This window comes from Meles meles, chromosome 19 (assembly GCF_922984935.1).
Source record: "Meles meles chromosome 19, mMelMel3.1 paternal haplotype, whole genome shotgun sequence".
In the NCBI taxonomy this organism is placed as follows: Eukaryota; Metazoa; Chordata; class Mammalia; order Carnivora; family Mustelidae; genus Meles; species Meles meles.
The window spans coordinates 44,203,740-44,264,687 of record NC_060084.1 but is presented as its reverse complement, the minus strand read 5'-3'; the positions used below and the strand labels follow the sequence as shown (position 1 = coordinate 44,264,687).

The 60,948-nt window shown below is 39.6% G+C and overlaps 1 protein-coding gene and 1 long non-coding RNA gene across 7 annotated transcripts; one reads left to right on the top strand and one right to left on the bottom strand.

Annotated features, from left to right (window-relative positions):
• Positions 1-5,121: 5,121 nt before the first annotated feature.
• On the bottom strand, positions 5,122-23,061 carry LOC123931580. Its single transcript, XR_006816277.1, has 3 exons — positions 23,008-23,061; positions 16,570-16,695; positions 5,122-7,539 (listed from the first exon to the last, which is right to left on the bottom strand). It is a non-coding gene; the product is annotated as an uncharacterized LOC123931580 (long non-coding RNA).
• A 5,958-nt stretch (positions 23,062-29,019) lies between these two features.
• Positions 29,020-48,058, top strand: ZNF383 (zinc finger protein 383). Of its 6 annotated transcripts, none has more exons than XM_045988788.1 (6): positions 29,020-29,287; positions 36,017-36,065; positions 38,320-38,431; positions 40,294-40,420; positions 40,728-40,823; positions 45,644-48,058. In XM_045988788.1, exons 4-6 carry the CDS (start codon positions 40,303-40,305, stop codon positions 46,837-46,839), a joined length of 1,410 nt encoding a protein of 469 aa, XP_045844744.1. In that variant the 5' UTR covers positions 29,020-29,287; positions 36,017-36,065; positions 38,320-38,431; positions 40,294-40,302; the 3' UTR covers positions 46,840-48,058. The 6 variants fall into 6 exon arrangements, with proteins under 6 accessions (XP_045844744.1, XP_045844742.1, XP_045844741.1 ...); XM_045988786.1 differs by having other exon boundaries at positions 36,009-36,065; positions 38,320-38,377; XM_045988785.1 differs by having other exon boundaries at positions 36,009-36,065.
• Positions 48,059-60,948: the final 12,890 nt, after the last annotated feature.

Sequence of the window (60,948 nt, the reverse complement as noted above, 5' to 3'; positions counted from 1 at the left end):
TTATTAAGTAATCTCTACACCCAATGTGTGGCTCAAAGCCACAATCCAGAGATCAGGAGTAGCATGCTCCATGGACTAAGCCAGCCAGGGACCCCAATTATAAGTAAGTTTTTAACCTTCAAGGAAAAAATTATTTATGTCTTAAAAAAACTGTTAAAACTGTTCCACGGACTAGAAAAAGAAACTACTAATTGTACTTTGAGATTACTGTAACCATAACAGCTAAAACAAAGAAAATCCAAGGAACAAAAAATCATACACTGATCTCATTTATTATAATATAAACAAAAATCCTACATAAAATATTAAGAAATAAATTATAACGGTGAGTAAAGAGAAGGCATATTGTGACAAAGTGGTGTTTATTCCAGAAATGCAAAGATAAATTTAATATCAGAAAAGATATCAGCTGAATAAGCTATACTATTAGATTAATGAAGACAAATCATATATCTCAGCCAAGGGAGAAAAAAATGGCTGATAAAGTTCAAGACGACTTCAAGATTAAAGTGGGGAAAGCCCCTTTTGGGTAACTAGGAATAGGGGACAACTTTTTAACTTCATAAAAGCTACTTCATAAAACCCATTAAAAACATCTTTCTTATTAAGGAAACACTAGAAATCATACCAGTAGAAACAGGAAAAGCATCAGAAAGAATATTACACTGTAAGTTAATGAAATTTAAATAAAAACTTAAAAAAAACATTTGATTATATTAAATATAACTTCCTAATTTGAAAACAAAACAAAAAATTTAGCCAGTCATGGAGTACCTGGGTGGCTCAGTCAGTTAAGCATCTGGCTCTTGATCTCAGCTCAGGTCTTCATCTCAGGATCATGGGTTTAGGCCCTCCACTGGGCTCCACACTGAGCATGGAGCCTACTTAAAAAAAAAGAAAGAAAGAAAGAAAAGAAAAAATTTAGCCAGTCTGATATAGAAGAGAACATTTTTAACCTGCTATAACATTTCTAACAAAAACCTAAAATGTATTATATACTTCAGGATGAAACACTGGAGGTATTCACTGTAAGTCTGGACAAGACAAGGACGGCCCTAAAATAGTCCATATTCAACTGGAGTTTCTAGTTTAGTACTAGACTAGGCTAGCCTTTAAGACCACCGAATTATTCCAGATTAGACAAAAACATGAACTCCCGGTTCATTTTATGAAAATAACTTAATCTTAGTCCTAAAGTATGATAAAAATAAGTGTGTTTTTTAAAAAAAAAGATTTTATTTATTTATTAGAGAGTGAGAAAGAGCACAAGAGGGGAGATGGTCAGAGGGAGAAGCAGACTTCCCACGGAGCTGGGAATCTGATGCAGGACTTGATCCTGGATCATGACCTGAGCTGAAGGCAGTCGCCCAACCAGCTGAGCCATCCAGGCACCCCAAAATAAGTCTTAAAGTAGGAAAAAAAATCCACATTTAAGGGCACCTGGGTGGCTCAGTGGTTAAAGCCTCTGTTCTCGGCTCAGGTCATGATCCCAGCGTCCTGAAATTGAGCCCCACATCGGGCTCTCTGCTCAGCAGGGAGCCTGCTTCCCTTCCTCTCTCTCTCTGCCTGCCTCTCTGCCTGCTTGTGATCTCTGTCAAATAAATTTTAAAAAATCCACATTTATACAGCAATTTCACTTACATATAAAGATGCAAAAATTCTAAATGTTAGCACATGATATATAGGTTATTAAAACATTCATATATGTAGAGGAAGAGAGTTATAATTTCACATTTTCTTAATATAGAACGCTAATTACTCTAGTCCTTTCTTAGTTCTTTGTTCTACTAGACATATGTATACATTATATAGATGTGTGTTATATATGTTTATATATTATTATACACACACACGTTATTTTTGCTTCATTCTTGGCTGAAGCTGGAGTTGTAGAATGTGAGCTTCTTCTTTTTTTTTTTTTAAGATTTTATCTATTTATTTGATAGACAGAGATTACAAGTAGGCAGAGAGGCAGGCAGAGAGAGAGGAGGAAGCAGGCTCCCCGCTGAGCAGAGAGTCCGATGCAGGGCTCGATCCCAGGACCCTGAGACCATGACCTGAGCCAAAGGCAGAGGCTTCAACCCACTGAGCCACCCAGGTGTCCCTAAAATGTGAGCTTCTAAGTAACAGTCAATGTTGTCAGCAATGAGATTCTGAGCAATTCATAAACTTTTTTTGTAAAAGCTGAAGCCCAAGAACATTAAAATGTCAAATTAGAGATAAAAGAAAACAAAGAACAACAACAAAAAGAACCCCAGTTATTAGATTCTACTTGTGATTGTATTCTGCAAAACTTCTGGTGTACTTTTCTAATTATATATTGTGTTATCATGGGCAAACATTCTCTTGTACATGCCTGGTCTCCAACAGTTCAATGTTATCTTTTTTTTTTTTTAAGATTTTATTTATTTGACACACAGAGATCACAAGTAGGCAGAGAGGCAGACAGAGAGAGAGAGTAAGGGAAGCAGGCTCGCTGCTGAGAAGAGAGCCCGATGTGGGGCTCCATCCCAGGACCCTGGGATCATGACCTGAGCCAAAGGCAGGGCTTTAACCCACTGAGCCATCCAGGCGCCCCAGCTCACTGTTATCTTAAGAGCAAGAGAGCTGTCAGTCTCCAAGGCTGTCTTCTGCATAACCCAAGCTATATATAGCTGAATTTTCCTAGAAAGTTTTCAGATTTATTATATCCTTAGCTTTGCCCTTCAATCAAACTACTAAAAATTAACTAACTCTACAAGAATCTTTGTCTTAAGACATAACACATGGGATATTTTACTTTCATATTATAGCAAAATAGAATTTATGTTGTAATAAAGTATACTGTATTACCAGGAAATATTTTATTACTCAGTAAGTTAAAGGATAAAAATTGTATGATTACCGCCAAAAGGCATAAAACTGATAAAACTTAGTTGTCATTTCTAACAAAATTAATATAAAGATAGAAAGGCCAGCCTTTACGATGACCGAAGCTGTCTGCCAGCCCCCATGGGGAATATGCTACTTATTGAAATACTGAGGCCATTTCCATTTATATCAGGAAAGAGATGAGGACATGAATACTTATTTCAGTTATTAAACATGGTTTTAGAAATGTAAACTAATCAACAGGGCTAGAAAATAATTGATGTAAACACTGGAAAGGAAGAGTCAGAATTATTGCTATTTAAATCCTATATATATACATCTGGATAAACCAAGATACCATAGGAAAACATTATTTGGTATGATGACTAAATATAAGACAAATATACAAATTAACACTATTTTCTATACAATCTATAACCAGTTAAAAATGTGTGTATATATATATATATATATATAGAGAGAGAGAGAGAGAACCAAATTTATATATATATAGTACCAAAGTCATGAAAGCCATGAAACACAAGAATAAATAAATCTGAACAAGGGGCACCTGGCCGGCTCAGTCAGTAGAGCATGTGATTCTTGATCTTGGAGTTGGGAGGTCAAACCCCATGTTGGGTGTACAGATTACTTAAAAATAAAATCTTAAAAAAAAAATCTGAACAAGAAAGCAATGAGATTCATATGAAATACTATAAAATTTTACTAAAGGGAATATAATAAGAAAAATCAGTGTCAAAGACCATGTTCCTTGATGTAAAGTTTTAATAGAATAGAAATTCAATTAATAGAAAAGTTGATATAATTCTAAGCAATAGAAGAATGTGAGAATAGGCAGAAAAAGAAAAACTGTGGTAGGGGACTTGGCTTACCGGATTTAAAAATATTGTATATTCTAGTTACTGTAATACTTCAACAATTGAATTTAATTGTGCAAATAAACATACACACTACAACTCTTTAGACCATATAGATATACAATAGATTAATCCAGAAGCTAGATCATGTCTTTTGCAAATTATTGTGTTTTCCTGAATTTGGGATATACAGACCCTGGATATATATATCATTAATTGAAAGAGGTTAGATCTTGGAGAATTTGAGTAAATTATCTTATATGGTAGTAATTAATACAGTGTTAGGTTTTTCTTAATTATTAGAATTTTTATATCCCTCTTTATAAAGATGTAAAAATCCTTTACATTGGCTTTTAGAGTTATTTGTGTACTCTGTATTAGCTTGCTAACACTGCCATAGCAAATATCACACACTGGGTGGCTTAAACAACAGAAATTTATTTGATCATGGTTATGGAGGCTAGAAGTCCAAGATCAAGGTTTGGTTTCTTCCAAGACCTCTCTGCTTGGCTTACAGATGGCCACCTTCCTGCTAGGTCTTCATATGGTCTCTTTGTGCAGGTATATTCCTGGTGTCTCTTTGTGTGTCCAAATTTCCTCTTTTAAGGACACCAGTCAGACTGAATTAGGTTCTACTCTAAGGGACTCATTGTAACTTAATCATCGTTTTAATAGCCCTATCTCTAAACAGTCACATTTTGAGGTATTGGGGGTTAGGGCCTCAACATGAATTTTGGGGAGATATCATTCAAACCACTATATACTCTTTGTCCCATTTAAGTATCAGAGTTTTAGTGACCTCTTATGTAAGTTGGTAAGCATTCTATTTTTCCCCCAGGCTCTGGAAAAATTTACATATTATATAAATTATCTATTACTTGAAGGATTAGCATGCTGTGTTCTTTTTTTTTTTTTTTAAGATTTATTCATTCATTTGAGAGAGACAGAGCACACACAAATGGGGGGCAGGGCAGAGCGGGGAAGCAAAGGGACAAGTCAACTCCACACTGAGTAGGAACCTGACTCAAGGCTAAAGGGAAGCTTAACCTGAGGACCTTGAGATCATGACCTGAGCTGTGGTCACCGGACCAACTATACCACCCAGGCACCCCAGCTTGCCATGTTCTTAAAAACACCTGGTCTTTGGGGAACTTTTAAGGTGTTGTATCTTTAAATATTTTTTTTTTTAAAGATTTTATTTATTTATTTGACAGAGAGAGATCACAAGTAGGCAGAGAGGCAGGCAGAGAGAGAGAGAGAGGGAAGCAGGCTCCCTTCTGAGCAGAGAGCCCGATGTGGGACTCGATCCCAGGACCCTGAGATCATGACCTGAGCCGAAGGCAGCGGCTTAACCCACTGAGCCACCCAGGCGCCCCATCTTTAAATATTTTAACATTTTTTTTCTGTTGGTTATGTTTTATTCAGGTTTTCTATTTCTTCCTGAATAAAATTAGGTTATTTTCTTTAATTTCATGTAGATCAGTAATTGCCAACTGGGGGCAGTTTTACACTCTCCTCTACCCCAGACATTTAAATGTCTGGAAACATTCTTGTTCCTCACAATTAGCAGGAAGGGGATAATACTGACATCTAGTGAACAGAGGACAGGGATGCTACTACAAACACCCTACACTACCGAGGAGAGCCCCTCACAACAGTTCTCTGATCCAAAATGTCAACAGTGTGAAAATCCTGCTCTGGATGTTCAAACTTACGGGTATAAAGTAGTAGAATATTTAAGAAGAATCTCTGTCTATATGGTTATATAAAATACCTCACTCATAATGTCTTTAGTTTTTATTTTTTTTCTGGATCACACCCATATTCTGACCTCTAGAAAGAACACTTCTGGATTATGGACTAAATCTAAACTAGAGTTGACTTGATTTAATCTCTACATTTATTAATCCTTATCTCCTCTTGTTTTGGAAGTTATTTTACTTGCTTTCTACCTTCCTGTGTTTTACTCATAGTTTATTTTTCTGTTTATTAAATTATATGCATGTATCAAGGGATATACATTTTCCTATCAGTAAAGCTTTGGGTCACATTACACAGCATTTGGTATGTAGTACTCTCACATCACTCATTACTAAAGATTTTGTATTTTGTACTTTTAGTTTCTTCCTTAAATTACCAAGCTGATAGTGTATTTTGTTTTAGCTCAACGTTTTTAGTTGATTTATCATTCTGTTGCTTTTCTGTCAAAGTGGGGTGTTTTTAAAATTTTGATGTTCAATATGGGGTTACTTCCCTGTATTTTTCATATTAAGGAATGTTTTTATAATCTCCTAATTTGTTAAATAAAATCTTCATAATGGCTTCCTACATTTGTTACATTTCATTATAAAGACTGTCTTTATTATAAATCCACTAAGTAGAATAAAGTATAAACTGAGTTTTTCCACATTATTCACATGAGTATAATTTCATGCTAATATAAATCATTGACATGATATAGTTATTATATTTTACATTCATGTGGCCTTTTTTTCTGCATGAATATCTGATGCAAATTATAAAATACATGCATAGAGTTCTCATCTAGTAATTATCTGATGTCCCATAAGAGATTACTTGGAAGCAAAGGATTGCCTATATTCATTACAATCCTAGAGATTTTCTTTCTCTAGTATGAATTTTCTCCTGTCGAGTAAGACATGAACCATGGATAAAGGCCTTCCCACACTCCTTACATTCATAGGGTTTCTCACCAGTGTGAATTACCTGATGATGAATAAGTTGTGCTCCTTGACCAAAAGATTAGTCACATTCCTTACATTCACAGAGGTTTTCACCTGTATGAATTCATTGATAGTGTGAAAGTTCTCTGTTATGACTAAAGGACGGTCTACATTCCTTACATTCAAAGAGATTTGCTCTGGGATGAATTTTTTGATGTCCAATAAGATGTCAATGATAACGGAAGGCTTTACTACAATTGTTACATTCATAGGATCTTTCTCCAGTGTGATTCTCTGATACTGAATAAGAAGTGAGTGGTGATGGAAGGCTTTCCCATGTTCCCCACATTCATAGGGTCTTTCTCTACTGTAGACCCTTTGATGTCCCTTAAGAATTGAGCTATTGCTAAAAGCCTTCCCACATTCTTTACATTCAGAGCCTTTTACTTTAGTATGTGTTTTCTCACATCAAAGGAGGTACAAGTGGTAACTGAAAGCTTTTCTACATTCTTTGCATTCCTAGGGTTTCTCTCCAGTATGAATTCTCTGGTGTAGTCACAACTAAAACCCTTTCCACATTCCTTACATTCATCGGGTCTTTCTCCAGTATGAATTCTGTGATCTCGAATGAGATTTGGGGGGGGGGGGGGTGGAGAGCTTTCCTACACTCATTACATTCACAGAGTTTTTCTCCATTATGAATTTTCTGATGTCCATAAGTTTTGAGAAACTACCAAAAGCCTTTCCACAATCCTTACATTCATAGCATTTTTCTTCAGTGTGATTTCTCCCTTGGTGAATTAGCAGTGAGTGGTAACTGAAGACTTTCCCACATTCTCTGCATTCATAGGGGTTTTGCCTAGTATGATATATCTGATGTAGATTATAGGATATTTGTTGACTGAGACTTTGCATATTTTCATGGGTGACTGTCACAGCTTTAAGATATTCTTCTTGATTTCTCTGTTCTATCTGAAAATGGTGATTATACTTCCAATCGTCTTGAAAAATGGAACATCCAAAGTCATGGCTTATAAGTCTTTCCATTATCTTCCTCTGAGATAACTTTATTTCATAATTATCATCCTTTGATGAGAAGTCCTTTGTGGCACATTGGGATTTCATATCTGAGAAGTAAGAAAGAGAAAGAGAACATGCATTTTTTTTTCTAGTTCCTGGAAGAACAAAATTTCTGAAATAAGAATATTAACACAATACCTATAAGAAATTGAGGGCTAAGGGGCACCTGGGTGGCTCAGTGGGTTAAAGCCTCTGCCTTCGGCTCAGGTCAGGATCCCAGGGTCCTGGGATCGAGCCCGCAACGGGCTCTCTGCTCAGTGGAGAGCCTGCTTCCCCCTCTCTCTCTCTTCCTGCCTCTCCACTACTTGTGATCTCTGTCAAATAAATAAATAAAATCTTTAAAAAAAAAGAAAGTGAGGACTTGGAAAGATCTCAAATATAACCATGGAAGGTGAATGTGGACAGAGAAGGTGATTAAAGAAGCAGGTTAACTAAGTGTTCCTAAAATGTTGCTTCAGATCAGAATTACTGGGAAGTTTGTTAAAAATACAAATGGTACAAGTATCACTTCAAGGCAACTGAATCAAAATCTACAGGAACAGGCCTTGACTTTAAGAAAAATCTCTAGTGGATGCTTGGATGGCTCAGTTGTTAAGCGTCTGCCTTTGGCTCAGGTCATGCTCCTAGGGTCCTGGGACCAAGTCCCACATCAGGCTCCCTGCTCTGCAAGGAGTCTGCTTTTCCCTCTCTTTCTGCCCTGCCCCCCTACTCGTGTTCTCTCTCTCGTGCTCTCTTGCTTGCTCTCTCTCTCAAATAAATATTTTTTTAAAAGAGAAAAAAAGGAAAATCTCTAGTGATCCTGATGTAGTCTAAAATTAGAAAATCACTAAGGTTTTCCTTTGCACTTAGTATAACATTTGAAAAATGCTATTTTAACATTAACTCTAAGGTGATGTCAGGACCTGGCCCTAGCTAACATATCACTGAACTATGCTCTTCCCCATTCACTATGCTCTGTTCCAAAAGCAGATAAAATACCTTTTTTACATTAGTGTGATTTCCATTGCCTTTCTGGCAGGTACTGTCTTTGTATGGCTGGCCCCTTCTCATCCATCTGCTCTCGGTATAAATATAACTACAGGGGCGCCTGGGTGGCTCAGTGGTTTAAGCTGCTGCCTTCGGCTCGGGTCATGATCTCAGGGTCCTGGGATCGAGCCCCGCATCGGGCTCTCTGCTTGGCGGGGAGCCTGCTTCCCTCTCACTCTCTCTGCCTGCCTCTCTGCCTACTTGTGATCCCTCTCTGTCAAATAAATAAATAAAATCTTTAAAAATATATATATATATATAACTACAAATAACACTAAAAATCCCCCCTCTGAAACAGCATCAAACAACACCAAATCTTATTCCAGTGCCAGGATGACTAATCATAATCTTCATAAATTTTTCCCTCATTTATTTTTCTCATTTTCTACACTAGACTATAATATTCCTATTGGAAGGCACCATATCTGTTTCACTCTTATTTATTTAATAATATTTCACTATTATTTAATCAGCTTTTATCACACAATCTACCATATAACAGGTGTTCAGTAAGTAACTATTGAATGGTGAGGGTTAAAGAAAAGGAATTAGAATGAGCATGTTGGAAAATAACAGGCAGTTAACAGGGAAAACAATTATGTTCCATAATTATTTTAAAGAATCTTTATGATGTTCTATGCATTGTGGCAAAATTATATAACTAAAGTTTCATGTTATTATAAACATATAGATTTACTGATGTGGGGAAGATAGAGGGTACCCTCCAATGGGACAAAGCATGTTTCAGTGGCTAGTGATTCAGAAATTCTGTAATAAAAAGAATGTTGGGTGTTGATTTATGGGGCAAGACAATGTCAATTCAAAGTGGAAAATATCCTGGGGGAAGTTCGTCGAAGGGGCTCAATGAATCTGCTATGAGAAGATTACAAGGAGGTAGGTTTTGTGTCTAGAGTAGAGACTGTGTAAAATACCATTTATTTGCGTGGCATGTTTGGATTATCCTTGGAGTTCATCATTATCCTTGATGATGTTCACCAAGGATAAGAAACAAGTAGATTCACCAATGGCAATAGCCACTGACAGTTTGAAAGGAAAGCAACCTTCAGATAGGATGATAGAATAAAATGCAAAGTGGTGTAAAAGGAAGATCCACGGAACTGTATCAAAGAGACTGGATTTCAAGTCTCAGCTCTGCTAATTACAAGGATTGTGTCATTGAAAGAATAATTACAACCTCTAAGTCCCACTTCCATATCTGTAAAATGATGGTAACACCTAACATAGGTTAACTGCTAAAATGAAGAGTTATTTAGGAGAAGATTGGGAAAATAATGGAAACTGTTTGAAGTTCAGTGAAAGGCACATTATTATAGTATTCTCTTTACTTTTGCAAATATTTGAAAAATTCCAAAATAAAAAGAAAAGAAGATAATAATTTGGGTAAAGTCCCTGAAAAAAAATAAGTGGTATTTTAATAAGTGTTGATTATAATAAAGAAAAAAATATTTTCACAAAAATGATGAAAGTGGATAAGGCAAACTATTTTGAGGACATCAAAGTAGTGCCAGACTGAGAAGCATAAGCCAAAAGGTAAACATTATTCTAGCCTCAACTTCTTCAACATTCAAAAAATCTTGTCTAGCTCTTAAATAAGTCTTTAATTTTTTTTCTCTTCTCTTGAAGTCCACAGCTGATACTCAATCCCAAGAATAAATGATTTCTCATACAGGGAGAAAATATTTGTTTAACATCCAAAAGATATAAGGAGCTCATACAGCTCAGGGTATTAAGGAGGGCATGTATTGCATGGAGCACTGGGTTTTGTACATAAACAATGAATCTTAGAACACTGAATTAAAAATTAATGATGTATTTTATGGTGACTAACGTACACAAAAATTTAAAAAAAGAAAGAAATGGGAGGACCTGAATAGACATTTTTCCAAAGAACACATACAAAAGGCCATGTTCATGAAAATGTACTCAACATCACTCATCATTAGGGACATGCAAATCAAAACCACAATGAGATATCACCTCATGCCTGACAGAATGGCTATTATCAAAATGACAGGCGATAACAAATGCTGGCCAGCATGCAGAGAAAAGGAAGCCCTTGTACAATGTTGGTGGGAATATAAATTATTAAAGCCACTGTGGAAAAACAGTATTGGAATTCCTCAAATAATTAAAAATTGAACTGCTGTAGGATCCAATAATCCTACTTCTGAATATATCCAAAGGAAATGAAATCCTTATCTTGAAGAGATATTTGTACCCCCTTGTTCATTGTTGCTTCAGTCACAATAACCAAGACATGGAACAACTTAAGTGTCCACTGACTCATGAATGGATTAAGAAAAGATGGTGTTTATAAATGGGATGTAATTCAGCCATAAAGAAGAAGGAAATCCTGTCATTTGTGACAACATGGATGAACCTTGAGGGCATTATGTGTAGTGAAATAAGTCATACAGAGAAAGTGATCTCATTTATATGTGAAATCTAAAAGGCTGAACTCATAGGAATAGAAAGTAGATTGGTGGATGGGGCATCTGGGTGGCTCAGTCACTTAAGCATCCACCTTTGGCTCAGGTCATGATCCCAGGGTCATGGGATCGAGTCCTGCATCAGGCTCCCTATTCAGCGGGAAGGCTGCTGCTCCTTCTCCCTCCGCCCTTCACCCCCCAACTTGTGTTCTCTCTCGCTCATTCTGCTCTCTCTCCCTCAAATAATTAAAAAAAAAATCTTTTTTAAAGAACATATGAATAAACCCACAAATAAACCGATTAAAAACTGGGCAGAGGACCTAAATAGATATTTTCCAAAGAAGACATACAGATGGCCAATTAATCAATGTAATGTCTGTTTTTACAAAGAGGAATATATGTATGCATTCCTTTTGTAATTAAAAATAATTTTAAAAAAATCAAAGAAGATTTAAAAAATATTTAAAAAAATTTAAAAAAGATTTTAAAAATCCGAAATAATTATCCAAGAAGAAAGTAATGGAGATCATGTTCTTTTCTAATGCTTTTTGAGATATAAATCACACTCCATACAATTCACTCATTTAGAGAACATAATTCAACTCGACCATTCTCTTACACCATTCACAAAGACAAATTTGAAATGGATGAAAGACATCATGTGAGGCAGGAATCCATCAAAATCCCAGAGGAGAACATAGGCAGTAACCTCTTTGACATTGGACAGAGCAACTTCTTTCAAGATGAGTCTCCAAAGGCAAAGGAAACAAAAGCGAAAATGAACTTTTGGGACTTCCTCAAGATCAAAAGCTTCTGCACAGCAAAGGAAACAGTCAACAAAACAAAGAGGCAACCCATGGAATGGGAGAAAATATTCGCAGATGACACTACGATAAAGGGCTGATATGCAAGATCTATAAAGAACTCCTTAAACTCAACACCCCAAAACCAGATAATCACAACAAAAATGGGCAGAAGACATGAACAGACGCTTCTCCAAAGAAGACATACAAATGGCTAACAGACACATGAAAAAATGTTTTTCATCATTAGCCATCAGGGAAATCCAAATCAAAATTTCACTGAGATACCACCTTACACCAGTTAGAATGCCCAAAATTAACAAGACAGTAAACAACAAGTGCTGGACAGGATGTGGAGAAAAGGGAACCCTCCTACACTCTTGTTGGGAATGCAGGTTAATGCAGCCACTTTAGAAAACAGTGTGGAGATTCCTCAAAAAATTAAAAATAGGGGCGCCTGGGTGGCTCAGTGCGTTAAAGCCTCTGCCTTTGCCTCAGGCCATGATCCCAGGGTCTTAGGATTGAGCCCCGCATCAGGCTCTCTGCTCAGCAGGGAACCTGCTTCCCTTCCTCTTTCTCTGTCTGCCTCTCTGCCGACTTGTGATCTCTGCTGTCAAAGAATAAATAAAATATTTTTTAAAAAATTAAAAATAGAGCTACCCTATGACCCTGCAATTGCACTACTGGTATTTAACCCAAAGATAGAGATGTAGTGAACAGAGGGCCATATGTACCCCAGTGTTCATAGCAGCAATGGCCACAATCGCCAAACTGTGGAAAGAGCCAAGATGCCCTTCAACAGATGAATGGATAAAGAAGATATGGTCCATATATACAATGACATACAACACCTCCCTCCGAAAGGATGAATACCCAGCTTTTGTATCAACATGGAGAGGACTGAGGAGATTGTGCTAAGTGAAATAAGTCAAGCAGAGAAAGTCAGTTATATTGTTTCATTTACTTGTGGAGCATAAGAAATAACATGGAGGATATTAGGAAAAGGAAAGGAAAAGTGAATTGGGGTAAATCAGAGGGGGAGATGAAGCATGAGAGACTATGGACTCCCAGAAACAAACTGAGGGTTTTGGAAGGGAGGGAGATGAGGGGATGGGTGAGCCTGGTGGTGGGTATTAAGGAGGACACGTATTGCATGGAGTACTGGGTATGGTGTATAAACAATGAATCTTGGAACACTGAAAAAATAAAATTTAAAAAATAGAGAACATAATTCAGTGATTTTTAGCATATTTACACAGTTGTATAACCATCACCACAGTCAAGTTTAGAATATTTTCATCATCTTCAAAAGAAAGCTATATCCTTCAGCAGTAACTTCCCATTGTCCCCAATTTCACCAACAACAACTTATCTTCTTTCTATATCTAAAGATTTGCCTGTTATAGACATTTTAAATGGAATAATACAATATATAGTCTTCTGTGTCTAGCTTCTTTCACTTAACATATGTTTTAAAGGGTCATACATATTGTGGTATATATTACTGTTATACTCCTTCCTAATGACAAATAATATTACATTGTATGGATATACTATATATTTTTTGTTTATCAGCTAATGGAAATTTGAGTTATTTCTGCTTTTTGGCTATTGTGAATAATGCTGCAATGAACAATCATGTACAAGTTTTTCTGTGGACAGTTGATTTCCTTGTGTAACACCCAGGCGCCATAAGGTTGTATTTTTTAACAGCAAATTTTCTTAGGTAATTGCCATATTTATCATTGGGATTTTGGTTAAGTACATGAAAAAATCCACACGACAGAACACTAAGAAACTAAAAATTGTGATCCAGATTCATGTTAATAAATAAGGGAAGTTAAAAAAAATAAATAAGGGAAGTTATCCATGATACAGTTAAGTTTGCACAGTACAATCCTGTGGTTTTCTCTAGTTGGTACAATTACAAGTTTGCATTTTCTTATGTTTTGTAACTTTTTAAAAAAGATTTATTTATTTATTTTAGGGGGGACAGGGAAAGAGAGAATCTCAAGCAGACCCCATGCTAAGCAGAGAGCCCGATGTGGGGCTTGATCCCATGACCCTGAGATCATGACCTGAGCCAAAATCAAGAGTCCAACGTTAAACTGACTGAGCCACCCAGACAACCCAATATTTATAAACTTTTAAAGTAAGAAAGAATAATGCTATATAGTATTTCCAAAAACAACAAGGATTTACTTCTAACAAATTGCAAATTATCTGTAAGAAAGAAAAATGTCACTTCTATTCCCTCTTTTGCTACATGCATAAAGGTTATAAAATGGCTGTTCAATATATTTTTATTTTATTTTATTATTTTTTAAAGATTTTATTTATTTATTTCCAGGGCGGGAGTGAGAGAGACAGAGAGAGAGTACAAGCAGGAGAAGTGGCAGGCAGAGGGAGAAGCAGATTCCCTACTGAGCAAGGAGCCCGATGCAGAACTTGATCCCAGGACCCCAGGATCCTGACCTGAGCCAAAGGCAGATGATTAACCAACTGAGCCACCCAGGAGTCCCTGTTTTTTTTTTTACTTTTTAAAAAAGTTTTATTTATTTATTTGAGAGAGAGAGATCACAAGCAGGGGGGAGGGGTAGAGGGAGAAGCAGACTCCCTGATGAGCAGGGAGCCCGATGCAGGACTCAATCTCAGGACCCTGGGATCATGTCCTGAACCAAAGGTAGACACTTAACCAACTGAGTCACCCAGGCGCCCTTCAATTTCAGATTTAAACAAATATATGCCTCATTTAACTTCATGACTAAAATATTTGAAACATGCCCTTAAGATCTCAGAAATTTATTTATTTATTATTTTTTTTATTAAAGATTTTTTATTTATTTATTTGACAGAGAGAGATCACAAGTAGGCAGAGAGGCAGGCAGAGAGAGTGAGAGGGAAGCAGGCTCCCCGCCGAGCAGAGAGCCCAACGCGGGACTCGATCCCAGGACCCCAAGATCACGACCCGAGCCGAAGGCAGCGGCCTAAACCACTGAGCCTCTTCTCTATCTCTCACATTTCAAATGAAGAATAATTATTTGGTGACTTTCCTTTCTAATCTCACTTCAGCCCTATAAACATTTAAGGTCCTTAAAGATGACATGTCAAATGCCACAGTCCTTGGTGGCTCTTTATCCCCTTCTGTTTCTCATAGATATGTGCCACTGCTGACGGTTTTGATAATTAGGACTTGGTTTTCTGGCCCTGCACTCTTCTAATCTTCAGCCTGCTTATACAAGTCATACTTTACCTCCTTCCTCGGCACATACCGTGAGGCTTTACTTGCAATCTCTGATGGTCTCCTCACTCCCACATGCCACCTACTGGCTCCACTTTGATAAATCCCATGGCTCCATCTTTAAGCCTCACTTTCTTTTGATTTCTCTGTCTGTACCTTTTGGAAGTTATTTGTGGTTCCCCTATTATACAGCAAATTACTTAGCAACTTTTAAAAATCATCTAGTAAAGTATTACCTACTAATTAGCAAACCAGCAAATACTAACGAAGGAGAGGCATGGGCAGGGGATGTGTTTAAGGGGTAGATGAGAGGGACACCCTCCAACTTTTTAATCTAATTCTTTGGATTGCTTTCTCTGCATCTGACAAGTTTTTGGCACTTTAACTTCAAAAATGATTAGGACAGATTTCATCCTATTTTATTTTTTTAAAGATTTTTATTTATTTATTTGACAGAGCAAGAGAGACCACAAGTAGGCAGAGAGGCAGGCAGAGAGAGGGGGGAAGCAGGCTTCCTGCTGAGCAGAGCACCCCATGCGGGGCTTAATCCCAGTACCCTGAGATCATGACCTGAGCCGAAGGCAGAGGCTTCACCCACTGAGCCACCCCTTCATCCTATTTTATAGCTGAATAATATTCCATTATATGTATGCGCATATATCTACACACACCACATCTTTAACCATTCATCAGTCGATGGACATTTGGGCTCTTTCCATAATTTGGCTATTGTGGAAAATGCTGCTATAAATATCAGGGTACATGTATCCCTCAGAATTAGTATTTTTGTAAATATCCAGTAATGCAATTGCTGGATTATATGGTAGTTTTATTTTGAAATTTTTAAGGAATTTTCATACTGTTTTCCAGAGTGGCTGTACAAGTTTGCATTCTCATTAACAGTGCAAAAGTGTTCCCCTTTCTCCACATCCTTACCAACACCTCTTGTTTCTTGTGTTATTAATTTTAGCCATTCTGATTCCTAATTATAAAGAACAAACTGATGGTTACCAGAGGGGAGGCGGGAGTGGGGGTGGGTTAAATAGGTGATGGGGACTAAAGGGTGAACTTGTAGTGAGCACTGGGTGTTGTATGGAAGTGTTCAATCACTAAATTGTATACCTCAAACTAATATTACACTGTATATTAACTAACTGGAATTTACGTCTCAGGCTGAATTCATGGGTGTTCAGAATGCTTTGATAGTTATCTAGCTAAACTCAAAGGACCAGATGAAATGAGGGGCCCTACTCTACCACCATCTTGCTTCCCTCCCAACTAACTGGAATTTAAATAAAAACTTAAAAAAATAAGTAGGCTAGCAAAAATAAATGAGTTACATATATCATCAAATGATTTTCAACAAGGATGTCAAGGCTACCCAACAGCAGAGGATGGAGGCATTCTAGGTAGAGTTTTTTTCAGTACCAAATACTTTTATGTACTATTGTGTAAATTCAAAAAAACCTATCCTATATGCATATACAAAAGTTGTCTATACACAAGTCTATATATAAAGAGGAATCTTAATTACTGGGAGGTGGGGAGCATCCTTACCCAATGAGACCAAGTGGCTGTAGTTCTCCAACATCACATCTCTGTACAAGTGCCTCTGCTTTAAGTCTAAAAATTCCCACTCCTCCATGAGAAGTCAACAGCCACGTCCCTGAACATCACTGCTTGCTGAAAAAACAAGGCTATGTGTTACTTATGAAATTCATCACATATCTCTACTTCACTAAACCCCAAATCTGATGAGGGATGACTTCCTGGTTCCTGGAGGGAAGTGCTCCTATTAAAAGACTGAGCACAAGGTTTGCTGATCAATTCACTGAATGAGTATATAAAGGCGTAAAAAGAAGAGAACAGTCTGGAGTGAGGCTCTGGACTGTGAGTCCCACCACTGTTGGGAGGGAGAAGCTTGGAACCAGGCTCTTGGAAAGAAATTACTGTAATCCTGGAAAGAAGAAAACACCAGTAACCTCAGTCATGACTCAGGATTACAAGCACTGTTCAGTTCTACTCTTTTCTTCCTTCTCTCTTCAGCTTTATTCCCTCTTCCCTTAGAGACAGGCTGAGTTCAGAGAAGACGAAACTAAGGAAGGAAAAGAAAAGGCAGTGAGGGGGCGCCTGGGTGGCTCAGTGAGTTAAAGCCTCTGCCTTTGGCTCAGGTCATGATCCCAAGGTCCTGGAATCGAGCCCCGCATCAGGCTCTCTGCTCAGCAGGGAGCCTGCTTCCCTCGCGCTCTCTCTCTGGCTGCCTCTCTGCCTACCTGTGATTTCTGTCTGTCAAATAAATAAATAAAATCTTTAAAAAAAAAAAAAAGGAAGTGAGAAGTAAGACTTCTTAAGAGCTCTCTGGATCATCAGGTTAGATATGACTCCCATCACTACAAGAGTATTTGCCTTACGATAATTCATTAAACTATACATTTATTTGTATAGGGGGGTTTTTTTGCATCTGTTACATTTTGCAACAAAAAATTTAAAAAATAAAAGAACTATCACTTTCACTCTCCTTCCTATTCCTACTTTCCTTGCTCATGCCATCTACTCAACATAGATAAACACAAGGGACATATGAGGGAATGTAGAACATTAAGAGCTGTCTCCTACACTAAGGACCAGCATTATACTTCTTGAATGAATGGCCTTCCGAACACATAGCAAAAAAAATTCATCATACAAAGAACTAGAAAAACTTCAACTTGTAAGGACAAAGACAACCAACAGATGCAAATGCCAAAATGACACAGAGGGTTGAAATTATCAGTGACTGTAAAGAAGCTTTTTTTTAAAAAAAATATTTTATTTATTTGACAGAGAGAAATCACAACTAGGCAGAGAGGCAGGCAGAGAGAGAGTAGGAAGCAGGCTCCCCACGGAGCAGAGAGCCCGATGCGGGGCTCGATCCCAGGACCCTGAGATCATGACCCGAGCCGAAGGCAGAGGCCTCAACCCACTGAGCCACCCAGGCGCCCCTGTAAAGAAGCTTTTATAACTCTGCTAATGAATACTCTTGAAATGAAGAAATGTAGAAGATCTCAGGTTCTGGGAGATGGCATATTAGGAAGAACCAGCAATCAGTCTCCCCATCTAGACAACAATTGTGTTGGGAGAATCTGATGTAACTTTTAGAACTCTGGAATCTGCAGCACCTGGGAGTCTCAGTAGATTAAACATCCTACTCCTGATTTTGGCTCAGGTCATGATCTGAGCCAAAATCATGAACCCTGTTGATGTCAGTCTCCACGCTGGGCGTGGAGCCTGAATAAGATTTCTTCTTCTCCCTTTGCATCCCTCCCTTCCCCCAAAATTGGGTGTGTGCTGTTTCTCTCTCATGAAAGAAAGAAAGAAGAAAGAAAGAAAGAAGAAGGAAGAAAAGAAAGAAAGAGGAAAGAACTTTGGCTCAGGTCATGATCTCAGGGTCCTGGGATTGAGCCCCACATCGGGCTCTCTGCTCAGCAGGGAGCCTGCTTCCCCCCCACCCCCCGCCTCTCTGCCTACTTGTGATCTCTCTCTATGTTAAAGAAAGAAATAAAAAAAAATATTAAAAAAAAGAAAGGAAAGAAAAGAAAAGAAAATGAACTCTGGAGTCTATTGAAGGCTTACAGGGAAAGGCTTGCATAATAAATTCTAGTTACTTTTGGTCAATTTCAGCTCTTAGCAAAGTAGTAGATATCCAATGACCATCCCCAGCCAAGTGGTAGGTACCTGTGCATATGTTCCTGGAGCTGCTTGCACATAGCTTCCAGGAGCCAGGATGAGAGAAAAGGACCCTGTCCTCCAAATATTGGGGATCTCTCCTCTGACTGCTGATTGTTGCTTCTGATCGGAGAGATGCAGACAAAGAAGCAGGTTATTGTTGCTACAATTCCTTCTTTGTTGCAAGCCCCTCCCTCTCCAGCTCAAGTGACTTCCAGGAGATTTAAAAGACCAGCATCCCAATGTTCATCATCACTAGCCATCAGGGAGATTCAAATTAAAACCACATTGAGATACCACCTGACACCAGTTAGAATGGCCAAAATTAGCAAGACAGGAAACAACATGTGTTGGAGAGGATGTGGAGAAAGGGGAACCCTCTTACACTGTTGGTGGGAATGCAAGTTGGTGCAGCCACTTTGGAGAACAGTGTGGGGATTCCTCAAGAAATTAAAAATAGAGCTTCCCTATTACCCTGCAATTACACTACTGGGTATTTACCCCAAAGATACAGATGTAGTGAAAAGAAGGGCCATCTGTACCCCAATGCTTATAGCAGCAATGGCCATGGTTGCCAAACTGTGGAAAGAACCAAGATGCCCTTCAACGGACGAATGGATAAGGAAGATGTGGTCCATATATAGTATGGAGTATTATGCCTCCATCAGAAAGGATGAATACCCAACTTTTGTAGCAACATGGAAGAGATTATGCTGAGTGAAATAAGTCAAGCAGAGAGAATCAATTATCATATGGTTTCACTTATTTGTGGAGCATAAGAAATAACACGGAGGATATGGGGAGATGGAGAGGAGAAGGGAGTTGAGGGAAATTGGAAGGGGAGGTGAACCATGAGAGACTATGGACTCTGAAAAACAAACTGAGGGTTTTGAAGGGGTGGGGGGTGGGAGGTTGGGAGAACCAGGTAGTGGGTATTAGGGAGGGCACGTATTGCATGGAGCACTGGGTGTGGTGTAAAAACAATGAATACTGTTATGCTGAAAAGAAAAAAAAAAAAAAAAGACCAGCATCCCTTTACTCTCTCTACATGTTTCATTTTTCCCCTTCTTGGGAGGAGACCTCAAAGTCTATGACATTCAAGAACAACTGTATATCATGGGTTGGAAGAACAAATATTGTTAAAATGTCTACACTACCCAAAACAATCTATAGATTTAATGCAATCTCTATCAAAATACCAACACTATTTTTCACAGAACTAGAACAAACACTCCTAAAATTTGTATGGAACCACAAAAGACTGGAATAGCCAAAGCAATCTTGAGAAATAACAAAACTGGAGGTATCATAATTTCAGGCTTCACGTTAAATTATGAAGCTATGGTCATCAAAACAGTATAGTGCTGGCAAAAAAATAGACACCTAGATCCGTGGAACAGAAAAGAAAGCCCAGAAAGGAACCCATAATTATGTGGCCAATTAATCTTTGATATAAGATGAAAGAATATACAATGGAGAAAAGACATTCTCTTCAACAAATGGTGTTGGGAAAACTCAACACTACATGAGAAAGAATGAAACTGGACCACTTTCTTACTACATAAAAACAAACTCAAAATGAATTAAAGACCTAAACATGAGATCTAAAGCCATAAAAATTCTCAGGGAGACCACAGGCAATAATTACTCTGACATTAGCTGCAACAGCATCTTTCCGGATAGGTCTCCTTAGACAAAGGAAATAAAAGCAAAAATAAACTATTGGGACTACATCAAAATAAAAAGAAAGAAAGAAACAAAGAAAGAGGAAAGAAAAGAGGGGTGCCTGGGTGGCTCAGTGGGTTAAGCCGAGTGAAGGAAACAATCAACAAAACTAAAAGGCAACCTATGGAATAGGAGCAGATGTTTGTAAATTACATATCTCATAGTATCCAGGGGTGCTTGGGCAGCTCAGTCGTTAAGAGTCTGCCTTCTGCTCAGGTCATGATCCCAGGGTCCTGGGATTGAGCCCTGCATTGGGCTCCCTGCTCAGGAGAGCCTGCTTCTCCCTCTCCCACTCCCTCTGCTTGTGTTCCCTCTCTCACTGTGTCTCCCTCTGTCAAATAAATAAATAATTTTAAAAAAATGTTAGTATCCAAAATATATAGAATACATTATAATCACAATTCAACACAATTATTAATTATGACAGTGCTTATCCACAAAGAGGAAAATGTCTTTTTTTTTTTTTTGCATTATTGAGAGGGGCAGGCAAGTAACAGAAGGTATATGTATTGTAATCTCACCTGTAATACTATAGAACCATGCAAGTGAAAATTTTGAAATACATTCTTGAAAATAATGAGTAATTCTGGATGATGAAATTATAATTTGGATCTGATTCTTTATAATCTCAAGTTTCTGATTGCTTTTCATTAAGTTTGTAACACTGCCATCAGAAAAACAGACTATAGGGGCACCTCTGTGGCTCAGTGGGTTAAACCTCTGTCTTTGGCTCAGGTCATGATCTCAGGGTCCTGGGATTGAGCCCTGCATCAGGCTCTCTGCTGAGCAAGGAGCCTGCTTCCCCCTCTCTGCCTGCCTCTCTGCCTACTTGTAATCTCTGTGTCAAATAAATAAAATCTTTAAAAAAAACAGACTATCAAGTCATTTTTATTTTGTGAAAAAATATTAACCAGAGATAGGATAAGAGCACCCTAAATGGTAAGAAAATTATGACTAGGCTGTAAACACATGCCTGTGACAGGAATATGGGCCATTAAGAAAATAAGTGTGACTGAACCAAACACCACCACCATGTTTTAGAACATTTTAAAAAACTACAGAAACTCTGAAAACAATATTAGTTGTATTGCAATAATACACCAATATAGTTGTATTACAATATTAGTTGTAAAACAAAATTCTATTACATATCTAACCATATCCCCACTGTTGTTTTTTGGATATTATCATCTTAAAGGTAATTCCAAGACATTGATTTTAGGCCTGGTCTTTTACTTTAAAAAAATGTTTTTATTATTACTTTGGCATGAGGGTCATGTCCCCCCCTGGTGATTATCAGGAAACTACTGGGGTGGGGTGGTGAAGCACAAAATCAAGTAGCTGAAAAATTTGTAGTTTACAGTTTGAAGGGGATTTTCATCCCCTGGAAACTACTCCAAGTTTAATAATTAATGCTCTAGGGGCGCCTGGGTGGCTCAGCGGGTTAAAGCCTCTGCCTTCAGCTCAGGTCATGATCCCAGGGTCTTGGGATCGAGCCCCACATCGGGCTCTCTGCTTAGCTGGGAGCCTGCTTCCTCCTCTCTCTCTCTCTCTCTGCCTGCCTTTCTGCCTACTTGTGGTCTCTATCTGTCAAATAAACAAATCTTAAAAAAAAAAATTAATGCTCTAGATCACTTGAATACACTGATCATTATCTTACTTGCAAGCACCATCACAACCTACTTCATATTTTCACTTCCCCAATCTAAAGCAAGAATCAAGTAGATGTGGCCCAAGACAACACAGACTAGGCTGCTCAACCTCAAGCCAGAACTGGGTGACGCTAACCATGCCTGATAAAAATTTCCTGCAAAAAACCATGCCCTAGGGGCACCTGGGTGGCTCAGTGGGTTAAGCTTCTGCCTTCAGCTCAGGTCATGGTCTCAGGGTCCTGGGATCCAGCCCCGCATCCGGCTCCCAGCTCAGCGGGGAACCTGCTTCCCTCCTCTCTCTGCCTACCTCTGCCTACTTGTGATCTCTCTCTCTGTGTCAAATAAATAAATAAAATATTAAAAAACAAAACAAAACAAAACCATGCCCAAGCCCTAAGTCCCACTCCTCCCAACAGACGAGGAGGGATGTCAGAAGAGGCTGTCTCAGGGGAAGGACTGACCAGAATCTGTCCTGAGTTACAGGGATCTCTTGGGACAAAGTATTGGAGTCACAATGGCAGTCGAAGGCACTCCATAACCACACACGCAATGCCACGGTCACGGTAACAATCGCACACTCATCTCACATACACACACGACACCTGTACCGTCATAGGCACACTCGCAGACACGGTTTCTCGGAGATAAACCATACCAGGGATGCACACAGTCATACCAGCAGAGTCATGGGCTCCCCGCACCTACACACCCCCCCACCCCCACACACAGACGCAGTCACACAACGTCACAATCATACGCCCGCCACGGGGACATGGTGATTGTCAAACGCAACGTCACAGATGCCGCACACCGTCACACATACCCACCCACATCCACAACTTTACCCCTCAGCCCGCTAGCGATCTGAAGCTGTGCACCCGCTCCGTTTCCACGCGGGCTCAAGTTGCCTCACCTCAAGCCACCCCAGGGTTAGTTCCAAACTAGCCGATCTGAGCCACGCCTACTGCAGTCTCCCAGGACTCTCGGCGCGGAGGCTAAGGTCCGGCCCCCGTGGGAACAGACTCAGAGCTGACGCGGAAAGTTGAGTAGGGCCGCGGATCTCTGGGAAATGTAGTCTGCAGCCAAAGTACGCGGAAAAAATGGCGCCACCCGGGAGGGATTTGAATTCCTGTCTCCACGCTTCAGGAATTTCGGTCTAGAATCGGAGCGAGGCTCCCAGACGTGGCCCACCGCCCTGATTATGTGAGCTTCTGCATCAAGAAGCAGGAAAGAACTCCAAGTCCATGAAAGAACTTGATATGGGAAGTTGCAGAGCTATCTGAAAACTGTGGTCTGGAGATGAGAACACCAGAAATCTGGTGAAAGGGACTTGGCCTTACTAGAGGTACTCAGAGGTTGATTTCCTGGGTAGGCATTTTTATGGTGGCTGAAATCTGTGCTTAGCCAGGTGGGTGATAAACACTCGGCATTTCAGACCCTGTTTTAAAAAAAAAAAGCAACACAAAATTCAACTGAGTCAATTTGAAGGTCTGATTGGCTTTATTGAATATTTTATCAGCAAAAGATAGGTTTATTTAGAAATGAAAGATAATCACAAGCCAAAGCGAAACCCTTACGCAAGTCCAGGGAACAGAGGAGAGGTGGTGAGCTTTTTTTAAGGAGAAAAGAGTGAGTTGGGAAGGCTGTTATAAAAGTCCGTTGGAGAAACTGATAATTAAAAGTATGGTGGCTTCTCACTGGCTGAGCTGTTGCCCTGGGGAAAGTCTGTTCCTTGCCTGGAATAGCAGTGTCTATGTGCAAGGTCAAGTCAATCTCTGACGCTTGGTCTGCAACTGACTACTAATGCGAGGGCAGCAGTGTCCCTGCCTAAATCTCCTGAATATGTTTTAGTTAGCTTTCCCATTGCTAATTTTCAGAGAACCATTCATGAATTGGGCAGCATCCCACCCAACAAGTAAACAGGAACTCAAAGGAACTGTGGCAGAATGGAAGACATTTATAGGATGAAAGGGGGAAAGGCAAAGAAAGGATTACCTCATCTTCCTTTGGCTTATGTGGCAGATTACCTCATTGGTGCTGACGGGAAAACTCCACAGACTGACCAGTTAAGACTATATTCCCTCCTAGGGCTCTGCGCTCAGTGCAGAGTCTGCTTGAGAGTCTCTTCTCCCTTGGCAACCCTCCCCCCCCCAACTTGGGCTCTCTCTCTTTAAACACACACACACACACACACACACACACACACACACACACAAAACCCAGGTATCTTGTGTATACTTAATGCAGTTTCTCTCAGTAGTGCCATCTTACAAAATTATTGTATAATATCACAAGGTCTAACTATATGGCCTTGATATACTCAAGATACAAAACATGCCCATTACCCTAAGGATCCTTCATGTTTTCCTAGTCAGACTTATTTCCCTCCCAACTTCACCCCCTCTTTAATCCCTGGTACCGACTACTCTGTTCTCCATTTCCACATTTTGTCATTTGAAGATCTTTATACATAAAATGGAATCACACAGTAGATAATCTTTTATGCTTTTTCCCCCACTCAATATAATTATATATTCATACAGGCTGTTGTGTGAATCAATAGATCATTTCTTTTCATTGCTGAGTAGTATTCCATGGTATGGCTATACCATACTGTAGCCATTTATCATTGGAGGATATCTGGATTATTTCCAAATTTTGATTATTACAAATAAAACTGCTTTATTCATGCACAGAGTTTTTAAAAGTATTATGAAATATACATAATATTTGCCATCCTACCTTTCTGTAAGTGTACAGTTCAGTACTGGACCACTCTCTTACACCATACCTAAAAATTAACTCAAAATGGATTAAAGGCTTGAATATAAAACCTGAAACTATAAAACTCCTAGAAATAAACAAGCTGTTAGCTCTTGACATTGGTCTTGGTGATGATTTTTTGGACTTGACATCGAAAGTAAAAACAATAAATAGACTACCTCAAATGAAAAAGCTTCTATACAGCAAAGGAAACCATCAACAAAATGAAAAGGCAACGTATTGAATGAAAGAAAATATTCACAAACTTCATATCTGATAAGGGATTAATATCCAATATATAAAGAAGCCATGTAACTCAATAGTAAAACAAAAAAATTTCAATTAAAAAATGAGCAGAGGAACAGAATAGACATTTTCCCAAAGAAGATATACATATGATCAACAAGTACATGAAAATATGCTCAACCATATCAAGGAAATGCAAATCAAAACCATAATGAGATATGCCCTCATACCTGATACAATGACTATTATCAAAAAGACAAGAAATAAGCATTGGCAAGGAAGTGGAAAAAAGGGAAATTTTATGCACTATTGATGGAAATGTGAATTGGTTTAACCACTATGGAAAACAGTATGGAGTTTTCTTAAATAATTAAAAGTAGAAAAAAAAATAATTAAAAGTAGAACTACCAGATGCAATTCTACCTCTGGGTATTTATCTGAAGGAAATGAAAACACTAACTCAAAAAGATTTAAGCACCCCATATTCATTGCTGCACTATTTACAATAGCCAAGACATGGAAGCAATCTAAGTGTTCATCAATGAATGAATGGAAAAACAAAATGTGGTATAATTGGAAAGTGGAATATTATTCAGCCACAGAGAAGGAAATGTTGCCATTTGGGACAGCAGTGCTGGATCTTAAGGGCATTATGCTAAGTGAAATTAGTCAGGCAGAGAAAGACAAATACTGTATGATCTCACTTATATACAGAATCTAAAACAAAACAAAGCCCAAATTCATAGGTACAGAGAACAGATTGGTGGTTGCCAGAGGTGAGGGATGTGGGCTGGGTAAAATGGGGAAAGGTGGTGAAAGATCCAGTTATAAATAAGTCCTAAAGAGGTGGTATACAATATGGTAACAATAGTTAGAACTATTATATTTTGTATATTTGATAGTTGCTGAGAGGATAGATTTTTTTTTTTAAAGATTTATTTATTTATTTGACAGAGAGAGAGATATCACAAGTAGGCAGAGAGGCAGGCAGAGAGACAAGGGGAAGCAGGCTCCCCGCTGAGCAGAGAGCCCTATGTGGGGCCTGATCCCAGGACCCTGAGATCATGACCTGAGCCGAAGGCAGAGGCTTAACCCACTGAGCCACCCAGGTGCCCCCTGAGAGGATAGATCTTAAAAATTCTTATCACAAGAAAAAATTTGTAACTATGCGTAGCGATAGATGTTAACGAGACGTGATCATTTCACAATATATACAAATATTGAGTTCTGTTATTGAAAAAAATCAGTTGCATTTATATACACTTGTAATGTACAATCTGAAAATGAAATGAAAACAATTTCATTTACAGTAGCATCAAAATAATATACTTAGGAATAAACTTAACAAAAGCGTAAAACTTAGAAAACCACAAAACATTTGGTTAAAAAAATTTTAAAAGTCTTTTAAAAAATTTTTTATTTATTTGACAGACAGAGGTCACAAGTATGTGGAGAGGCAGGCAGAGAGAGAGGGGGAAGCAGGCTCCCCACCAAGCAGAGAGCCCGACGCGGGGCCCGATCCCAGGACCCTGAGATCATGACCCAAGCTGAAGGCAGAGGCTTTAACCCACCGCGCCACCCAGATGCCCCAAATCTTAAAAGTCCTAAGCAAATGGAAAAACATCTCAAGTTTACAGATAGGAAGACTTAATATTGTTAAGATGGTAGTACTCCCCAAGTTGATCTATAGATTCAAAACAATTCCATTAGAATCACAGATGACTTATTTGCAAAAACTGACAAGCTGATTCTGAAATTCATATGCAACTGCAAGAGACCCAGAAGAACCAAACCAATCTTGAAAAAGGAAAACAAAGTAGTAGGACTCCTACTTCTCTATTTTAAAGTTACTATAAGGACAATCACACACTATGATATTGGTACAAGGATGGGAATGCATATCAATGGAATATAATATAAGAGTTCAGAAACAAACCCATACATCTATAAGATCAATCAATATTGACAATTCAGTTGAGAAAAATTGAGCAGGCTTTTATTTTTTATTTTTTTTATTTGACAGAGAGGGATCACAAGTAGGCAGAGGGGCAGACAGAGAGAGAGGAGGGAAAGCAGGCTTCCCGCTGAGCAGAGAGCCTGATGCGGGGCTCAATCCCAGGACCCTGAGATCTTGACCTGAGCCGAAGGCAGAGCCTTAACCCACTGAGCCATCCAGACGCCCTGAGCAGGCTTTTAGATAAATGTGCTGCAACAACATCACAGCCACCTGCAAAGAATGAACTTGGGCCCTTATCTCTCATCATTTATAAAAATTAACTCAAAATGGGTCGAACTGCTAACTTCAAGAGCTAAAACTTTTTTTTAACTTAAATTTTGCTAGTTAACATACAGTGTAATATTGGTTTCTGGAGTAGAATTCAGTGATTCATCATTTACCTATAGCACACAGTGCCCATCAGAAGTGCTCTCTCTAATATCCGTCCCCCATCTGGCCTATCCCCTACTCCCCTCCCTCCATCAACCCATCAAACCCCCAAAGGATACTTGTGTTGGCTGAACCTGGTATGAGTAGAAGAGGATGGAGGAAATAAAGTAGAATAAATAGGACTTGATGGAAGAAAAGTTTCATGAGAATTATTTAGGACAAGAAAGAAGAATATGGATGCAGCTATTACAGAGATGAGAGTAGAAAAGAACTATGAGGAAGAGAGTAAAATGTGAAATAAAATGGCTGGTTATGAAGATTGTATGCTTCAGATTATGACAAGCCTGAGATTCAAATCCCAGTCCTGAAAATTACCATCTGTGATCTTGAACTAAGGACATGTGCTCTATCCACAACATATTCTACATCATCAAAAATCTTGATAACAGTATTTTTTTCAGGAGTGCCATAGGAAGATCATCCATGTCAGGAAGATCAAGGAAAACACATGTAAAGCTTACGCAAAATAAGTCCTCAAAAGCTATTGCATTAAACACTTACCAACTCATTCTTTGAGGCCAATATTAAACATAGGGTTACTTATGACCCAGTAATTCCACTCTTATACATACACCCAAGAACACTAGAAATGTATATTCATGTAAAAATTTGCACACAATTGGTCATTGCAGCATTATACACAATAGCCAAAAGTAGAAATAAACCAAATGCCTATAAATAGATTAATGGACAAAGAAAATGTGGTATACCCACGCAATAGAATTTGTTAATAAAAAATACATGCCACAACACAGATGGTCCTTGAAAACATTATTCTGAGTGAAGAAACCAGTCACAGAAGACCACATTGTATTTATAAGAAATGTTCAGAATAGGCAAATCTGTAGATACAGAGGGTAAATTAGAGTTCCTTAGGGTTGGCAGGGTTAGGACAAATTGGGAGTGATTGTTTGTAGGTATAGGGTTTCTTTTTGGGGTGATTAAAATGCTTCTAAATTAGCTAATGTTCCTAAATTGCCTCACCTACAACAAATTGACTACCCCTGCAGTTTCGCCAGTGATAAACCATCATCACCCTGGTTTTCTCCAATGGATTTTCCCTCAAAATAATTTTCCAACTGCCTCCTTTTCCATGAGAGTTGTTTCTCTTCTTTGTTAGCTGGACTTGTCTACCATTTTAGCGGAGTGTTTTTTCCTCCTGAATTGCAATTCTGTTGTTCCCAACAAACCCATTTTGGTGGTAAAATAACTTACTTTTATTTTTAAGGTTAACAGATACAAGTTCCAGAAGAGTCTTGGGTGGGGCTCCACTCTTCACTGTGGACAAGCTTAGTGCAGTTATTTAAGACAAGCTCCATAGAAGGGGCCTCACCCTTTCCACCTCTAGACTACATTTCCCAGAAGTTCTTGTGGCTCTGGTCAACTTCCGTGGGAACGCAGCAACCTTTTTCTATTTCTTCAGAAACATGTGGCTCCCAGGCACTAGCAGGGCCCGTAGAGGGAGCTTGTCTCCAGGATGTGTGGGATGTCTCCTGTGGGAACCTGACTCGGAGACTGCCCGTGGGTCTAGAAGACCCCTTGCAGCGATCTGGAGAGGGGTGCTTTGGGTATCGGCTTGGCCCAGGCTTATATGCCGGCAGAAAATCCAAGCGCCAGGCGCCATCTTGTCTGAGCCTACCTGCTTCCGGACTACATTTCCCAGAGGGCTCCGGAGGAACAGGGCCGCTCCTTCGCTCGCTTGCCAGATCTTCGGCCTCCAGGCAAGGGGAATTACAAGGTGAGCGGCCTAAGTGTTGGAGGCTCGACCAGGCTGCTCAGGTGCATCCGTGGGTTGGGGAGGAGCAGCCTGTAGGGGCGGTCTGGGCTGGTCTGGAGTCTCGGGCTCGTGTGAGTTCGTCAGACGGGGGGAAGGGAGGAACAGGATTCCATGTGTGCGACCGTGACCTTATGTGATTGTGCGGCGCTCTGTGTAGGGGTGTGATTGTCTGTCCCTGTAGTGGGTGTGTCATTGCGACTGACCATGCGCGAACCTCTGTCTGCAGGTGTGGCTGGATATCCCTGTTAGGTGTGTGGTTCTGTGAGGCTCCGTGTGTGTAAGGTGTGGCTGCCCCCACGGCGGGTCTGTGAGTGTGTGTTCGTTTTGTGTGACATTGTGTGTACGAGATGGGGAGTGTAAAGAATCTGTGATTATGCGGTCATGAGTGTTATCTGAGGAGTGTATGTGTGTGTGTGTGGTTCTATTGTATGAATGTTAGCACGCTAAGCCTCCTGGATGTCTGACTTTATGAGGACGTGTGAGTATGAACATGTAACTTTTTGTATCACCGTGTGTGCAGTTGGAGGGTGCCTCTGATTGTTGCCAGGGTGGCAGTGTGTGTTGTCCCAGTAGTTGTGTGAGGTCAAGAGAAGATTGTGGTTCTGGACAGCAGAAACTTCTTCCCTTCCGACATGCTCAGACAGGAATGCTCTGAACAGCCTAGACTCTGACCTCTCTCCGTCCCTCCTCTCCATGGGGGTGGGGGGTAGGTGTGAGTCCAGAGCTACTACTGCTGTGGTCAGTCTGGGCCACAAGAAAGGACTGGCATCTCATGATTCCTTTCTGGTTCCTCAGCTCTGCTCTTCTCAGTTAGGTCCCCAGAGGAAGAAGGAGGAATGAACGTTGAGGAAGCCAAATAAAGGGTGCTAGGGGTTTTCCTTTTTTTTTTTTTTTTTTTAAAGATTTATTCATTTATTTGACAGACAGATTACAAGTAGGCAGAGAGGCAGGCAGAGAGGGAGAGAGGAGGAAGCAGGCTCTCCGCCGAGCAGAAAGCCGGATGAGGGGCTCGGTCCCAGGACCCTGAGATCACGACCTGAGCTGAAGGCAGAGGCTTTAAACCGCTGAGCCACCCAGGCACCCCGGGGTTTTCCTTTTTAAGCTTTTCTTCTGGATGGCATTGTTTAATGTGGACTCATCTATGTGACCTGGACAAATTTCCATTAAAGAAAATGATGGGAACCTCAAGGGGTGGACACACAGATCCCAACAGTTCCCTTCATTTCCTTCTACATAGTGTTCACTTACTAATTTAGAAAATAGCTCAATTTCTCCAGTGTATTAAGCTTTTGCTTCTTTTTAAACATGCACATACATACGTACACATGATTATTTTAAGGAATTTGGAAAATGGGAAGTTAGAGCAAAATAAACTCCTGCCACCCAAATACAACCATTGTCAAATATTGATCGATTTCCTTCTAACACATTTCTTGTATATACAGTATACATTATTTTCAAGATCAGAATCTCAAAGCATTTATCATTTCATATTTTATGTTTTCACTAAAATTTATAGCTATTATATAATTAATTTTTCCTTGGTTAAAAATTCCTGAATATTACATATTTCCACAAAAGTGTTTAAAATATAGACATACAGGGGCGCCTGGGTGGCTCAGTGGGTTAAAGCCTCTGCCTTCGGCTCAGGTCGTGATCTCAGGGTCCTGGGATCGAGCCCCGCATCGGGCTCTCTGCTCAGCGGGAAGCCTGCTTCCCCCTTCTCTCTCTGCCTGCCTCTTTGCCTGCTTGTGATCTCTATCAAATAAATAAATAAAATCTTTAATAAAATAAAATAAAATATAGACATACAGTTTAAGAATTATAAAGGGAACCTTTATATAATAAAAACTTGTGTCAGCCCTCCAGAAGCCTCTGTTCTTCCTGCCCCCAGAATAAACTTATCTTCACCTCTTTAGGTAACCCTTATTCTGACTTTGGTGATAATGTATTTTCTCGTTGTGTTAAAAAAAAAAAATCAAACAATTTATCATATATTTACACATCCCTAAGTAATATAGTTTTGTCTTTTATAGAAATTAAATTGTGCTGGATAATATTGTTTTGAGTCTTGTTTTTTTACCACAATAGTGCATTTCTTAGACTTATCCTTATTGTTATAAACCCCAGTTATATATTTGGACGTTCGTTTTTTCTTGTTTTGGGTTCACTTAAAAGGGTTGCTCTAAACATTTTTTTTTTTTAAAGATTTTATTTATTTGACAGACAGAGACCACAAGTAGGCAGAGAGGCAGGCAGTGGGGGCGGGGGGGGGGGGCGGGGGGAAGCAGGCTCACCACGGAACAGAGAACCTGATGCAGGGCTGGATCCCAGGACCCTGAGATAACGACCGGAACTGAAGGCAGAGGCCCAACCCACTAAGCCACCCAGGCGCCTTAAACATGTTTTTATATGCATGCTTTCCTAGGGTATAAACATGCAAATGGAATTACCAGCCCATAGGATATGTGTGTATCTTCAAATTTCCTAGATAATGCCGAACTGGTTTTCAGTAGGGTTGTACCAGTTAAATTCTTAACCAGCCGTTTATCAACGTAGTCATCTGTATTCTCTCTAATACTTGGTCACTTGGTATTTTAATTTTTTTATTTGCTGATACAAAGATACATTGTTTTTAAAGTATAACATATATTCCAAAAGTGTAGAAATCAAAGTGTATGACTTGATGAGTTTTTTTAAAGTGAGCATATTCATTTAACCAGATCTCAAATCAGATTCAGAAATAGAACATTACCAGCATCCTAGAAGCCCAATTCTTGTCGCTTCCATTCACTACTCACCTCTCCCAAAGATAACTATCACTCTGTCTTCTACAGCCAATGATTAATTTTGTCTGTTCTGAATTTTATATAAGTAGCATCACACAATTTCTGCTTGGCTTTTTTTGTTTAACATTGTATTTCACAGGTAATATGAATGTAATATGTAATAATATTATGTAGTATGAATGTGCAGGATTCATCCGTGTTGCATCGTGTTGTTGTGGATCATTCATTATTATTGCTTTAAAATTCCATTGTATGGGGACGCCTGGATGGCTCAGTTCGTTAAGCAGCTGCCTTTGGCTCAGGTTGAGATTCCAGGGTCCTGGGATCAAGTCTCCCATCTGGCTCCTGGCTCAGCAGAGAGATTGCTTCTCCCTCCAACTCTGCCTGCTGCTCTCCCTGCCTGTACTCTTCCTCTCTGTTAAATGAATAAATAAAACCTTAAAAAATTCTTTAAAATTCCATTGTATGAATATAACATGATTTATTTATCCACTCCATCATTGATTGGCATTTGAGTTGTTTTCAGGATTTCAGATTGGGGCTATTATGGAAGAGGCTACTCAGAATATTCTTCATGTCCTTTAGTGCACATATAAATGCACTCTGTTGATTATACCCCTAGGGGTAAAATACTTAGTTGTAGGTTATGCATATATTCAACATTAATATATACTGGTAATTTTCCTAAATGATTGTATCAGTTTACATTCCTGCTTCCTTGTATGAGAACAGACCTTAGAAGAGAAGCTTTGCCAGAAAGAGTAATAATTTATAATAAAAAGGTTAGTCCAGGGGCACCTGGGTGGCTCAGTGGGTTAAAGCCTCTGCCTTCGGCTCAGGTCATGATCCCAGACTCCTGGGATCGAGCCCAGCATCAGGCTCTCTGCTCAGTGGGGAGCCTGCTTCTTCCTCTCTCTGCCTACTGTGATCTGTCTGTCAAATAATAAAATAAATAAAATCTTAAAAAAAAAAAAAAAGGTTAGTCCACCAGTAAGATATTATAGTCCTAAATGGACATATCTTTGTAAAATGTTTCAAATATATTTGACAGAATTAAAAGATGTAGTGGACAAATCATAATCATACCCATTAGCCATTCACAGTGTTTATTTCACTCTCAATTTCCTTGTCCTTAATAGGAAATAAGAGTTATTGCCTCTTCCCACATGAATGGGAATGCCTTCAGGAAAGTAATAGTAGTGGAAATTACATTAGAAAAGAATTTTAAAGAACTGGGTTCTTAAAAACTAATTTCACTTGGCATCATTAAGGAAAATGTAAATCAAAAACACAATGAAATACCACTTCCTACCTAGTAGGATGCCTATGATAAAAAAGAGATAATAACAAGATGAAGGGGCGCCTGTGTGGCTCAGTTGGTTAAGCATCTTCCTTTGGCTCAGGTCATGATCAGGGCTTGATCCCTGCATCAGGCACCCTGGTCCTCGGGGAGCCTGCTTCTCCCTCTCCGTCTGTCTGCCGCTCTCGCTGCTTGTGCTCTCTCCCTCTCTCTGTCAAATAAATAAATAAAATCTTAAAAAAAAATAAGACGAAGATTTTGAGAAATTGCTGGTAGGATGCGACATGGTTCAACCTCTTTAGAAAATGGTTTGACATTTCTTTTTTTTTTTTTAAGATTTTATTTATTTAGTTGACAGAGATCACAAGTAGGCAGAGAGGCAGGCTGAAAGAGAGAGGAGGAAGCAGGCTACCTGCCGAGCAGAGAGCCCGATGCGAGACTCGATCCCAATACCCTGAGATCATGACCTGAGCCGAGGCAGAGGCTTAACCCACTGAGCCACACAGGCGCCCCGGCTTGACATTTCTTAAACAGAGTTCCCATATGACTTAGCAGTCTCATTTCTAGTTATATACTGAAGGGAACTGAAAATATATATTCACACAAAACGTGTCCATGAATGTTCATAGCCGCATTATTCACAATAGCCAAAAAGTGGAAATAATCTAAATGTCTTTCAACTGATGAATGGGTAAATAAAATGTGACCTAGCCATACGATGGAATATTATTCAGCAATAAAAGGGAATGAAGTTCTGGTAACACACCACAATATGGATATACCTTGAAAACATGATAAATGAAAAAAATCTAGTCACAAAAGGCCACATGTCATATGATTCCATTTATATGAAATGCTATACAACTCCATAGAGGCAGAAAGTAGATTTGTGTCTGCTTAGGGTCGAGGGAGGAGGGGGAAAAGAAGATTGCCTGTTAATGGGCTTTCTTTTGGAGAAATGAAAATGTTCTAAAATTAGATGATGGGGTTATAGTAAAAAACATAGAATTTATATATTTTAAATGATTGACATATAATATGCAAAGTATATCTCACTAAAACTATTTAAACAAAAACAAAGCTAACCTAAAATTAGTGGAGGAGAATCTAGATAAAACTATGTTGGCCATGACCTGGTAATTATTGAAGCTAGTACATGGAGGGTTTTCATACTGTTTAAACTCTACTTTTGAGTGTGTCGGAGATTTCTGTATTAAAGGTTAAATTTCTGTATTAAAAGGTTAAAAAAAAACAGAACTAACCTAGTGCCTAATGAACCTAACACTAGAAGCATTCACAGTAAAATCAGGGAGAAGGTACTGTCAAAAGTATTATTTAACCTTTCCCTCCCCCGCCAAATCCATTAGAAACCAGTACTCCATAGGAAACAACTGCTTTATTTTTTCCCCATAACTTCTATTAAGCTTCTCTGGGCCAGTTAATTTCCTGCCTGTGGATAAGTCTTTCCATCACAGTTGGAAAATAAACAGTCCTCTGGTTCCTTTCAGTCACAAAATTGGTCTAATTTTAGTAATTAGAATGTCCGTTTCACTGTACTAATCGATGCCATAAATTTTAGTTTTAAAAAGCCGTAAAAGTAGGGGTGCCCGGGTGGCTCAGTGGGTTAAGCCTTTGCCTTTGGCTCAGGTCATGATCCCAGGGTCCTGGGATTGAGCCTCACGTGGGGCTCTCCGCTCAGTGGGGAGCCTGCTTCCTCCTCTCTCTCTGCCTGCCTCTCTGCCTACTTGTGATCTCTGTCTGTCAAATAAATAAAATCTTAAAAAAAAAAAGCTATAAAAGTTACACCTTGGGGGCACCTGGGTGGCTCAGAGGTTTAAGCCTCTGCCTTTGGCTCAGGTCATGATCTCAGGGTCCTGGGATCCCCGCATCGGGCTCTCTGCTCAGCAGGGAGCCTGCTTCTCTCTCTCTCTGCCTACTTGTGTGATTTCTGTCAAATAAATAAAATTTTTTAAAAAAAGTTACGCCTTGTTTTACGTGGCAAAAACATAAAGGCAAAGTTGTTGCTGTTGTTATTTTAGAAAAACAGCTATAGGGTAAGAATGAGGAGTGCCTCTGTGTATGGCTGAGGTGAGGAGTTCTGGGGGGATGGGAGTTGACAGACTATCTTGGGCTTGACAAGAGAGAAGACTTCATTAGGGAAGTCTTAGTCCTTCTGATCAGAGCATACTGGGTTCCTGGACAAAGGATACCATTTGGGTGAATTTGCTTGAGGACCTGAGTGAGGACCACAGAGGAGGGATCTCCTCAGGCAGGTCAAAGCAGCTCTGTCTTGGGTTCACTGAAGTGGGACAAGGTCTGCCCTGAATCACTTGGCTGAGGCAAGAACCTGGCTTAATCAGATGAAGGAGAGGGAATAGGAGTCTGTATTCCTTTGAATCCACTAGCTAGGATCCATTTTACTAGAGCTAAAGCCCTGGACTTCGGGGTTGAAGAAGTAGGATTTATCCCATACTCCCACTGACCGCAGTTAACATCATAAGAACCTGGAGTGATCAGCTGAAAGTCCGTGTGGTTTTCTAGAACATTTCTTTGCTTCCCCAGTCTGCTTTCTCAGAATACTATCCTTTCTCAGGAAAACAGCCCCAAGAAGGACTGATCCTCTCCGGCAATACTGAAAGCCATGGCCCAGGTGAGTTGATGCTTTTTCTTACCTTCCTGACATTTAGTTTCAAAAAGAAAGAAAAGAAAAAGAAAAAAATTTTCTAATGGTCATGTGACTATTTGTTTTCCTACTCCTGACATTTTTGGCTATCAGGTTCCCTTTTCCCCTTTAGGATCCTTGGTCTCCTTTTCCCCTCAGTCTAACCAGATAATACATCACCATTCTTAAGTGCCCTCTTCTTTTGACCCAGCATTAATATTTTCCTCTGGCATCTCTTTTCTCAGCCCTCCCCCAGAAGCTATGATGGAAAGGAAATGAATTCTTATAAAAGGAAATGAGAGTAGATTTGTAGAATGAACTTAGGCTTTCCAGTGACTGGAAGAGGTGGAGAAGTACAAGTTGCTTAGTTGGGAGCAAACATGGGTTTGTTCTACAGATGGGTACTTACCAGTGAGATAGAATAGGGAGTGATGTTGGTAGTTCCAAATGTTAGCCTGTTGCGACATCTCCTGGTTTACGAGCTTGGAAGATTGTGGTCTCGGTAGCTGATCCTATCGGTCTCTGTGACTTTTAGGGTATCCATGAACGAAGTTCAATTTGAAGTTGAACAGGAAGCGTGGATCATGAGGAATTTCCATATGACTCACCAGGTTTTTTTTTTTTTAATCTCAGAAATAAAGATACTCCCTAAAGGGAGATACTCGCATCCGCATCTCGTTTAGCTGTTTACAATAGGATATATCCATATTTTAATGAATATTCCTATATTGCTATCTTAATTAATCAAATTTTTAGACATTTTGTAGTTGTTTTTTTGTTTTTTGTTTTTTTTTTTTGCAGGGTATGTGTGCTTTTAGATTTGCTGTATCACACTCTACTTCCTTATCCCATGACAGTTATATCACAGTTTTGTTTAAAGCAGTGCTATTTGTGTGATTAAAGCCTTGCGGATATTCTATTCTCTACCAACCCCCTTTAAAAACTTTCATAATAATGAATTTCAGACATAGGAAAGTAGAGGAGTTAAGAACTCCCATATACTCACCATTCAGCTTCACCTCCGAGTCAATCTTGTTTCATTTATACTGATACCTGTTTCTTCCTTGCACATTACCCTGCCCTTACTCCTATACGCAAGATTATTTTGAAGAAAATACAAATTGTATTTCTAAAAGATAGGGATTATTTTTAAAAACAACCATTATGCCATTTTTTCCTCTAGAGAAGTTGGAAGTAATTTGTTAGTATCATCAATATCTAGCCAGTGTTCATATTTTCATAATTATTGAATTCTTTGCTTATTTGAATTAGAATCCAAATAAGGACTGTGCACTGCAGTTCACTGAGGTCTTTTGAGTCTCTTATTTTGTAGGTACCCCTTCCATCTATTTTCTTTCTGTGTATGTTTTTGTTAGAAAAGAAAAAAATTGTTCGTTTGTCCACTCTTTGGATTTTGCCAATTGCATCTCTGTGGCATCATTTAACTGTTTCCTGAAAATTGGTAGTTAAGTCTAGATGCTTGATCAGAATCAGATGGGATTTTTTTTTTTTTTTTTGTCATGAGTATGTCATAAGTGGTGATACGTGATTCCATCAGGAGGCACATTATATCTGGTTCTGTTTCTTTTTGTAATGTTACCTACCATTGATGGGTACTGTTTAGATTAGAGGTTGCAGAATAATATTTTAATTCTGTCATTCCTCCTTCATAGATTAGGTGAAATACTCTTTATAAATTAAAACTTCTCATCAACTGTTTGGTTACCCTAAAGGATAGTCTGTCTAGGAAAGAATATTTGAATAGTGAGTTAGTTTCTTAGAATCCTAAAAAGGTGACCAGAAGGTTTTTTAATTCATTGTTGTTATGAGCTCATGATTTTAACATTTTTTTATCTATAGGTCCATTATATTAGATCCTCAAATTATACCATTTTTGGCCATTAAGAGGCTCTTCAAGTTGGTGCCTGAGTCCTTGTAATATGATTCTAATAGTTTTTGATAGCTCTCTCGCTTTCTGATACAACAGAATGTTCAGACTCATCCTGTGCATTTCTGACTCAATTCTGAAATCATCTCTTTCCCCAAAGGACCTTGGTTCTTTTTATCTGAATATGATACTTAAGGACTACAATCTAGACACTAGGGGTGTTTATTCCTACTGGATGAATTATTATTTGTAGGCTTTTTCAATAGATACAGTTGGGAACTTGTTTGTTTGTAATGTAAAATAAACTGATTACCCTTTTTGTTCAGTTAACATACAATGTTATATTTGTTTCAGGTGTACAATATAGTGATTCAGCAATTCCATATATTACTCAGTGCTCATCAAGATAAGTGTCCTCTTAATCCCCTTCATTTATTCCACCCATCCCCTGACCACCTCCGCTCTAGTAACTATCTGTTTTTCCTCTATAGTTAAGAGTCTTTTTTTTTTTTTTTTTTTTTTTTTGGAGTCTCTCTCTTCTTTTCCCTTTTTGGTTTGTTTCATTTTTTTAATTTGACATATGAGTGAAATTTTGTGGTATTTGTCTTTCTCTGACTTGCTTATTTTTCCTTAAATCCATCCATGTTGTTGCAATGGCAAGATTTCATTCTTTTTGTGGCTGAGTAATATTCCAATGTCTATATAAATACCATACCTTTGTCCATTTACCTATCAATGGACACTGAGGTTGCTTCCATAATTTGGGTATTGTAAATAATATATAAACATAGAGGTGCATGTATCTATGAATTAGTATTTTGTATTCAGTAATGTAATTACTGGATCATAGGGTAGTTGTATTTTTAGTTCTTTGAGGAACTTCCATACTGTCTTCCACAGTGGCTGTACCAGTTTGAATTCCCACCCTAGCGCAAGAGGGTTCCTTGTTCTCCATGTCCTCACCAACACGTGTTGTTCCTTGTGTTGTTGATTTTAGCCATTCTGACAGGTGTGAGGTGATATCTCATTGTGGTTTTGATTTACATTTCCTGATGAACAGTGGTGTTGAGCATCTTCTCATGTATCTGTTGGCCATCTGTATGTCTTCCTTGAAGGAATGTCCGTTCATGTCTTTTGCCCATTTTTAAAAAAATTGGATTATTTGTTTTTTGGTTGTTGAGTTGTATCAGTTCTTTATATATTTTGGATACTAACCCTTTATCAGATATGTCATTTGCAAATATTTTTTCTCATTCTATAGGTTGCCTTTGCAACCTTTGTTGATTGTTTTCTTTGCTATGCAGAAACTTTTTATTTTCCCGTAGTCCCAATAGTTTATTTTTGCTTTTATTTCCCTTGTCTCAGGAGACATATCTAGAAAGATGTTACAGCCGATGTCAGAGAAATTACTGCCTGTGGTCTCTCCTAGGATTTTTATGATTTTAGGTCTCATGTTTAGGTCTTTGATTCATTTTGAGTTTGTTTTTGTATATGGTATAAGAAAGTGGTGCAGCTTCATTCTTTTGCATGTAGCTGTTGAGTTTTCCCAACACCATTTGTTGAAGAGACTGTCTTTTCCCCATTGTATATTCTTTCCTCTCTTGCCAAAGATTAACTGGCCACATAATTGTGGGTTTATTTCTGGGCTTTCTGTTCTGTTCCATTGCTCTATGTGTCTATTTTTGTACCTGTTTCATACTGTTTTATTACAACTTTATAATTTAACTTGAAGCCTGAAATTGTGATACCTCCAGTTTTGTTATTTTTCAAGATTGCTTTGGCTATTCCAGTCCTTTGTGGTTCCATACAACCTTTAGGAGGGTTTGCTTTAGTTCTGTGAAAAATGCTGTTGGTATTTTGATAGGGATTGCATTAAATCTGTAGATTGCTTTGGATCCTACAGACATTTTAATGGTATTTGTTCTCCTAGTCCATGAGTGTGGAATATCTCCATTTATTTGTCATCTGCAATTTCTTTCATCAGTTTTTTATAGTTTCCAGAGCATGGGTCTTTTGCAACTTTGGTTAAGTTTATTCATAGATTTTCTTCAAGTATTTTTGGATGTATTCTCTACAGCCAACATGGGGCTCAAACTTAAAACCCCAAGATCAGGAGTCACATGCTCTACCAACTGAGCCAGCCAGGCGCCCTCTAGATATGTTATTATAAAATAAACTAATTACTCCTGCATCTATTTTTAAGATCCAAAGATACTGATTATGAGTGATACAATATAGTCACTCATTTGCTTTACCCCACAATACAAGTGCAATAGTCTCTGATTATTTCTTTTATTACACAAGTAATACATATGTTTATTGTTTCAGGGATCAGTGATGTTCAGTGATGTGTCTGTAGACTTCTCACAGGAGGAGTGGGAGTGCCTGGACCCTGGTCAGAGGGACTTGTACAGAGATGTGATGTTGGAGAACTATAGCAATCTGCTGTCAATGGGTAAGGGCTTCTATACCAGTAATTTAGAGATCTCCTCTGGAATGTTTCTTCCACAGTGAATTTCCCAGCTGCTTTTCAAGTTACCGGCTGAATTTCTGCTCCCTATTCCCAAATAAGTGGTTTGAGCTGCAATGCAAAGGAAGAGTGGGAAATGGGCAACTCCAGTGGCTGTGGCAGAAGCTTCGTCCTTTTTCTTTGGCTGTTCCTGTAGTGGCATCTCCTCTTTGGTCATCAAGGGACTGGATCTGATTTCTGGATCAGGTTTACCCACAGCGTAACCATGTCCCATATCTTTTCTTGTGAGCAGGACTTTACATTCCTAAGCCTCAAGTTATCTCCTTATTGGAACAAGGAAAAGAGCCCTGGATGGTTGGCAGAGAGCTGACAAGAGGCCTGTGTTCAGGTGAGTGAGAAGCGATGGGGCAGGAGCAAGACACCACAGGTAAACCCAGCACCTTTGAGGTGTTGTCTAGGCTTGTGGGAAAAAACCAAGTCCTCTTAGAATGAGTTTACAAATGACCTATTTCATTCCTTCTCTCACTTACTACTCTTTCTGCTACTCTTCTCCAACGACTGCCATAATTTCAAATAGGAGGGGCTCTTCACTTCCCCTCCAATAAAACACTTTTACCTGGGGCACCTGGTTAGTGGGTTAAAGCCTCTGCCTTCGGCTCAGGTCAGGATCCCAGGGTCCTGGGATCGAGCCCTGCATCGGGCTCTCTGCTCAGCAGGGAGCCTGCTTCCTCCTCTCTCTCTCTGCCTGCCTCTCTGCCTACTTGTGATCTCTGTCTGTCAAATAAATAAATAAAATCTTAAAAAACAACAAACACTTTTACCCATATTTTAGATTCAGTTCCTTGCTGCTTTTCTTCCTCTCATCTAAATGTTTTGTGTGTATGCATGCCTGCACATGCGCGTATGCACTGCCCCTCCTCCAAGTGCTGGTCTTCCGTGAATATTACTTGCCAGGGACTTGTTTTACCCTCTGGTTGTGCATTTTTCCTTTACCCAGTGTTTTCCATTTACTGATTTGTGCAAGGGAGCCTGCCAGGTGCTGTCATTTGCTAATCATGTCATCTCTTAAGAACTTGGGAGTCAAAAAGTAGTGCTAAAATATATCCATGAATAATTTCCACCAAGTAGAGTCTAGTAAAGAGAATCTGGGAGCTCAGCAGAAAGTCAGAGTCTCAATATGCAGAAGTGGAAAACCCGTACTGAATGAATAGTTGGGAAGCTTGCAAGTGATTGCCATCACCTCCTGTGATGACGATGTTGGGGTAAATGGAAAGGCCTATAATGGAAACGAAGAGGTGGCAGAGAAGGTGAGATTTAGGATAAAGTGTTACCTTATCCTAAATGCTCCAGAAGAGCATTACTGTATCATAAGTATTGGTCCCGGTGCTGGGATTACAGCATTGAATAAACATTCAGAGTTTTGCTCTTGTGGAGCCTGTGTTCTAGAGGGTGGAGAAAAAATAGATATGTTTATAATGTCTGATGGTAGGAAGTAGTATGAAGGGAGGTTAGAGAAGGCCTCTTTGATGAGGTGATAATTTAACCAAGACCTGCAGGAATTGAGTGAACAAATGTTATAAATATCTGGTAGAAGAGATTCAGGCAGAAGGAAAAGGAAGAACAAAGTCCCCGAACGAGGAGCTTTTTGGCTCCCACCATTGTGACTGGAACAGAATAAGCAAAGAGGGCTTGTGGGAAAGGAGACCAGCAAAGTAGCAGGATGTACGTGTGTTTGTGTGCTAGATGCACGTGAGAGGTGGGGTGTACCTGCTGATGATTTGGGGTCCTGTGGGCCTTGGGTGTGGGCTTTGAATTCTATTCTGAATGAGATGATTTGAGCAGAGGAGTGACATCATGTTTTTAAGGAGGTTGCTAATTTTGGATTCTTTTGAATAGAATTTAGGGAATCTGTGAACTTGGATAAGAAGAAAAAAATGCATCTTTATATTTACTAAACTCAAACTGAAAATTGCATATCTTGGGTGCCTGGGTGGCTCAGTGGGTTAAAGCCTCTGCCTTCTGCTCGGGTCATGATCCCAGGGTCCTGGGATCGAGCCCCGCATCGGGCTCTCTGCTCCGCGGAGAGCCTGCTGCTTCCTCCTCTCTCTCTGCCTGCCTCTCTGCCTAGTTGTGATTTCTCTCTGTCAAATAAATAAAAAATATATTAAAAAAAAAAAAAAGAAAAGAAAATTGCATATCTTCCTACTGTGGTGTTTGGAACAAACCATAGCAGTATTAGTAGTTCCTGTGACTTTGACATGAATGGAAATCACAGACATTTTCATATCATCTTACTGTTAATGTAGACATATTGAAAAATAATTTGTGCTTGTCAGTATTTCAGAATTACTATAGTACTAGGCTCAGTGCTAGGTCTTATTAATATATTAAGAAAACTCTGAGGTATCTGGGTGGCTCAATGGTTTTGTCTACCTTCGGCTCAGGTCATGAATCCAGGGTCCTGGGATCAAGGCCCTCATCAGGCTCCCTGCTCAGTGGGGCGTCTGCTTCTCCTTCTCGCTTTGCCCCCCACCCCTACCCCACCATTCATGCTCTCTCTCTAATAAACAAAATCTTAAAAAAGAAAAGAAAAGAAAAGAAAACTCCAGGTGGAAGGAAGATCCTCTGCAAAGGCCCTTCTAGGAGGGGAAAGCTTGATGTGTTTGAAGAACTAAAAGAAAGTCAGGGTTTCTGGGCCAGTGAGCAAGCAAGGGTGGAGAGTGAGTCAGGATTGGAGATCAGTTGGTGTTTGCCAGTGAGTGTGAGGAGTTTGGGTTCAAGCAGTGGAACACTAGGCCACGTTAGTTTTGGTTGCTGAATGGATTAAAGAGTGTGAGAACTTGGTGGGGAGATGGGTTGGGAGGCTACTTCAGTGGTCTGAGTAAGAGATGATTCTGGTTTGGAAGAGAGGCCATTGGCAGTAGACATAGAAGAGGATAGTTTTAAAAGCTACTTAGGCGCTAACTGTATGGAAACTGCTGAAATATCCCATGGGGCTAGGGAAAAAAGAGATTATGCTGGAACAAATTCCTTGTTTCTGGCTTGAGATGTTCAAACATTTTGATGTCTTCAAACCATTTAATTTGCCTAAAATCCCCATTTTTGGTAACAAATTCTTTCATAATAATAGTTATCAAATGCTGGACACTTGACTTAAAGACATTTACAGGAATTATTCCTTTCCCTCCCAGGAATCATGAGGTAAAGATTATCTCCCTTTTGCAGATGAGGAATTGGGGACTTAGGTTAAATAATTGCCCAGGAACATACAATGAGTAACTGTCAGAGTTGGAATTCCACTCTGTCAGCTTCTACTTCCTCTCATTTTTCCATGACAGTACTTTGTACTGTGTCTTATTTTCTTCCTGTCTGCCTTAAACATTAGCTGCCTCCCTTCTCAGCCACCGCAGTGGTACATGAGTCAGTCTCTTCTCCCAAGATCAGCGTCACAAAATTCCAAGGCAAACAGTATTTTTACTCAATTTCCAGAACGTAACATACTCTGAGTCTTCCCTATCTGCTACTCACATCAGTTTAGTTCAATACCTTCAACTGACTCCAGGCTCAGCCCCCCTTGTGGCTCGCCCTTTGTAATCTCTTTCAGATTTCAGCCAATTTGTCCTTACTTTGGAACCTATTCAGTTCCCATCACAACCGGGAGTGCTGCAGTTCTGACACTAACTGCCCAGAGTTAGTGTAGACCCCACAGATTAACAACAGGGTTGTGCATAAGACTGCCCTCCCTTTATATTGTTTTATTTTTAAATATTTTATTTACTTATTTGAGAGAGAGAAAAAGCAGGCATGAATGGGGGGAGGGGCAGAGGGAGAAGCTGATTCCCTGCTGAGCTTGGTCCCAGGAACTTGTGATCATGACCTGAGCCAAAAGCAGATGCTTAACTGACTGAGCCACCCAGGTGCCCCAAGACTGCCCTCACTTTATTTTTTTATTATTTTTTAAAGATTTTATTTATCTCACAGGGAGAGCGACCAAGCACAGACAGGGGGAGTGGCAGGCAGAGGGAGAAGGTGAAGCAGGCTCCCCACGGAGCAGGGAGCCCAAGGTGGAGCTCAAACCAAGGACCCTGCAATCATGACCAGAGCCAGAGGCAGATGCTTAACCAACTGAGCCAGCCACCCAGGCGCTGCTGCCCTAACTTTAGATGCCAGCTGCAAGTCTCAGAGTTCTTAGACACCTCCACTTCTGAGCAGCTGGCAATAAATTGGGGGATTTCCACAGCTCCTGCAAGTTTAATAATTTGCTAGAATGACTCACAGAACGCCAGAAAGCTTCATACTTAAAATTGCAGATTTACTCTGAAGGGTACATATTAGGGCAAGGTCTAGTAGGCTTCCAGTTACAGAGGTTCTATGCCTTCTCCCTGTGGAGTCAAGGTGTGTCACCTTCCTGGCACATCATGTGTGTTCACCAACCAGAAAGGCCACTGAGCTTTGGTATACTGAGTTTTTATTGGGATTTAATCACGCTGGCATGACTGAGTGTGTCATTGGCCACTCAATCTCTGGCTCTTCTCTCCTCCCCCCAGAAGTCCAGTAGCTGAAAGTCCCAACCCCCTAATAACATGCTGAATCTTTCTGGTGACCAGTCCTACAACTATCTAGGTATCTGCCATGAGTCACCTCATTAGCATATCAAAAAACAGTCCTATTACTCAGGAAATTCCGAAGGTTTTTGAAGCTCTGTGTTAGAAACCAGGGACAAAGACCAAATTTATTCTTTATCATACTACAAAGCCCAATGTGTATTTATTCTTCTCAGGAAGCCTTTAATGGAGGTCAGGAAATTATCCACTTTTTGTGGTACATATAGTATGATGGTTTCTTACGTGTACATACATGCATGCTTATATACATGTATGTATGACTTGTAATCTTTTCACATACCCAAGTATTGTATGTTTGCCATCCTTTCCTTCTGATTCTGATGCACATCAATATTTGAGAATCATTGTGGGTTCCTTTTTCTGTAGTCTCCTCCCTCACATTCTGCATTAGATCTCATTAATTTCAGTGCATTTGGGGGGTCTCTTTTCAGATTAAACAGATGTACTTGAGAACTGTATGTCATTTACTGTGAGAAACTGTTTACACTTTAATTTTCCTATTTCTATTATAAAAGTTTACCTTTTCACAAATGGGTGGTGGGAGTAGGGCAGTAAGAATATTTACCAATTCATTTTCTTTCAGATCTGGAATCAATGTGTGAAACCAAGTTACTGTCTCTGAAGAAGGAAGTTTATGAAATAGAGTCATGCCAGAGGGAGATAATGGGACTTACAAAACATGGCTTTGAGTACTCCAGTTTTAGAGACATTTTGGAATATAGAAACCACTTTGAAAAACAACTGGGATATCAAAGTGGGCATTTTAGCCAAGAAATACTCACTCATGAATATATGCCCACATTTATTCAACAGACATTCTTTACTCTACATCAAATAATTAATAATGAAGAGAAACCCTATGAATGTAAGAAATGTGGAAAGGTCTTTAGTCAGAATTCACAATTTATCCAACATCAAAGAATTCATATTGGTGAAAAATCTTATGAATGTAAGGAGTGTGGGAAATTCTTTAGTTGTGGCTCCCATGTTACTCGACATCTGAAAATTCATACTGGTGAAAAACCTTTTGAATGTAAGGAATGTGGCAAGGCTTTCAGTTGTAGCTCATACCTTTCTCAACATCAGAGAATTCATACTGGTAAGAAGCCCTATGAATGCAAGGAATGTGGGAAAGCCTTTAGCTATTGCTCAAATCTTATTGACCATCAGAGAATTCACACTGGTGAAAAACCCTATGAATGTAAAGTATGCGGGAAAGCCTTTACTAAGAGCTCACAACTTTTTCAACATGTGAGAATTCATACAGGTGAGAAACCCTATGAATGTAAAGAATGTGGCAAAGCTTTCACTCAGAGCTCAAAGCTTGTTCAGCATCAGAGAATTCATACTGGTGAAAAACCCTATGAGTGCAAGGAATGTGGCAAGGCCTTTAGTAGTGGCTCAGCACTTACTAATCATCAGAGAATTCACACTGGGGAGAAACCCTATGATTGTAAGGAATGTGGGAAAGCTTTTACCCAGAGCTCACAACTTCGTCAACATCAGAGAATTCATGCTGGTGAGAAACCCTTTGAATGTCTTGAATGTGGGAAGGCCTTTACTCAGAACTCACAACTTTTTCAACATCAGAGAATTCACACAGATGAAAAACCATATGAATGTAGTGAATGTGGAAAGGCCTTTAATAAATGCTCAAATCTTACGCGACATCTGAGAATTCACACGGGTGAAAAGCCCTATAACTGCAAGGATTGTGGGAAGGCATTTAGTAGTGGCTCAGATCTCATTCGTCATCAGGGAACTCATACTGATGAATAATAAAAATTAAAGCGCTTGTTACCTTCCTGATATTTTAAACAAAAAAAAAAAAAAATCATGTTTGGTAGTTACACTTTCACTATTTTTTGTTTTTAAAATTTATTTCATATTTCTTTTTAATTCAAATGTATTTCAGTCTAAGTTATGAATTAAGATTCTATTTTTTTTTGCCCATCCCATGTCCCCCAATCTTGTACTAAGGGCAGTTGTTCAGTAATTATTTTCTTGCCCCTTATTTTATTTTACCTTCTTGGTGAGACATTCTTGTTTATATTTGCTTGAATTTTTTTTTCTTCTCTGATCTATGTGTTTGTGCTTACACCAATATCATGCTGTTTAAAATTGTGTGACCTTGTATTTTTTTTTAAAAGATTTTATTTATTTATTTGAGAGAGTGAGAGAGCATAAGCAGGGAGAAGGTTAGAGGGAGAAGCAGACTTCCCGTGGAGCAGGAAGCCCGATGTGGGACTCGATCCCGGGACTCCGGGATCATGACCTGAGCCGAAGGCAGTTGCTTAACCAACTGAGCCACCCAGGCTCCCTGACCTTGTGTTTTTTAATCGTAGAATTATAACCTTGTTTTTGAAGTCAGTATTAATCTTTCATTTCATTTCACAAATGAAAGATTGTGAATCTTTCATTTCACAAATTTGTATTTTCTTACATAAAACAGAAAATCAGAAAACCAGCAAGTGAAAACCAAGATTAACAGTAATCATAGCAACTATCAAGGACTACTCTTAAGTTGATAGGGCAAACCTCCCAGACTTTGTTTTTAAAGTCATGGTATGCATGCGTGTTATCCCTTCACCTGTTTTTATATCATGCCAAAAAATATGGTTGCCATTTTAGTAAATATAGATTTTTAAAATGAGTTATATATACTTAATTACTTTTCAAAATGACTTTATTACTCATGTTCTATTTGCATCTAAATGTTTGCAGTTATGAAGTATGCCCTGATTACTGTGACCGCAAATTTATCTTCGAATCTTTCTTTCTTTCTTTTAAAACATCTATTTCAATCGCTGAAATTATGCACATTTTCTCCCTGTAAACTGTTTTGTTCTTTTTATCCAGCCCAGTCTCATGCTAGAAAGGTAATTAACCAATTATCAAAGTGTTGTTTATCCTCTAGTTTTTGTTTTTACTTCTCACTTTTATATGTTAGTGGCATTTTATTTCTTATGTATTATTAAAGATAATCATGCTGTATGTATGGGTTTGTTGTGAGGATTCAATGAATTAATAAATATAAAGTGCTTAGAACTATTCCTATTACATAGTAAATGCTTAGTAAAAGTTGTCCACTGTGTTCCATGATACACTCATTTTCATAGTTATCTTTATTATTTGTACAGAGGACTTTTTAAAAGTTTATTTAAGTAATCTCTGTACCCAAGGTGGGGCTTGAATTCATGACCCTGAGATTGAGAGTCACACACTCTTCTGACTGAGCCAGCCAGGTGTACACATATTAGAATATTAGAGTATTAGAATATAAAATCCTTTACACAAATTCTAGGATATTTATTTATTTATTTATTTATTTATTTTCAGCATAACAGTATTCATTGTTTTTGCACCACACCCAGTGCTCCATGCAATACGTGCCCTCCCTATTACCCACCACCTGGTTCCCCAACCTCCCACCCCCCGCCCCTTCAAAACCGTCAGGTTGTTTTTCAGAGTCCATAGTCTCTCATGGTTCATCTCCCCTTCCAATTTCCCTCAACTCCCTTCTCCTCTCCATCTCCCCATGTCCTGCATGTTCTTTGTTATGCTCCACAAATAAGTGAAACCATATGATAATTGACTCTCTCTGCTTGACTTATTTCGCTCAGCATAATCTCTTCAGTCCTGTCCATGTTGCTACAAAAGTTGGGTATTCATCCTTTCTGATGGAGGCATAATACTCCATCATGTATATGGACCACATCTTCCTTATCCATTCGTCTGTTGAAGAGCATCTTGGTTCTTTCCATAGTTTGGCGACCGTGGCCATTGCTGCTATAAACATGGGAGTTGTGTAAAGGATTTTAACCATGTTGTTTACTTTGTCTAAGTCAGAGAATTCCTAATGAAAAAAAGAGATGAATGTAATGAGATATAGGAAAGGTTTTCTCATCACTCATTATTCCTCATGAAATTTTATTTTTTTTAAGATTTTTACTTATTTGACAGACAGAGATCACAAGTAGGCAGAGAGGCAGGCAGAGAGAGACGAAGGGAAGCAGGCTCCCTGCTGAGCAGAGAGCCCCGATGCAGGGCTTGATCCTAGGACCCTGGGATCATGACCTGAGACAAAGGCAGAGGCTTTAACCCACTGAGCCACCCAGGCACCCCTCAGCATGAAATTTTAAAAGAAAAATAAAATTTGTGGATAGTCTTCCTTCAGACTCCAACTTCTATGCTTGCACAAGATTAATGCCAGTCTGAAACCCTGTGAATATGATGAATAGTTGAAAGCACAGCTGTCAAATACAGGAAGAGATAAGAATATTTTTCCTAATAATTTGTTCCCCCCCCAAAACAGAAAACATACAGGCCACAGTATTTGACCAGAATGGAAGAAACCGTAGCAACAGGATAGCCATCAAATATCTGGATTTTAACTTAGTGCTCCCTATTGATTAACATGGGCTAGGGAACTAAGTCCTTAATGTACATATTATTTAATGCGAACGAAAATGCACACAATTGAAAAACCTGGGAATGGCAGGTTGTATTGAAAGTTTTATAAACCATTATGCATGTGTATTTTAAATTGTTAGAGGGGTCATTACTAAACTCAACATAGAACTCAAGGAGCTTAAATAAGCAAAAATAAGTCTAAAACATGGGAGAAAGGCATTATTAGTTATGCAGAAATGAAAAAAGTGGACAAGCTGAAATAGAAAATTTAATTATTTGACAGAAAAAAAGTGGACATATTTTAGTCACTTGTGTGGGGAAATAAGGATGATAGATGAGCAATACTGTGAAATTGAAATGACTACATATTTAAAAGGACTTTATCTTTCTGGGTTATGACAATGTTCTGAGATTTGTGGTGTATGGTTGTACAACTTTGTGAAGATACTAAAAACCACTGAACAATATACTTTAAAAGGGTGAATATAATAGTATATGAATTTTGCCTCAAGGTAAAAGACTATAGATATTTTTATACCATATCTGAAAATCTGGACAAAGTATGGGGATTTTTATAAAGAAATTGAACCGACATCAGAATTGACTAGAACAGGGCGCCTCTGCCTTCGACTCAGGTCATGATCTCAGGGCCCTGGGATCGAGAACCACATAGGGCTCTCTGCTCAGCAGGGAGCCTGCTTCCCCACCGCACCCCACCCCACCCCCCGCCTCTCTGCCCACTTGTGATCTCTGTCTGTCAAATCAATCAATCTATCTATCTCTATCTTTTAAAAAATTGACTAGAGCAGAGGTGTATAATCATTTAAATTTTTAAAAAAAGATTTTATTATTTGACAGAGAGAGAGAGAGATCATAAGTAGGCAGAGAGGCAGGCAGAGAGAGAGGGGAAACCAGGCTCCCTGCTGAGCAGAAAGCCAATGTGGGGCTCGATCATAGGACCCTGAGATCATGACCTGAGCCGAAGGCAGAGCCGAAGGCAATGAGCCATCCAGGTGCCCCAAGGTATAAAATCTTAATAGATTCCCCTCCAAAAGGAACACTTTAAAATTAGACCAAAATTACTTTGTTTTTTAATTTTTTAAAAAAGATTTATTTATTTATTTATTTATTTGACAGACGGAGATCACAAGTAGGCAGAGAGAGAGGGAGAGAGAAGGAAGCAGGCTCACCGCCTAAAAGAGAGCCTGATGTGGGACTTGATCCCAGGACCCTGAGATGATGACCTGAGCTGAAGGCAGAGGCTTTAAACCACTGAGCCACCCAGGCACCCCAGACCAAAATTACTTTAAATGTCACACAGCTATACTAAGGAATATACCAAATTATATATATTTTAATAGGTGAAATCTATGAAATGTTTTAGAAACTCTTTTAGGACACAGACTGAGACAGCAAGTTATCTATTTCTATGAATTTATAACCCTAATGTTAAAACTTGCTAAAAGAACACAAAAAGAGAAAATGCCCAGAGTTGATTATGAAAATATGCAATGTTATAAATGTGCACACAAATCTGGTCATCTATTGAAAGAAGATAAATGCCTGTCACAATCTGGATTTAGGAACAAAATGTTTCTGATAAAACCTTATCCAAACTTGCTATTTGCTGCTTTAGATAACAGAGTATACCTTAGTATCAGAAACTCAGGAACCAAATGGATTGGGACAGCAAGGAATTCTTGGAATACAGCACAAGGTAATTGACATGGAATCTCTAGAGTTCAAGTAACTAAGGCACCATCAGTGAAACTACACTATCAAGCCCAATACCTTCTAGATGCGCTCTTTTTTTTTTCCTTAGCAGTATTTGACAGAATGGGATTTATCTTATAAATAAGTTACTCTACCTCCTGCAAAACCACTGCATCCATCCATTTATATCCCGTCTACTTCTCACCTGAAAAGTCTTTAAAACATAGCCAATGAATGGAATTACTGCCATGCAAATTAATATGAGAGTGTAATGGGAGGTGGGAAGGAGCTTATTCAACACAGAGTTTCAACTTTGATTGCAATTAGAGCACAGAAGAATGCGAAGAGCATTCACTTCCATGACTGCAAGGAAGACCTTGACAAGATAAAAATCAGACTTTCATATGGGACTATCTAAGGGTGATGGAAACAAAGAAGCACTGAACTGAATTTCTGATGGAAATAAGCCCCTTTTAGGTGAATGGATTGCTGAGCGACTTTCCAGACCCAAGTGCAGTGCATGTTATGGGGATGAGGATGAAGGAGTACAGATGAAGAGACCGCAGAGATAAAGAGAAATGAGAGCCTACAATGATACTTAGGACTTTTCTGGAAGGATTAAAATCTAGAAAAGCCCTGAATGCAAATGATTTAAACAATACTATCAACTATCACCAATACTATCAAACAATACTATCAAACAATACTATTAACTATCAACAATACTATCAACCTACTTGATATTTATTTAATGATACTCTCTGTACACTACCACAAAACATACCTGATTTTCAATTATATAGGAAACACTACGATAGAGCACATGTTGAGTCATAAAATAAGATTCAGAAACTATCAACACACATCATACAAATTATGTTCTTTCATACAGAACATACAGCTCAGTGATTAAAGATTATATAGAAAATCCCGTTTTCTTCCAGATGCGTGATAGTCTTAGCATTTAACTTAGGTATGTGATTCACCTAGAATTATGTTTGTGTATGGGATAAAGTACAGATTGAGGTTTTGGGGGTTTTTTGTTTGTTTGTTTTGTTTTTTTGTGGATTTTTTTTTTTTGCCTTTACACACTCAGTTGTTACAGTACTTTTTGTTAAAAAAGACTTTCATCTCCATTGAGGTGCTTTGGCAATTTTATCAAAAATCAATTGACCATGGGACACCTGGATGGCTCAGTTGGTTAAGCCTCTGCCTCTGGATCAGGTTAGGAACCCGGGGTCTTAGGATCCAAGTCTTGCTTGGGCTTCCCTGCTCAATGGGGAGTCTGCTTCTCCCTTTCCCTCCGCTGCAGCTGATCTCTCTCTCTGTTAAATAAATAAGTAAAGTCTTTTAAAAAAAAATCAGCTCACCATAAATAAAGCAACATTTTGTATGAGCAATGTACACTTGTAAAATGAAACAAAAATACAGTTTATAATAATAGTAAAGAATATAAAATACTTAGAAATAGCGTAATAAAAGATATGAAAGATCTTTATATGGAAAACTACAAAACATTGCTGAGAGAAGTTTGACAAGATCTAAATAAACGGAGATGCCGTGGCTGTGGGTTGGAAACTCACAGTATCTTTAATAAATTTCCCCCTAAATTATCTACAGATTCAGTGCCACCGCAGTCAAAATACCAGCATATTTTTAAAATTTTTAGTTGGCTCTCTCTGCTTGACTTATTTCACTCAGCATAATCTCCTCCAGTCCAGAGAGAGTCCCTTATCCTATGGTTTACTTGTGGAGCATAAGGAATAACACGGAGGACATGGGGAGATAGAGAGAAGTGAGTTGGGGGAAATCGGAGGGGGCGACGAATGATGAGAGACTGTGGACTCTGAGAAACAAACTCAGGGTTTTGGAAGGGAGAAGGGTGGAGGGTTGGGTGAGCCTGGTGGTGGGTATTATGGAGGCCACGTATTGCATAGAGCACTGGTGTGGTGCATAAACAATGAATTTTGGAACACTGAAAAAATTAACTTTTTGTTTTTAATTGGTAAAACATTCTAAAATTTATACTGTAGTCCTCCCTGCCCCCCACTCCCACTGCCTTATCTGCAAGGGATACAGTTCCAAGACCCTCACTGAATGACTGAAACTGCAGCTAGTACAGAACCGGATTTTTTTTTTTCTTTCCTTATTAAGCCAAGAATTTGCACCTTTTCACTTAAAGGAAGTACTTTACAGCTTCTCATGGACTGATCCAAATTGCCAGCAGAGCTTCTCTCGTGCTGGGGGGCTATGAGGTAAGTCAAGGCTTACCTGAGCACAGTGTTGTGATACCACAACAGTAGATCTGAGAACCTAGAAGCTAAGTGTCTAACAGGAGAGTGGCCTAGACAGTGTGGATACGCTAGACGAAGGGACACATCCTGGGTGGGACTTCATCACAAGACCCAGGATGGTGCCCGAGTTAAAAATTATGAATTGCTTGCTTCTGGAATTTAATATTTCTGGACTGTGGTGTGGCTGTGGGTAACTGGAACCCAGGAAGGGAAGCTGTGAAGGGCAGAGTGGAGGGGAAGCTAGTCTGTATAAACCAAAAGACCCAGAATAGTTAAAAATCAGTACTGAAAAGAAACAGATTAGAGGACTTGTGGCATCTGAGTTCAAGCCTTGCTATAAAGCTATGACAGATAGGCTGGTAAAGACTGTAGTGTTTGTCTAAGGATAGACAAACAGGTCAATGCGGTAGAACAGAATCCAGAAATAGAAAACAGGAAGCCCCAGAGTTCAACTTGTATATTCCAGCATGTCACAAATTAATTTGACCTTGAAAACCGTTATCCTCCTCATGGTCATTAACATTTGTGAGAAATAAACACATCTAGGAAATAGTTACTTGACAAAAGCACATGAATAGGATAAAGTTTAGGAGATTACTGTAGGTAGTTAGCCAAGTATCTGGGGTTAGGGCTTTTCCATGTCTCTAGAGTCAGGCCCTAGTTTGTCAGGGAAACTGGTCCCGCTCTGCAGAAGGAAATATCCCTCATCAAAGATCTCCTAATTCTTTCCCTCCTCTATAACTTCCTCTCCAGTCAGATCCTATGAGAGAGATTTTCTCGAACACTGAATTATGGTAATTTTTACAGGAAAAAGTGATTCCAAACCTTTCTTTTCCTCATATGCATACATTTTCATGTTTCTTTTATTATACTCCTCTACCAAAATTACAGCAGTAATACATTTTCACAATTAGTAAACAATGAAAAGTCATATAAATCTCATGCCCCACCTCAATTCTTTCAGACCTATCTATAATTTCAATGAAGTTTATCCTTTCATACCTTTCTCCCTGCTCATATCACATTCATTGATCTGATTTGTCCTTATTCAAGTTTTTAAATGGCACCAAGCTGTCTGGCTCAGTTGGTAGAGCATCTGACTCTTGATCTTGTGGATCATGAGTTCAAGCCCCACATTAGGTACAGAGATCACTTAAAAAATAAATGGCACAGGGGCACCTGGGTGGCTCAGTGGGTTAGGCCTCTGCCTTTGGCTCAGGTCATGATCTCAGGGTCCTGGGATCAAGCCCAGCATCAGGCTCTCTGCTCAGCAGGGAGCCTGCTTCTTCCTCTCTCTCTCTCTGCCTGCCTCTCTGCCTACTTGTGAACTCTCTCTTGCTCTTAAAATCTTTAAAACCTTAAAATCTTTAAAAAATAAATGGCACCAAGCTACGCATTGTTTTCCCTTTCTTTGCTCAAACAACAGTCTATTTGGTACATCCCTTCAGATCAATAGGTATATTCTTATTCTTTCTAAAATCTGCATTAGAGGGGCGCCTGGGTGGCTCAGTGGGTTAAAGCCTCTGCCTTCGGTTCAGGTCATGATCCCAGGGTCCTGGGATCAAGCCCCACGTCAGGCTCTCTGCTCAGTGGGGACCCTGCTTCCTCCTCCCTCTCTGCCTGCTTCTCTGCCTAGTTGTGATCTCTGTCTGTCAAATAAATAAAATCTTAAAAAAATAAAATAAAATAAAATCTGCATTAGATTGTACGTTATATTCCTGCTCTTGGTTATTTGTGCCTTTTCTTTTTCACTTGATTCGTTTTTTTGTAGTGGTTTATTAATCTTTTTGAAAGAACGACGTCTCGCTTTCTTCATAATCTCTATTGTGTGGCTGTTCTCTATTTGTTAATTTACTTATTCATTTTCCTATTTTTATTATTTTCTTACTAAACTTTGGGTTTAATTTAATGTGGTTTTTAAAATTTTAGTGAATTTTTGTTTCACTGATTTTTACCATTTCTTCGTTTCTACTATGTATATTTGTGACTATAAATTTGCTGTAAACTTTACCTCATCCTGCCTCTTATGTTTTATTTTGATTATCATTTAGTTTAAATAATTTTACAAATTCAATGGTAATCATTTTTTTAAATCTATAATTGTAGAGGAAGGTCCCATATACTCTCCGTTCAGTTACCCTCAATGGTAATATTTTGCATAACTATTGTACAATATTAAAAAAAGATTTTGCCAGTTTTTATATGAACTTATTTCTGTATGTAACAGTGCTTATACAATTTTTTCTTAAATTTTTTTTATTTTATTTATTTGAGATGTATTTATTTATTTATTTGAGATCACAAGTAGGCAGAGAGGCAGGCAGAGAGAGAAGGGGAAGCAGGCTCTCCGCTCAGCAGGGACCCAGATGCCGGGCTCCATCCCAGGACACTGGGATCAAGACCTGAGCCGAAGGCAGAGGCTTTAACCCACTGAGCCACCCAGGCGCCCCAGTGCTTATACAATTTTATCATGTGTGTAAGTTTCTTATAGCCACCACAATATACAAAACTGCTATACACCCCAAGGCTACCTTGATGCTATCACTTTATTTTTTTTTAAAGATTTTATTTATTTATTTGACAGAGATCACAAGTAGGCAGAGAGGAAGTCAGAGAGAGAGAGAGAAGCAGACTCCCTGCTGAGCATAAAGCCTGATGCAGGGCTCCATCCCAGATCCCTGGGATCATGACCTGAGCCAAAGGCAGAGGCTTTAACCCACTGAGCCACCCAGGCACCCTGATGCTACCACATTATAACCATGCCCACCACTTCCCACATCCGTAAGCCCTGGTGACTATTAATCTGTTAACCATTCCGATAATTTTTTAAATTTCAAGAATGCCATATAAACAGAGTCATAGAATATATAGACTCTTGTGACTGGCTTTTTTTTTTCTCCCTCAGCATAATTGCCTTGAAATCCATCTGAGTTGTTGCATATACCAATGGTTGAGTAGTAGTCCATGATGTGACTATGCCACAATTTTTTTTTGTTTTTTTTATTTTTGTTTTTTTAATGTGTCACAATTTAAAAAACTATTCCTCCATTCAAGGATATGTGAATTATTTCCAAGTTTTGGCTATAACTAATAAAGCTAATATGAACATTCGTGTACAGACTTTATGTAAACACAGTTTTCAGTTCTCTGGGATAAATGCAAAAGAGTTCCATTGCTGAGTCATATGGTAAGTGCATTTTGAGATTGATAAGAAACTGCTGAACTATTTTCAAGAGTGGATGTGTTGTATTACTATATTATATATACTGCAATACATGGGTGATCTAGTTCTCCATCCTCATCCCCCACTGCTGTTGTCACAATATTTTAGCCATCCTACCCCTAAAGGAAAGTAACCTTGCAATAACAAACCTGATTTTTTTTTTTTTTTGCCTAGTACAGTTTTCTTGTTCCTGCTCTCTTCTGACTATAAAATCTCTTGCTTTGTATGGCTCTTTGGAACTCCTTTTTACCTACTAGATTGAGTGCTACCCAATTAAGGAATGTGGAATAAAGCCAGGGAGATCTTTAAGTTTTGCCCAGTTGAATTTTAATATAGCAGAGGTCTCTAGTTGCCTGGTATCTCACCCTGGGATGATTTAGCACAGATAAGGCAGATAAGGAGGTGGTTGGGATATATAGACCCTGGTTTGGTTGGTTTATATGTAAAAGACATGCTTCTTGCTAATCCTCTCTGCTAGCTCTAAGAATTGGCCAGGCCTTGGAGGGAATCTCTCTCCAGGTCTATACGGCTCCCAAATGCCAGAACATCAGGAATACAGAAAATAAGAAAATATACTTAATGCAACTGGGCCTGTGGTAAATAGATGCCAAAGAGACACAGACAGAATCTAAGAAAACACAGAACTCATATATACAATAGAATCATACTCCTCAATAAAAAGGAGTTAGCTATCAATCGGTGCAACAACTTGGCTGGAACTTAAGGGCATTGTGCTTAATGAAAAAAAGCCAATATCAAAAGGCACACCTTGTGTGGTCCTGTTCGACATCTTCAAAATGACCAAACTATAGTGACAGGAAACAGGTAAGTAGCTGCCGGGGAACAGGGACATGGATGGGTTGAATAGGTATGGCTATTAAGGGGTAGCAGATGGGGCTCCTTTGAGGTTATGGAACTGACTGTGGTGGTGGTTACAGGAATCTGTACATGAGGTCAGCATTCCCCACACTGTCAGCACACAAAGACACACATGAGCGTATGTACAAACTGATGAAAATGGAGTAAGGTGTGTGGCCTGGTTAACAGTATTATACAGAATCAGTTTCCTAGTTTTGATATTGTATCACAGTATATGTCACTGGGGGGAAGCTGGGCGAAAGGTTCAAGACTGGATATACTATTTTTTGCAAGTTCCTGTGAGTTTATAATCATAAGTGATTTTAAAAACTTAAACATAATTTAAAAAGTAAAAAAAAAATAAGTAAAGATGTAAGAGTCAGTACCAATCCCAGACCAACCTAAGATTCTTTTTTTTAAATTTTTTTTTGAAGACTTTATTTATTTATTTGTCAGAGAGAGAGAGAGAGAGAGAGAGAGAGCATGTGCAAGCGCCCAAGCAGGTAGAGTAGCAGGCAGAGGCGGAGAGAGAAGCAGGCTCCCTGCTCAGTAAGGGTCCCGATGTGGGACTCGATTCCAGGGCCCTGGAATCATGACCTGAGCCGAAGGCAACAGCTCAACCGACTGAGCCACCCAGGCGTCCCTCAACCTAAGATTCTTATTTTTAGTCTATGTTTCATTTTCTTGTACAAATACCTTTTACTCCCAGTTTTCATCCTTGGCAGTGCAGCTCTGGCCTCAGCCTTTCCAGCCCCACAAAGGCGCCTGGAGTGTGGGGGCTGGGGCTCCTGCTCCCAGGCACAGCCATCACCGAGGAGCTGAAGGCTGTCAAGACTGTTGCCATGTGCACAGCCTCCCCTCTGGATGGCCTTGTCAGGGTGTCCTTTCAGGCCCCATGATGTCGCAGCCTCACAGCAGGCTTTGCGGTGGACCCAGGGACTTAAGCAGCCTGTGTGCAACCCGTGCGCATGCGCAGTGCTCTGACCAGGCTGGGTGGGCATTACTTGTGGGGCATCTACTTGGACAAGGAGAGTAAACAGAAAATAACTTCATTTTTGTCTCTCATTGTCACTTTAAATATGCTCAGTGGAGCTAGATCTTCCCTGATCCTGCAGTAAAATTTATTTAAAGATCATGATTTTTTTTTTATCACTTCTACCTACTACAAATGGTAATAAAAATGTCCAGTCTTCAAAACTGAGCAAAAATTAAGACTCCTTCTTCTGCTTCAATCTGTTTGCAGTTTATGGTAAATTGTCTTTTCCCAAAATGAGTGCAACTATATTTTTGGTCCCGCTTGGTCTTTCAGACACTTGCCACTTTTCCCATCAGGAAGTGGAGACAGTTTCCCCTTTCCACTGAAGGTGGATGGGCCTTATAAATTGCGAGTACAGTGGAAATGATGCTATGTGATTCTGAGGCTAGGCGTGAAAAATGATATAGCTTCCAACTGGATCTTTCTTGGGACTTTTTCCTAGAACCTTGAGCTGCAGTGTAAGATGTCTGAGGCTACCATGCTCTTAAGAAGCCCAAACTAGCCCACACAGAAAGACCACATGCAGAAACCCTAAGATTACATTAAATAAGAGAGATGTCCCACCAGCTCCCAGTGGCTTTTGGAACTCTGAACAGTTTCCCAGGTTCAGCTATCATGAAAAATTTGAGCCCAAACTGTCCAGCCAGATTGTTCCAGGATTCCTGACCCAGGGTAATCATGAAAGATAATAAATTATTGCTGTCGTTTGAAACCATTAAACTGGACAGACTGGATATTCAAGCAGACAATGATAGATCATATATAACAACAGAATTCTGACTTACAAACTTTGCAGCAACCAACTAGTTTCCAATCAGGAAACCAAACTACAACCTTGGCAGTGATCAGTCCACACCATTTAGGCTTTGGACAATGACTGCTAGCTCCTCCCCGCCCCCCACCCCTCGCCTCCGTTCTCAGTTCAGGACCAACCAGAGAAAAGCCAAATTCGATCCCCGAACCAGGCATATAATATGCAATGCTTCTCTATGCCAATAACCTCCAGTGTATTTCTGAAGCCTTCCTTTTTTCGCTCTTAAGTTTTCCTGCTCTCCTGCCTGCCTTTGAGCTCTGCGAAACCCAAGTGATGGTGGCTGTAATACCAGTAATTTGAAACAACCCAAGGATAACAAGATAATTACGTAAGTGGCCTGTAGAATTTACAATATACTGCGGAAGTACACTTCGTGTTTAATATATATTTGATTTAAAAAGCAGGTTAAGATGACAAAAACTATTCACATAAAGGATATAAGCTTAAATACAGCTACGTCTGAATAGAGTGATTCCAGGCATTTTTTTACACCTGATTGCAGACGGCGGAGGCACGTATCTGCTTTTGTGCGTTTGGCTCCAGCCCTCGCCAGCCGGACGTCTCCTGCTGAGACCCCCCCCCCCCGGTTCACCTGCCCGGCTCTCTCGCCTCCGAGAGACTCCGAGCGCGCCTCCGGCCTCCGCGGGGGCTTCTGGGAGTTGTGGTCCAGCCGGCAGGCCCCGCGTCCTTTAACGCGGGGGCACCAGCTGCGGGCCTTCTGGGTCTGCAGCGCGGGTGGGCTGGGCTGGTTTCGGGAACGCGGCACATGAAGGTGTCGTGGCGGCGTCGGTGCCCAAGACTTCCAGCAGACGGACGCCCAAAGAGGTGAGTCCCCCGATTTTATGGGCGGAGGGCGGCGGGAATAGCGGTGAGTGCCCGGATCGTGCGAAGGGGAACCGGGGAAAACCGAACGTTCGGGATTCGCGGTGTCTCGGGGGCGACATATGGGGGCTTCTGGGTTCCACTGAGATGCGGCGGATGGCTACGACTGTGTGTTCCCAGGTTGGTGAGCTGTAATGCATCCTTGGGTGGGTGGGGGGTGCGGACAGAAACCAGGGGCCCTTGCATAAATCTCGCCAGGCATTTTGGTTTTGGGGGCAGCTGGGACATGGCAACCCTAGACTGGTGGGGATAGGACAGTGGGCGGGGGAGGGTCGAGGGGTGGAGACCGTCTAGGTCTGCATGTTCTTGGGTGTTTGTGGGAGTGGCTAGATCTGTGCCTTCTTGGGTTTGAGAGATGAGGGAGGAGTTAGTAAGAGGTTGCTCCTGAGTTTGGGATGTGGTGGAGAACTTGAGTCCTCTGAGTGAGGCTGTGTTCGGGCATCCTTGGATTTGGAAATGTAGGTTGGACATTGAGGAAAGGCGGCAGAGTCTTGTTTCCCCGCTTTTGTTGTATATGTTCCTATGAGACCACCTTCACCTCTGACTCAGGGCTTTTCCAAAAGTGAGCCAACAGATAGGTTATTAGAAGGATGGGCAGGTTGTTCTGGACACCAGGGTAAGCCAGACCCTCCATGGATTGCCAAAGAACTGCCTG

Bases quoted from the DNA above. Each gene is read 5' to 3' on its own strand.
- ZNF383 (XM_045988784.1), top strand. The intron at 40,421-40,727 runs GTAAGGGCTTCT...TCTTGTGAGCAG, and splicing joins TAGCAATCTGCTGTCAATGG to GACTTTACATTCCTAAGCCT. The intron at 40,824-45,643 runs GTGAGTGAGAAG...ATTTTCTTTCAG, and splicing joins GACAAGAGGCCTGTGTTCAG to ATCTGGAATCAATGTGTGAA.